A 72089-nucleotide genomic window follows, 5' to 3' on the forward strand; every position below is an offset into this window, starting at 1 on the left:
AGTGTTATCATAGCAGTCTATTTTTAGCATTAATAAAACACATAGCGTTAATTACTTGCTTTACAGTGAGGTATATAAAGGAGATGAAAGGTAAAAATGGACATAATTAATTTATATCATCAACAAACACCATAAAACAAAAATGGCTATCTGTGGAGAATGAATTGGAATCTTAATAACTAAAGGGCCCAAAAAACTATTTTTGATGTAAAGGAAGATTTTCAGATTTTACAGGACATTGTACATAAGCATTTATATCAAATAGTCTATGTACATGGACTGAAAGGTTTAAAATTAACATATTAAGCAGTTCAAAAATGCTGGCCGAATTTGCATTACTGGGTTAATAAGCGGCACATTTAAGGAATTTTATTTTTGTTAGTTACTTGATAACTAAGCCGTGTACCCACTACAGTAAGTATATATACACAGTTATCCAGGCACAGTTACAGCAAGAAATTTCAAGAACATTTGGCCAACCCTGCTTGAAACTCCAGGTTTGTATTTACCACAGTAATTCACTCAGAATGAACAAAACCATATCTTGAAACTGTTCCTTTACATCGAATCTGATATTTCAATATGTGATGGGTTGGTGTTTCGTATTAATTGGGTTAATCTGATATTTGGACATGTGATGGGATGGGGTAAAGTATTAACTGGGTTTATCTGATGTGATATTTGGACAAGTGTTTGGTCAAGGCCAATTAAATTTTTGTTCTGGTTTGTGTACATATTTTTGGCAAACAAAGAAGTCAAGCAAAATTAGAATACAGGTTTAAAACATACAGAATTAAAGCAAACAAAAAAACATACAAAAAACATCAAAAGACAAGTCGTAAAATCAACACACAACATTAAGAGTGCTGGGTTACAAAACACAAAACATTAAGAGTGCTGGGTTACACAACACACAACATTAAGAATGCTGGGTTACACAACATTGGGAATGTTGGGTAACACAACACACAACATTAAGAATGCTGGGTTACACAACATTGGGAGTACTGGGATGCACAACATTGGGAATACTGGGATGGACAACAATGGGAATACTGGAATGCACAATATTGGGAATGCTGGGTTAGAATTAGACAACACTTGGAATGCTGGGTTAGAATTAGACAACAATGTGAATACTGGGATGCATGGCAATGGGAATACTAGGATGTACAACAATGGGATTGCTGGGTTAGAATTAGACAATATTAGGAATGTCAGGTTTCAAAAAACATTATGAATAGGGTTTGGTGATGGTGATGTTTATGTATCAACATAATTAAAGAGGCATTATTACCATTACAAAGAAAATAATTATAAAATATTAATCTTAACATCCAACCACCGACCTACTTTAATTAAAAAAGTGAAATGTGTATCTTGGTAATGGATAGCTGAATTTACTTCCAAATTTTGCCCACCATTAATTATAATCATGAACATTGCCAATTTTAAAAACAGTAATATCAGAAATTATTTGTTTGAAAATTAGTGTTTATCCCCGAACTGACAATGCCCCTTTAAATTGAAATCATAATTCTTTCACAAATGGGTAAAAATTCTGGTCAAATAAATGTGCAAAGTAATGTCAGTGAAGTATGAAATAAAGCATTTTGATTTAATTTGTGAAATTTGTTTAATTTACTGATCGTCCTCTAAACAGATTATCAGACCAAAAATGGTTCAATTCCGTTGAGTTTTCACAAAGATATGATAAAGACTAAATTTCCCAACATTCCACATCCTCTGTGGATGATACAAAACAAACCAGCGGCACCCAAAATTGTTGGATAAAATCGTTTAATGGGCCTCTTTTAAATCTGATTGAATCTCAAAAGAGAGATTATATAATTAACTGCTTGGCTTTGTTATTTAATTAAATTTCCCTTATACCACACTATATTGCCTGCATTAGCTCAGTTAGTAAACCCCATTTCATTATATTTCATTTAATTTCATTTAAACAAACCTTGATTTAATTGGTCACCTATATTTGATGTATCACCAGATTTTGAACCAGCATGTCTGGAAGAAAAATATCATTAACAGACAACACATAATATACATTAGAGGACAAAACATGGCTCTGTGTGTTTAGCTTTGGACCATTAATCAGAAGTCCCTGGTGCCGTCCCAAAGATAACATACATTAGAAGATATAACATGGCTCGGTGTATATAGTGTTGGCCCATTAATCATAAGGTCATATATAAGAAGCACATAAGAACATACCTCTCTTGTATATCTTGTATAAAGCTGGAAATTCACATAGGGGGATGGGGACAAGTGGTATGGCATACCATAAATCACATTGAGAGAGAAAGAGAGAGAGAGAGAGAGAGAGAGAGGGAGGGGGCTTAACATTCACTCAACAACAATTTAGATCATTTCATTTCATTTCCTGAATAAAAACAATGAAAAAATTTTGAACTTTAGAACTTTAGTGGGGACAGTTCTATAGAATACAATTATCATACTGTTATTGAGTAACATTTCGACAATGATTCTCTAGCTTTTATTCATCAATGAAGTAATAAACAGTACTTGTATTACATAGACTTGTGTTCTGTATAAAATATTATAGTTTAAATCTTAGTCAATACCGGACTTACATCAATATATAATTATTAATTGTGATTTTAATCAAAGATTTATTATTACAAAAGATACTCACCCTACCAGCTCAGCCTCTTTCGATGCTCGTAAATTGACCTGAATTTCTTTCAATCTCAGATGATAATCACTGGAACTAGAAACAAAACAATTTGGTCAATTAAAACAGTAGTTTCCAACCTTTTTCTACTCACAGGCTCCTTGCTGGGACAGGCGACCCTACTCCTTGTCACATACAACCGTGGATTCGAAACCACGCCAGTCGACTCAATGACTGACTTTATGATACAGCGCGCGCACGCTAACCATTCAGCCATCCAACCCCCCTCGTGGGTTTTCTACGGGTCCTCCATTTTCCTCCCACTGCTAAAGACCCCTACGCGCAAGCGAATTATTGAAATAAAATTAAACCATATGTTAGTCCCCAAATGACCTAGTTTGTGTCGAGTGGACGTTAAACCCCATTTCTCTCTCTCCTTGCTGGGACATCTTACAAATATCTGGGCTCCCCTCATCTGCATTTACTCTGTTCATTCGGATTTCCAATATTATGGGAATTAAAAAGATTTTTTTACTAATAGCAAGCAAACCGATTTAAAAGCTGTATGAGATTTTTAGATTTCTGCATTTTTTAGTTCTTAGCATCCTTTACTCAACCTAATACCCATTAACGCACTCTCACTTTTACAGATAAAATATAACTGCCATATCAGGGAACGACATTCATAATATAATAGAACATTGGTCTTACCTTAAAGCATAACCTATAATAGAAACATTTATCTTACCTTAAAGCATAAGCTATAATAGAACTAGGTTCGCTATCATAGACCACCACAGGTACTCTTTCACACGGTGGCAGTAAATAATGTTCACTAGCATCACTATAAATACAGGTAGAAACTCATATTATTATACAGATATTGTATTCAAGCTAAATAAACTTCAGGGTCAAGGTTTGTACACATCGTTTTGTTTCAAACTCTAACTAACCACTTTAGATTTTGTCATTGAACCGTTTAGAAGCAGACTGGTCATCCAGGGAACTTGTGAAGTTTGTGTTGGAATTCAGTGTATTAACCAAGGAATTTAGGGTATATACAAGGGAATTTTGGGCATTTACTAGGGGATTTAGGGCATATATATACTAGGGAATATAGTGTATATACTAGGGAATTTAGTGTATATACTAGGGGATTTAGTGTATATATTAGGAGATTTACGGCATATATTAGGAGATTTACGGTATTAGAGCAACTAATAAATCATCACATATATTTCACACCCTGCCAAAGTAAGAAAGGAAGTATAGATCAGAGAAGAACATGTGGTGTAACTTACTATGGTAATGGTAGGGGTTGGAAGGATGGACCAGACCAGAACATGAGCGCACGTTTAACAGCTGTTCTTCTATCACCAGATCTCCCATCAGTTGTATCTTCTACTCCACCTGTAATATATTTATAGACATGAGTTATAACTCTATAGTGAAAGAGAGAGAGGAATGGTGTGTAATGTCCACTAAGATAAACTGGGACATTTCAGGGCTGACATATTGTGCAATTTACTTTCAATAATTTGCTATTGAGTAGGGATCTTTAATTAGCAGAAGGAGGAAACCAGAAGCCCCTGAAACAACCCAAGATGTCATAATTATACAAGTTGGGAATGAAACCATGGCACTTGACACACCTTATGATGTTAGACCAAATGGTGCTGGCTCCCTCTCTTCTAAACCACTGCCCCTTGTGATGAGAGAGAAAGAAATGGGGTCTAACGCCCAAGTGACACAAACTAAGTCATTTCGGGACTAACATACGGTTCAATTTTATTTCAATAATTTGCTTGTGCATATGGGTCTTTAGCAGTGGGAGGAAGCCAGAGGACACAGAGAAAACCCATGAGGTTGGACCTTGTGAAGTAAAGATGAAAAGATACATACTACTAGAATCAGAAGGTTGTTGTCTATCTGTGGACGTCCCAGCACTAGGTAGCGTAGTTGTTGAGGTAATGGGAGGTGTTGTAAGCTCTGTATTATTTATTGTGGGTGATGATTCAGTGATATCAATGTCCACTGTATCACCAGTCGATATAACAGATACAGATGGCATTACCAGAGCAACTTCACCACCTGATGTATTCGATGCTGGAAGGCGTGGTGAGTGACGTTCAGACTAAATTATAAAACAATAAAAGATTCTCAGATGTAATCAAGGAAAGAAATATGTTTTAATATAGCTCTTAACTCAATATTGCTCCATAATATCTGAAATTAAAAACCGGAATTAGAATTCAATATTGGTATATTTCGATCCATAATGATGTTATTTTTGATCTGTGCAGTTGCTGGATCAAAACCTGGTGGGGTTTCACAACACTCCATTGAAAGGGTAGCAAAGGCTGGACCAGAGTGAGAGAGAGAAATGGGGTTTAACGTCCACTCAAAACAAACTAGGTCATTTTGGGACTAATACATGGTTCAGATTTATTTCAATAATTCGCTTGCGAGTTGGGGTCTTTAGCAGTGGGGGGGAAACTGGAGGACCCAGAGAAAACTGGGACAGGAGACCCTACTCCTCGTCACGTACAACCAGGGAATTGAAACCACACCAGTTGACTCAATGACAGACCTTATGATACAGCATGCACATGCTAACCATTCGGCCATCCAACCCCCAAAAGGCTGGACAAACAGATAGATCTGTATAGTAAGTTACTGCTGGATCAAAACCTGATGCAGTTGGAGCCAGTGGACGTGAAAAGAAGACCGAGTAGTTCCCACTGAACAGAAGTACGAACAGACTTATGTAGTATAACACATGACACAATTATATGGAATGACACAATTATATGGAATACAGATTTATCTCTGCGGATGTTTTGAAGAGGGTTCTTTCGTCTTTATCAAGCAAACAATTTAGACTCTTGTAGAATAAAATTTCAACCATAACATAACGTGTTTCAGAACCCTTTTCAACAACTCACGAGGATAGACCTGTGACATCATTTTTGCCTCTAGACAATTATGTCATTTAGAAACTAACATTTATAGTTATATATATTTTCTGCAGTGGAAGGACTGAACCCAGGAACTCCCTCAATCCCTCTCTAAAAGCCTATCCGCCGCCATTATAATTACCTCATCAACGGTGTCTTTATCTTTTAATCTCGTAGCACTAGAAGGACGAGATATCTTCTTCTGTTGAAAACTAACAAATTCTTGTATCCTACAAATTGTTTAAAAAACAATCGATTCAAAATGTGCAAATAAAAATGGTGCATATTGGAAACAATATCTCTTGGCAATACATTAAAAAAATTTAAAAAAAAACCCCAAAACATGCTCGGAAAGAAAATGAAATAACCAACAGGACTAATGAAATGATCGAAATTTGGCCTGGCCAGCAGCATTTTCGCCTAAATCAAATTCAAACTGCCAATGTTTTTTAGTCCCATCACAATGACGAGACATTGTTTTGTTCCAGACTCTCCATAGTTATTAAGACAACCATGATATAAGTATCTAATCGAGGAATTAAGAGAACATAAATAAATCAACGTACTTATTATTCCACCTGACAACAGCTTCCGTTGTCAATCTCTTTAATCTGATGATGTCATCATAAATTTCACTTAACGTAAATACCCGTTCTTCTGAAACACAATTAGTTTAAGAAAATATTTTAATCATAAACCATTCATTTTGTTGGAGCATCTAATGCTTATTGATGTTTGTATGATGTTATCAAAATATCGAAAGAAACTGAGATTTTTGGCTTTGGGAGATAAACCTATATCTTAAGTATCGTCAAAATCGGATAAAAATTGTGACCTGTAGACAGTCCACAAACGGATGAACAGGGGCGTCAACAATATATGTCCACATGAAAACGTGGCTGTATAAAAAAAAGATAACGTGAAAAGAATATGCTTAAATTTTCAATCAAATTACTTCAAACTGAGCTGAGAAATGCTAATTTTCAAACACACAGTAGCCTTGATTGTCATTTTTACCGTTACGATAATAAACAAAGTCTTGATTATCCATTTTTACAGTTAATCAGGAACAGCTGTTGAATCACAGATCAGATTCAAATCTGTTTAACATCGTACCCGTCAGATGGTATTGAGAGTTGATTATAGTCTTGTCATGTTAATAAATGTCTAAATAATAGTTTATATAACATTTAAGGCATAAAGAGAAACCTGCAATAGGCAGATTTAGCTCAGATTGCATAATGTATGTTTATTATTGTCGCAGTCTTATACTATTACAAAACATTGCTTCAAATCACTTTACCTACGAGATAACAAAATATCGGAATCCCAGAATTATTTATAAGAAATTAGATACATTTAAAAGATGAATGATAAACACAAGGCGCATGGAATATATGGAAATAAATAGGCAGCAATTGAAAGCCAGTACAAGTAAATAGGTTTTATAAAGGAAATAACAAAATGAAATGGGGTTATACGTCCTACTGTTCTGCTCTGACTGGGATAATGAAGATAGATTTATAAAGGAAATAACACCCTTATTTTTGTACCAACCCGGTTAATTCATATTGATTGGGTTGTTGCATAAATTAAAGGGAGCGCTATTCCATGGTACTGTTGCTTGTACACTTGTTGCCATTAAAGACGAGAGAGAGAGACAGAGAGAGAGAGATGGGGTTTAACATCCACTCGACACACACTTGGTAATTTCATGAATAACATATGGTTCAATTTTATTTCAATAATTCGCTTGCGCATATAGGGGTCTTTAGCAGTGGTAAGAAACCGGAGGACCTGGAGAAAACCCACGAGGTTGGACACGCGACTTTTACTCCTTGTCACGTACAACCGGGGAATCGAAACCATATCAGTTGACTCAATGACAGACCTTATGATGCAGCGCGCACACACGAACCATTCGGCCATTCACCCCCATTCCCGTTAAAGACTATAAGACAATGATAAAAACTTCTTCCTAATGAATCCAATTCTAAAAATTGAGTTAAATAATATGGTGTTATGCTACATATACACTTAAAGGAGCTAAATCTCTTTTCTTTGGCATCTAATGGACACAAATGGGTTGCAAAGCATATAATAATGTAATATGAATGTATATAAACAGATTTACATTCACTTGTTTCTTTTTTTTACTGTAATTTCTAATTAGTTATGTTCAGCAAAATACGCAAAGAGTCCAAATTGAATGGCAGTCTTTGGCATCTGGTTATTCCAGTCTACACTGGTAGAATTCACCTGTGGGGTATGTTTTGCATCATTCATCGAGTTGCTTCATTACAAATGTCGCTTAAAAGCAATCTGGCGTGCGATTCGTATGCCAATTTTAAAATTTTCATTTTGTCTTAAATATTGGATATCGTCCAAAGCTCATCTTTTCACGGCAAAATAACAACATCAACGTTAATTTAAATCGACCAATAAGTCATGTTTATTATGTCAAAGACTGTGGATGATATTCAGTGAGAGACTTGCCTCCTTTAAATATTAAAAGAGAGAATCTTGAAATTAAAACTGTTTTAGGTAACCAATACAGTTTGATTAAAATAGGAGAAATTTTGAATTGATAAAGATAACAAATCTAGCGGGTAAATTTTGTACATTCTGTAGCTTATACATATCAAGCACCACAGCAAACCAGCAAGCAGGGGAATACAATCACCCCGGCATGAAATTACTGTCGATATTTCTAAGATTAATTAAGATTCTGTACTTAAAGTTGATAAAACAGAATGTGAACCAATACTTAGATTAAAGATGTATTATGTAAGACTTAGATCAAGAGCTGGTTGTTCTTGTTCTAATAGTTCAATAAAAGATAAGACAAAATGAATATATTGAAAATTTCATTGAAATTACTTTATTGTGAGCAAAGCTATCACTGTTTAAAGTTTTGTGACAAGATGTGGTATAGATTGTTTATTATCATAACAACCATACTTGTCATTCAAGACTCGGCCTCGATTTGGCATTTTTAAATTAAATCATTAAATATCGAAAGTGTTTTGATCCAATTAAAATTTCAGCATATGACCTGCAACTGGCAGATTTAGCTCTTCCATAATGCATCTTTAATATGAGTAATTGAAGACAATGATGGATTTGAACCCATTGTAATGAGTTGTGTTTTGTAGTCATTTAATTTCTAAAAAATATATTGACATCCATCCATTCTTTTATTTGATTTGTACACATTTCAAGCTGGGATTTACAAACATGCGGGTTTAAAAGCTATGTACAGCTGTAGGTCAATCGAAAGCCACCGTACAAATTTCCGCCTGAGATTTACATACATGCGGGTTTAAAAGCTATGTACAGCTGTAGGTCATTCCATAGTCACCGGTATGTTGCCATGTGGGGGTGTATTAAAGGTAAAATAAAACCGGACCTATGACACTACCTTGCAGAACATCGAATAATGCATCCTTTTGCTTGGACAATACATTGTGAACTGATTCATCTAAATGACTGTGACCTGTTAGATAACAATGTAAACGAAATGAAATCGGGTTTAACATCCTACTTATCTGCACTGAAAGTTGTAAAGAATTGTCAGAATTGATCATATTGTGAAACGACGCTGAATTATCCTATCAGACTTTCTAATCCAACACTGCGATCGCACCCGTTACCCACACAGGCACCATAGATCTCCTCCATAGTGAGACAGCAACCATGGATCACTTGGCTAGTTAGCTAGCACCCCATCCAATGTGCCATCAAAGATCTCCTCACAGAGTCACCATGGATCTATTAGCTAGTAGTGATGTAACATCTTACTGAGTCACCATGGATATATTAGCTTGTGAGGTAATATATTACTCACAGTCACCATGGATCTATTAGCTAGTGAGCTAACATCTTACTCACCATGGATCTCCTAGGGCCTTACTCAACCACGGATCTCCTGGCTAGTGAGCACACACCTTACTAACTGAGCCACCAATGATTTTTTTGAAGTAGAGTTTACAATAGTTACCTGTTTTTGTAGTTTTAGGTATAGTTTCTGTTGTAGATGTTTCTGATTTTGCAGTATGACAATTAGGTTCGTCAATTTCTTGTATTTTTTCCTGGATGGTCAAGGCTAGTTCTCTTAGTTGTGATTTTTCTGTCTGTTGTTCTGTAACAAAGTCTGACAAGGTACGAGCCAAGATTTCATTTTGTACCTCAGATTTTATATTCAGCGTGTATTCCAAAATCTCAGAATATCTTTCCATGCACCTGCAAAATCAAGTAAATGAATGTGTATTCATTTGGCAATATAATGAAGCAATATGTATCTTGTGATGGTCGACAAAAGACAGAAACCTTAATATTAAATAATATCTTATCAACAAGGCCTCTGTTTTTCGCAGGTTAGGGGTTCTTTTATTCATTTGTTCATAATGAGAGAGAGAGAAATGGGGTTTAACATCCACTCAACACAAACTAGGTCATTTCAAGACTAACATATGGTTTAATTTTATTTCAATAATTCGCTTGCGCATAGGGGTCTTTAGCAGTGGGAGGAAACTGGAAGACACAGAGAAAACCAATGAGGTTGTCACGTACAACCGGGGAATCGAAACCAAGCCAGTTGACTCAATGACAGATTTCATGATACAGCGCGCTGTTCATAAAGAAGCAATTACAAGGACAAATAGAAATGAAATGAAATGGGGTTTAATGTTCTAATGTTCTGCTGCAACTGGGCTAATGAAGACAGGCATACACAACACAGTGTGCTATGAGGGAAATTTTGCCTGGGCAGTGACACTATGGCCTACTCTTATATCGAATTCCAACTGCCAAGGCATCTTTTACGTGCACGCCAATACACTGGTCCTCGGTTTCATGTCCCATCCTAACGACTAGACCGCTGTCCTTGTCAGGCCCTCCGTCCTGCACCACTGACGAGGGAAACCATGATGGACGTTAAACACCATTTCTAAGAAAAAAAAAAGGTTTTCGAGTGCTACCTGTTGGTGATAAGTAGTACATGTTTCTTCATATCTTCAGCATTAAACAAGGCATGTTGTAGATCTATAATTATAGCTGGTAACGCTAATTCTTTTAATGATACCTCGGAATATCTGTAAATAATACAAATCAAATAATACAGAACATATTACAATCGTGAACACAGAAACAACCAGTTCAACTACTTCTAGATCAACCACTCTTCAAAAATTCATCATTATCACTGTAACCCAGGTATCATTTAATTTTGTGTATCTAGCACTAATTTCTTTCACATTTGTTTAATATCAAATCTTTTTTTAAAAATTCGTAAAAATCGTTACGGTCAATTTCACTGCCAATTATACATGTATACCAATGACAAGTTGAAATCGATATAGCATAGACTGTTAGGCTGCTGTCTGGGCAAAATTTTCCTCACTCACACAGGGGGGGGGGTTGGATGGCTGAATGGTTAGCACGTGCGCGCTGTATCATACAGTCTGTCATTGAGTCAACTGCCGTGGTTTCGAATCCCCGGTTGTACGTGACAAGGAGTAGGGTCGCCTGTCCAACCTCGTGGGTTTTCTCTGGGTTCTCCGGTTTAATTTTAATTCAATAATTCGCTTGAGCGTAGGGGTCTTTAGCAGTGGGAGGAAACCGTAGGATCCGGAGAAAACCCACGAGGTTGGACAGGCGACCCTAGTCCTTGTCACGTACAATCTCTGAACCAACTACCACTGCCAAAAAAGTAAAAAAAAAACAATTTCTGAACTTACTTGAAAGAGACTAGGATATCCTCATGACCAAAATACTGATTATGTTCATAATGTAGGGAATGAGGACAATGTTCAGCACTTGCTCTACGATTAAACTGACTGCCATAAAAACGTAATTCTAGATATTTAGCGAACGATAAACTCCATGTGTCAGCACTGATTGGAACTACTGGCGTCACCTAGTGGTAAAAAAACAATACGTTAATTTCATTGCCAATATTTCTGGACATTTAATGTCATGATCTTAAATATATTTAAACAACAAAATAAAAATTCCTACACAAAACAGGATTTAATTTTAACAGGACTATGAATATCCTTTAAAGACAAAAGGATCAATTGATGTCTTTAATTGTCAGTCAAAAGGAGAATCAAAGTCTTAAAAAGAATGTTACCATTAATTTTCAAGTTTACAACTAAAAGATAAACAAGCAATATCTTTAATAAAATGCTTGAGTTTTAAAATTTCTTGATTTCCATTTTCAGAGTCATTATTGCATTAGAGATCTCCAGGCAATTAATAAATATGAAAGTTTCATAGTTTGAATACACAGCTACATCATTAGGGATGTTAATCTCATAATGTTTCCACAGCAGAGAAACGTTTTAACTTAACAATTACACAATTTCTAGTGTTTTTAGAAATGTTATACTCTCCCTGCAGCAGAGAAAAATACATCTATAAGTTATAAACCATTTTCAGTGGGTTTTTTTTAATTTGATAAGGTCTCTACAGCAGAAAAGTACTGTCTGTTCAAGGTACAATTTGTAGGGATACTGTCTGTTCAAGGTACAATTTGTAGTGATACCATCTGTTCAAAGTACAATTTGTAGTGATACCATCTGTTCAAAGTACAATTTGTAGTAATACCATCTGTTCAAAGTACAATTTGTAGTGATACCATCTGTTCAAAGTACAATTTTTAGTGATACTATCTGTTCAAAGTACAATTTGTAGTGATATCATCTGTTCAAAGTATTAATTTACCTGTTTACACTTGCGACACCAGCTCCACATGAGTATATTATTCTGTCCACCAGGTATTCCTGTATCAAGTTTCTTTAACATGATATTAATACAACCTTTACCATGAGTAAAACGTCGTACATGATCTAAAATCGACGTCTCACATGATGAAGATGGACACATGTACGATTCTCTAAAAAAAAAAGAAGATAATTCATGGTCTTTAAATGGGTGTCTTATGACACTATATAAGAAAACATACTGTCCACTATCATGTAGACCAAGATCAACACCTCTAAGCTTTGGACACAAACATAGTCTATGCCACAAATTTTATTTGTTTTGCAATAAATCAAGTTTGCAAAAAAGTTTGTAGCATCCATTTTTGAGAGATTAATGATTTTGTAAACAAAGTGCTGTGTTTAATTAATAAGAAAATTTCGGGCATTAAAAATATATTTTTGTAAAAAAAAAAAATCATCTATGTGGTAAAAGTAGGCCATAGTACCACTGCCGGGCAAAATTCCCCTCACAATGTATGGCGTATGCCCGTCTTTATCAACCCAGTCGGAGCAGAACAGTAGGACGTTAAACCCCATTTCATTTTATTTCATCAATGTGGAATATTTTGTTTACCTGAAACAGAATCTCTGTAAAAATCCACCCAATGTAATGTCATTATAACCATAAAAATCCATCGTCACTACCCTGGTGAAAAAAAAAAAAATTTCTATTGAATATACACTATAACACAATCACTAAAAGGCTGGTAAAACTTGACTACCCCTTATTTCACCATGCGGCTGGTAAAACTTGACTTCAACATGTTTCACTAAAAGGCTGGTAAACCTTGACTACAACAGGTTTTACTAAAAGGCTGGTAAAACTTGACTAACACATTTCACGATGTGGCTGGTAAAACGTGACTATAACCAGTGCTATATTTACCTATAGGCTTGGCAGGCTGAAGCTAGGGCCTCAGAACAAGGTGTATAATATATTTGACACTGTCATAGGCCTTTCTTACACGCATTGCAGTCTAAAACATCTGTCATCATCCTCGGCTTTGCCCAATTGTGTTTAAAACACATCTTTCATCTTCTTGAGGTTGAGGATGGGGGATCAAGAGGGGGCTCTTAGGTGAAGTAGCCAATGGTCTCTCTTCATCTAATTTTGGCCCTAACTATAATAAATATCCCAATGTGACTGGTAAAACTTGACTATAACAGGTTTCACCTTGCGACTGGTAAACTGGAAAGTATCACCATACTTCCGAATCTAATGTGTAACATTTAAATACTCCATCACAAAGTGATAATTGTTTGAATTGGGCAATTGTTGATGAAATAGGACTACTTACCATGGTAGAACGCAGGGGTTGGGATAATTAAAAGATTTAGTTGAGAAACTGCTGAATAGAACAGAAATCTTCTGATGGTTAAATGGATCCAAACAATCAACCTAAAATGCACAAAAATAACAGGGTTAGAAAAACAAAAGTAAAATAAAACATCTTCTTTCTGTTCTGACTTCATTATGTAGCTAGCTAACTAGTATTTCTGACTCCTACATGCAGCTATAATTGCCTAGTATTTCTGACTCCTACATGTAACTATAGTTGACAAGTATTTGTGACTACATGTAGCTATATTTGACTAGTATTTCTGACTCGTATATATAGCTATAGTTGACTGGTAGTTCTGACTACATGTAGCTATAGCTGACTAGTATTTCTGACTCGTACATATAACTGACTAGTATTTCTGACTACATGTAGCTCTAGTAACTAAGTTGATTAGTATATCACTGTTCTACATGTAGCTTTATCTGCCTAGCATTTTTGACTTCCAACATTTGTACATATAATGGACTAGAATTTCACTATAAACAGACATGACTTTTTTAATTTGGGCAAAAATATAATATTGGTTGATTTATTTTGAAACTTTGTTGGAGTATATGACACATCGACAGCTATATTTTACCTAGGTTTAAAGCTGGTTTATTGCATTTGAGCTTATATTTCTTTGTTAAACGAAAGTTTACATATATTTCAAGCCATTTGATTGTAATGAAAAGGCCTGTGTTACCTATAATATACTAAGGTGTTACATAATCACATATGTTATAGACGCTTCCTGCCACCTTGACACGTGAAAGTGATTTTAATATCAACATATCAACCTGTCCGACCCCTGGAGTTCTTGGTAGCATTCCTTATGTGATTATGTAATCTTAACTTGTTGTTGCCATGTTTTATTTAAACTTTGTCTGATTGTATCGAATGTTAAATCTGATATGATACATGATACATTAGCCAGATGCCTAATAAGATAATTTGTTTGGAAGGGTTTATAAACCCAGATAACAAACGAATCGACAGTCAGGTCCGGCCAGGACACAGTCGGAGGCTAGGCGAGGGCGTCTAGTAATTAACTCCAGGCCACGCAGGTCTGGAGTTAAGACCGGGCAACGGCCATGTAATGTAAGTTAGTTGGGAGTTGGCAGACTCGTTCCTAGCCTAGCTAGGGCCATGGCTCCCTCAACACAAGTTAATTACGGATTCTTAAGTTTTGTACATAATATGTTAGAAGAAGAATAAAAGTATTATAAGATGCTAAACTAGTCTTGTCATCTGAACTTGATATAAAGACCCAATACTGTAACAAAGGAGACATTCCCTTAACCTGTAAATATTTCACAAATACCTTTTTTTCAGCTTCCGTTGTTTTAAGATTTTTTTCTGGTTCTTTAGAAGTCTGGCAAAAAAAAGGGTCATCTGCTTTTATTTCTCCTTCTACGGGTAACAAACGAATCTGACCTCCCCGAGCACGGAAGTCTGCTAACAATGCCTGAGTACTCATCTCTGTGAGCGGTGCCGTCATTTTGCATGAAATAAATGGATGAGGATCCATAAGACGAATGGTAGTTGATTTGCCATTAATATGATGACCGTTAATTTCACATTCTTGACCTTTTGACCTTGAGCGACGGCTCGGATTATCCTCGAAGAGGTTCGACCAGTAAACATCATCTGGAAGAAAACGTCGCGACTTGCATTTGTCTCCTGCAGACGATTCCAAATAAGGTACTTCATATTTGTGATACGGAGAAACAGATAGCAAGGTATCTTGAAGAATCTTTTTAAATTTACGATGAGCAGAATGTTTCTGTTCTTCGAAAGATATGCGACTTTTAAAGATGGAGTCATCCTGACTTTTCTGATAACTTTTTAACGGATCACTTTCATCCGTTAATTCTACTAACTCCGCAGACAGACGTTTACTAGAAATTTGTCTTTTTGTTTGTAAGTTTGCCCCCAGCTTTTTTTCACGTAATGTCACTTGTTCATTTGGCGTGAGATTTTTGTCCATTATTGAGGAGTTTTGCGTGTCCATATTGATCACGGGAGAAATTGTCTGCTTCTCTTCCGAAACTTTTTTATTGCTATCTGCTTGCTGCTGTTTTTGGCTGCCATTTTGAATTTTGTCCTTAGCAACAGTTTGGTTCACTATATGTTTTTCTTCCGAAACTATTTTACTGTCATCTGCGTGCTGCTTCTTTTGGCTGCCATTTTCAATTACATCCTTAGCAACAGTTTCATTAGGATGACTCTCTTTATGTTTTTCTTCGGACATTTTTTTACTTCCATCAGTGGGCTGAATCTTTTGGCTGACATTTTGATTTTTTTCCTTAGCAACAGTTTGATTAGGGTGGTTCCCTATATGTTCAAAGTTAATATCAGTTTGTTCAGGTGGTAGGGCGAATTCGTCCATACAGTATGACAACTCTAACAGTGAATTATAGGAACAATAACTCATAAACTTTATAATCTCTTTAACCTGGAATTAAAAGGAAATGAAATGAAATGACGTTTAAAATCGTACTATTCTGCTCCCACTGGGCTAATGAAGTGTGCTATGATGGAAATTTTGTCCGAACAGCGGCGCTATGGTCTACTCTTATTTCGAATTACAACTGTCAAGGCTTTTTTTTACCTGCACGCCAATGTATAGACCGGACCTTGGTTTTTTTTTTATCCCATCCGTAGGATTATACGTTGTCCCTTACCAGTCTCTACATCCTCTGCCACTAACAAGGGAAGCCACATCGGAAAATCCTGATAAACTTTCTCGATCAATGCAGGGATTGAACATGGGATTGAACATGGGATTGAACATGGGACCTCCAGGTTGGAAATGAAGCAAATTTGTTAAAGATGGATGCCATTAATTAAGTTTCACATCTTGAAGTCCACCCATGCACACATTCAAGAATGTAAAATAACCCACTGCAGTTGAAATTCAAAGAAGAAGGAGAGAGAAGAATGGAATTTAACATCCACTCGATACAAACTAGGTCATTTCGGGCCTAACATATGGTTCAATTTTATTTCAATAATTCCCATGCACCTAGGGATCTTTAGCAGTGGGAGGAAACTGGAGGAGCCAGAGAAAACCCACACGGTTGGACAGACGACCCTACAGTTCTTATGATGCAATGCACACATTAACCATTCGGCAAACCAACCCCCCTTGAAATTCAAAGAAAGTAGAATTGTAACTGTAACTACATTATTTAAAATCTAACATATATTTAAAACGAGTCTATAAATAAAATACAAAGGTATTATCTAAAACTTTTCTTAAATAGAATACAAATAATACTGTTTTAGTTCAAGTTAAAGATACATTATGTAAGATTTAGATAAAGAGCTAGCCATTCTTGCTGTAATAGATAATGTAAAATGAATAATTTGAAAATTTCATTCAAATTACTCTATTGCGAGCAAAGATATTAGCCTTAGAAGGTTTGACAAGACGTGTGCAATAATTTCAACCACCGTACTGGTTGTTCGAAGCTAAGTCTCACTCCTCCATTTTTAGCTTAAATCAAAATATGGCTGAACTGTTCTAATCTATTTAATATTGGAGAAATCTGATGCCATCGAGAGTTGATTATGGCCTGGATAAGTTAATTAATGTCTAATTAATAATTTAGAAAACATTTGAGGCCTAAAGAAAGACCTGAAATAGGCAGATTTACCTCTTGCATAATGTAGGTTTAACTAACTATATTTTTATAAAAATGGTCGTCTGTTCTAATTGTTGCCATAGTTACATCTATTTACCTTTTTTAACTCTGTGTAAAATGAACCACGAACTATAACAGTACATCCTAAATGTGTGGCACAACCATCAAATATAACCACAGTCTTAGTCTCTCCTGTAAAAAAACAAACAAAACAATATAACCACAGTCTTAGTCTCTCCTGTAACAAAACAAAACAATATTAAAAACTAATATTTTTCACTTATTTTGGAACTATTTGGCTTGCTGACTTACATTGCATTACCCCAGGACAAATGGTGATGATGGTAACCCACATACAGATGGGTTCCCTGAAAAGTATTTATCGGGTGGTTATTTCCAATAAAAGTATGGCAATTTTGGTATATATGGAAAGTAGAGATATCCAATCTTACTAGAAAAATACTGGATTCCCCAAAAAACACTCGTGAAGCGTATACAGGACAAAGGTGTAAGGGTTCCCCTAATCGACAAGCCCGACGATTAGGAACTTCTGCACGCGTGATGTCAAAGGTCACAAGCGAACATTGAGCGCATGATGTACAAGTTGATAAACTTTATGAAAAGTTAGACGTACAACACTTTCTGAGATAAAAATGACGGAAAAAGACGCGGGTAGTGGATAATCCGAGAATTTAATTAGGATTTGATATTTGTAATAAATAGTAAGCGATTAAAGACAACATTGTCTTATGTATGCAATGAATTCTCCACTGACTCCTTCGCAATTACAATGTTTGAGAAGAATTTGAAGCAAAATTATGACAAATTAATTAGTTTGAATATGTTTTTGGTCCATATATACCATTAAATCACCCAGTTTGTAGGTGGGAACCCATCTTTAATGACTTATTTCTCTCAATTTTATTTTTGTGCTACACTAATTCTACCTTCTGTACAGGTATTCTACCTTATGCACAGGTATTCTATGGAAAACGTTTACTGTTTACTGCTGAGTGACATTCTGACTATAATTTATAGTAAGCTATAATAACCACAGTTGGGAAGTGCATAAAGGTGTTATAATTACCGTTGTGAAGTGTATAAAGAATGTTATAATAACCACAGTTAGGAAGGGTATAAAGAATTTAATAATCAATGCTGGGAAGTGTATAAAGAATGTTATAATTACAGCTGGGAAATATATAAAGAATTTTATAATTACTGTTTGAAAGGGTATAAAATATGTTATAATAACCACAGTTGGAAAGTGTATGAAGAATGTTATAATTACCGTTGGGAAGTGTATAAAGAATGTTATAATAACCACAGTTGGGAAGTGCATAAAGAATGTTATAATTACCGTTGGGAAGTGTATAAAGGATGTTATAATAACCGCCGTTGGGAAGTGCATGAAGAATGTTATTAACCGCAAATGGGAAATGTATAAGAATGTTATAATAACCACAGTTGGGAAATGTATAAATAATTTTATAATTACCACTGGGAAGTGTATAAATAATGTTATAATTACCACTGAGAAGTATATAAAGAATGTTATAATTACCACTGAGAAGTATATAAAGACTGTTATAATTACAGTTGGGAAGTGTATAAAGAATGTTATAATTACAGCTGGGAAATATATAAAGAATGTTATAATTACTGTTTGAAAGGGTATAAAATATGTTATAATAACCACAGTTGGAAAGTGTATGAAGAATGTTATAATTACCGTTGGAAAGTGTATAAAGAATGTTATAATAACCACAGTTGGGAAGTGCATAAAGAATGTTATAATTACCATTGGGAAGTGTATAAAGGATGTTATAATAACCGCCGTTGGGAAGTGCATGAAGAATGTTATTAACCGCAAATGGGAAATGTATAAGAATGTTATAATAACCACAGTTGGGAAATGTATAAATAATGTTATAATTACCACTGGGAAGTGTATAAATAATGTTATAATTACCACTGGGAAGTGTATAAATAATGTTATAATTACCACTGAGAAGTATATAAAGAATGTTATAATTACCACTGAGAAGTATATAAAGAATGTTATAATTACCGTTGGGAAATGTATAAGTATGTTATAATTACCACTGGGAAGTGTATAAATAATGTTATAATTACCACTGGGAAGTGTATAAAGGATGTTATAATTACCGTTGGGAAATGTATAAGTATGTTATAATTACCACTGGGAAGTGTATAAAGAATGTTATAATTACCACTGGGAAATATATAAAGAATGTTATAATAACCACAGTTGGGAAGTGTATAAAGAATGTTATAATTACCACTGGGAAGTGTATAAGCCTGTGTACGGAATGTATGACAGACACCAAGATTAGGTGAACCAGCTAGACTATCTATAGATGGTATAATATCAGTCTGAGTAAATCTCGATAATCTCTCCATAACTCTCTAAAATATATCATTATCATAATATTAAACAGTTTCCTATAACATCATCATCATCAATTGTTTCAACAACATTTAGTAATTGATCTACCGTATTTTTCGGTGTATTAGGTGCATGCGTAGATAAGGCGCAGGGCGACTTGGGCAGATGTGTTTCAGGAAAAAAAAATATGCATTGTTTAGGCGCACCCTTTTCCAATGTCTCGTGAAATTTGTGCCATATCATACGTGACTCAAATCCACCTGCGATCTCCAGGTCCCAATTCTATGAAACAGAATTACTGTTTATTACTGAGCAATGCTCGACTAAGCGTCTCTAGTCTTTATCAAGCAATGATAACAACTTGAGAAGACTAGTCGAAATGTCACCCACTAATAAAAGTAAGTGCATTTCATAGAATTGGGACCTGTGTACATTATTATAATATTAAACAGTTTACTATATAAAATCAAAATATTAAACATTTTTCTATATAAATAAGGTTCAAGAAATCGGTACAACCAGCACTGAAATGCAAGACATTTATGACAGTCAGTAGATAAAGCGCCAGTCTGGTAAGCCCACACTGACAGACCAACTGACCCTCAGAGAATGTGTATAGCGCCATTACTACTTCAGATAAAGTTCATTGTATGCTTTTAAGTTTATGTGGATACTTTTATTGTATGTTCATGTCAACAGATGTGCTATCAAACATGAGCTGGTAGTTAACAGAATTTCAAATATTTTGAAGAACTGAATAAAATAAAAGTAAGATTGTATATAATATTGTTGCTTGATATACTTACTGGTTTAACATTAAATATTAACGTTATTCCTGCTTCTAGTAGAAAATCTTGTGCTAAACGGGAAACAGTCTTTTCTACAACTAAAATATTTGGTGAAACTTGGACAATCTTAGACACAGAATTCCTTAAAAATTCTTTTTCCTGGTAAAACAGAGGATGAATAATCAGAATAAATTAAACAAATACAGTTTAACATCTTATTTGTTTCTTCTCCTACCGAGGGGGGATGGTGGCCGAATGGTTAACGTGTCTGTCATTGAGTCAACTGGCGTGGTTTAGACCCCCCCTTTGTACATAACAAGGAGTTGGGTTGCCTGTCCACCCTTGTGGGTTTTCACAGGGTCCTCTAGTTTCCTCGCACTGCTAAAGACCCCTACGTGCAAGCAAATTATTGAAATAAAATTCAACCGTATGTTAGTCCCAAAATGACCTAGTTTGTGTTGAGTGAACGTTAAACCCCATTTTCTCTCTCTCTTCCTGATCCTACTGGGCTAACAAAGACGGGCATACACCATGCAGTGTGTTATAAAGGACATTTTGCCCTGATCGCGTTGCTATGGCATATTCTTATTTTCAAATCCAAACTGTCAAGGCGGCACACAAAACATCTCATCCAATCTGAATGACTATATATATGTCCTTCCTATACAGCCGGGCCCTCCCTCCTGCATTAGGGGAAACTACACTGCCAACAATAATTGAAGGGAACAGAGAGAGAGAGAGAGAGAAATGGGGTTTAACATCCACTCGACACAAACTAGGTCATTTCGGGACTAACATACGGTTTAATTTTATTTCAATAATTCGCTTGTGTGTAGAGGTCTTTAGCAGTGGGAGGAAACCAGAGGACCCGGAGACAATCCACGAGGTGTGACAGGCAACCCTACTCGTTGTTTGAAAGGAACAAGTCAGATGGTAGATTTGTAAACAAGTGGGATACCATGTTATAAAAGTAACTGAAATGAAATGAAATGGGTGAGATTTAATGTCCTACTGTTTTTTTTACTCCGAACTGGGCTAATGACGACGGACATACGTCATACAGTGTGCTATGAGGGAAATTTTGCCCAGGCAGCGGGCACTACGGCCTACTCTTACATCGAATTCCAACTGTCAAGGGATTTTTTGCGTGCACGCCAATGTGTAAACGGGACCTTTGTTTTTTGTCTAATCCAAATGACTAGACAGCTGGCCTTGTCAGGCCCTCCGTCCTGCATAACTAAACTTTCTCGGCCAATGCAGGGATCGAAGACCCAACCTAGAGGCTAGCGAGCCAGTGTCTTACCCACTTAGCCACCGTGACCCCCCCGCTATAAAAGGAACTAGCTAGAAGATTGTAAACCTACCTGTAATATTTGAGGTTCTAGAGAAGAGAATTTGCTTTCTATTCGTTGATAGTCAATACTTCCTCGTAATAATAATATCTGGGGATTATTGATTTTACATTTCATCTTTTTATGGGCCACATTCTTTGTAAACACCAACCCATGGATTAATAACGTTTCATTTTTATGACCACCAGGCACCTGAAAAAATGTAAATATTTCTTTGTTTATCACTTCTAACATTAAATATATTTCTCATTTTTACTTAATATCATTACGTCTAGGTAGATGTATTGAGTACCATCTTCATTTACTTAATTTTTTTATAAACAATAGTTTAATTCAGTAAATATCTGACTTTGGATTGGGGAACAGTCCATGCCTTGTGTAACCCTTGGCCCTCTCTCTGATAAATATATAAGTCTTTATTAGCCTTTTAGATGATGAAATAGAGGCTGTTAAACTCATTTTGCATATTGAGTACGGTATTGTATATTATCAGTAGGTCTATTTAGGGTCTATTGAGTACTGTACTGTATATTATTATAAGGTCTATTTAGGATGTACTGAGTACTGTATTGTATATTATCATTAGGTCTATTTAGGGTCTATTGAGTACAGTATTGTATATTATTATAAGGTCTATTTAGAGTGTATTGTGTACTGTATTGTATATTATGCAGGCTACCATATTTTGGAAAGGTCATGGGTAACTAATAAAAATAAGTTACCAAGCTGAACAGTGGACCAAGTCAAACTGCAAACACATGTAACTGTCACCATTAAATGTTGCACAAACTTTTTTTTTACAAAATTTCTAGACCTTATATTACCTGGGGTACTTTTATTTTACCAAGTCCCAGGTTATTAAAAGAATAAACGAAAAAGTTCAAAACCATTTACCTTTTTTACATGTAAATATTGTCTAATATCAAGATTATCTCCTTCCGAGATGATATCTGGTCGTACAAAATGGCTGATCTTTGTTACGTAAGTTAATATGATCGGTTCCCAGTGGAATGATAAACCTCGTTGACTCAACAACTGTTTAGCCATCGCATTCCAATGATCTGTATGGCATGTCCTAGAGAATAAAATGAAATCATGTATAGTACGTCCTACAGTATATTATAAAGTTATATACAGTGGACTCTGTGATCATTTCCAACATTTAAATACTACAGCATTCTGTGAAATCTGTCATCATTTTCATGTCCAGATTGAATTCCTTGTTACTCCAACCAAAAAATTTTAACCGCCATAAGAAAAATTTTACTCAAATGCTAAGTTTGAAAACATCAACAGAATGACGCACGGGTGGTTTAAGGGTGTGGACAGACGTACAATACGTATAATACGTGAAGCAATGAGACAACTGAGTATTCTGACATGCTGAGTAATCTGGCATATTGTATCGATCCTGTACGACGTCGGAATTGACAGAGTCCACTGTATACCTATATTATAATTTCCCTTTCCCTTGTGCAATAAATGAACACTCAAATTTCCCTTTTCCAATGTGTGCTAAACACCACTCAAATTTCCCTTTTCCAATGTGCGCTAAACACCACTCAAATTTCCCTTTTCCAATGTGCACTAAACACCACTCAAATCCCCCTTTTCCAAATGTGCGATAAAAGTCATGCTAACTTTCCCTTTTCCAATGTGTGATAAACACCACTCAAATTTCCCTTTTCCAAACATGCGCTAAACACCACTCAAATTTCCCTTTTCCAAATGTGGTAAACATGGAAATAAAAATCATCTGTTTTGTTTCCAAATGACTGAAATATTGTTGTTAAACATAATCTTTGAGTGGCATTTAGCGATCAGGAAACACATTAAAGCGGAAATTTCAAATTTTTAAGATATATTTTTAAAATTTATCAAAATAAAGCCTGAAAATAGATGGTATCCATAAACAGTCCTACCTTGTTAAAGAATAACCCTATTAATCCTATAATTCACTATTGCCAGCTGAGAAATTGGCAAAAATATCATTTTCAACTTCAAATTCCAACATTGGGAGATGGCTGAACACATGTTGTCAATAGGAGAAAACAAGGGAGGTAATTGTGTTATTATTTCCTGTGTCAATGATTTTTGAGGGTGGGAAATAATGCCCATGATCGTATAATAGTCAGTTGATAACCTACTGAGCAAAAGACATAGATATAATTATGTTTTGACTTTCTTAGAAAATTTGAAATTTTCGCTTTAACAGAACACAGTTTTTTTGGGATACAATCACTGGTTTATTTTAAAAGCAAGACGTTTCGACAAGTATCCTCTTATCGAAACATCGTGATTTTAGAATAAAACTAGTGATTGTATCCCATAAAAACGATGTTATTTTAATGAAATATTGTGTTGACGAGAGACACAACCCCATTCCATTCCCTCAATGTGTGTCACCAGTATAGATAATACTGTAACCCAGGTATCATTTAATTTTGTGTATCTAGCACTAATTTCTTTCACATTCGTTTAATATCAAATCTTTGTTTAAAAATTTGTAAAAGTTATGTAAAATCATCCAAAATCATCTAATTTGTACTTGTGTCCAGTTTAAAGCTGACTGATTAATTTTGATAATGAGTGTCCAATTTACAAGTATTTAATTTCCTGACCACTGTTCAAAATTTAATCATTGAACATCAATAATCAATTGGGTTGTTTATTTTTTAACAGTGATTAAACACTGGACATTCATTATCAAAATTGAATGGTCAGCTTTAAACTGGACACAAGTAAAAATTAGATGATTTTGAATGATATTATATGATTTTTACAAATTTTTAAACAAAGATTTGATATTAAACGAATGGGAAAGAAATTAGTGCTAGATACACAAGATTAAATGATACCTGGGTTACAGTGCCTGTATATCCTAGATAATACTGTACCGTAATCTATCGTAGGCCAGTTTTTCACCATTCTCTTCTCGTAATTCATCCACAACACGCCAACCATGTGGACATGTTTTCTGATCAGGCGCCGTGGTCGTCGTGTCTGTTAGAAACGTTCCTGTAAACATAATCATTCACTACTTAAAATGGTGGACAAATTTCAATAACCAAAACTGAGAGAGCGAGACAAGATATTGGGTTTAACATCCACTCTACACAAACTAGGTAATTTCGGGACTAACATATGGTTCAATTCTATTTCAAGCATTGGGAGGAAACCCGAGGACCTGGAAAAAACACAAGAGATTGGACAAGCGACCCTACTCCTTGTCACGTACAAGCGGGGAATCAAAACCACATCAGTTGACTCAATGACAGACCTCTGCGACTCAGCGCGCATGCATTACACCATTCGGCCCCCATCCCCCATTATGCATTACACCATTCGGCCCCCATCCCCCATTATGCATTACACCATTCGGCCCCCATCCCTCCATTACCAAATCCATGTACAAAGTACCTTTTTATATTATCTCTTCAACTACATGTACTGAAAATATTACCTTTAAGAAATTCATCTGTCAGACCAGCTGCAGAAGAATCTTGACGAGGCAGTGGCTCTTCGTTCAATTCAAAAGGTACAGGTGTTACTTTAATTAAACAGAAAATAAAATAAAACTTGATCAATTCTTGCTTTTGGGTTTTTCTTAAAACAATATTTTTATTCAGGTTGTCTGAATGGGATTGGGGAACTGGCTTAGCATATGTAAAACACATCTCAATGTTTGCTTGAATGATATCATTTTATAAAATACTAATATGTTGGCTTGGTTTATATTTTATTTTCATGAAATGAAATGAAATGGGGCTAACGTCTTACTGTTCTGCTCCGACTCGGCTAACGAAGACAGGCATACACCACACTGTGTGCTATGAGGGAAATTTTGATCGGACAGCGGCACCACTGCCTACTCTATCGAATTCCAACTCTCAAGGGATCTTTTACGTGCACACCAATGTGTACACGTGACCTGAATTTTTCGGCCTATCAGAGCGACTATACGTTGTCCCTTGCCAGGCTCTCTGGCCCTTGCCACTAACAAGGGGAATTCAGTCAGAAAAATCTCTAGGAAGTTTCTCGGTCAACATCATCATTTTAAAATCAAGCAATTGTTTATCAAAAATGACAAAAGAGAGAGAGAGAGAAATGGGGTTTAACATTCACTCGACACAAACTAGGTCATTTTGGGACTAACATATGGTTTTTAATTTTTTATTTCAATAATTCGCTTGCGCGTAGGGGTCTTTGACAGTGGGAGGAAACCAGAGGACCAGGAGAAAACCCATGAGGTTGGACAGGCGACCATGTGCTAACCAATCGGCCATCCACCCCCCCAACCCCCTGCATAAATCAACAGAATATTTAAAAATCTTACATTTGGAGAGATCCCCGGAGAAACTACCACTATCAGATGGATCACCAAGATAAAACATGTGACGCGAACTTGTCTCTGATTGGCTTTTGGCTCTGTCCGAGTCTGATGGTGAGGCTGTTGAAATAATATTACAAATACATTTTATGAATAATGAATTCTAAAATTCCAGCAATATGTAAAAAAAAAAAGTACAAAACTAATGCAAATCACTGAGAGAAATTGAATTTCAAAATTGAAATAAGAGAGAGAGAGAGGGGGTGAGGGGGGTGAGGTTTAACCTACACTCAACACAAACTAGGTCATTTGGGGACTAACACATGGTTCAATTTTATTTCAATAATTTGCTTCCATGTAGGGGTCTTTAGCAGTGGGAGGAAACAGGAGGACCCGGAGAAAACCCACGAGGTTGGACAGACGACCCTACTCCTTGTCACGTACAACCGGGGAATAGAAACAATGCCAGTTGACTCAATGACAGACCTTATGATACAGCGCACACAAGCTAACCATTCGGCCATCCAACCCCCCTCAAGAGAAATAAAAACAGAAGATTAGAATTCTATATATAACAAAGTTAAAGAATATAATATCAGGTTTCGAAATTATGAAAATTATATTTGCAGGCCCTCCCTATCTGACTGGAGTCAAAGTAATACAGCGCAAAACATTTTCTGCTGACATCTATAGCTAAAATACTTCCAGTCGATCTCATCTAGGTGTCATTTTCCAAGGAAATCACTCCCCACCCCCTCTCCCTTCAATAAATTATAACTTTAACCCGCTAAAATACTTCCAGCCGATCTCATTTATGTGTCATTTTCCAATGAAATCTCCCCCGTCCCTCAATAAATCATGATTGTAACCAAGGTATACGACCCTTTAACTTACAATAATCTATAGCACCTGACTCTATTTCCTTCAACCACAGGGGTTCGTTACTAGATTTCTCTTCTACTGAACTACTGGATCCTTCTGTATTTAAACCAATTTCTAGAACGGTTGATAACTGATAAAAACAATTTAAAACATCAAAACATGCAACATTATATATCTAAAATTATTTAAACCAATTTCTAGAACGGTTGATAACTGATAAAAACAATTTAAAACATCAAAACATGCAACATTATATATCTAAAATTATTTTGCAAAAATATTTTCTACATCACTATTGCTTTTTAAAAGTAAAAATGCAATCTGATTGAAATACAGATCTATATTTCATTCTGTTTTTTTTTTTAATTTCGATGGCCTCTACTACATGAAGATGTTACCGGTTGTAGTGGAAGATCGCATCAGAGGACATAAAAGTGGCTTTTGACCCTATGACGTCAGACATTTTATTAACAAATCAGCGTTGATGTGCATCCCACAACAAAAACTCGCCGTTTCATTGGCTAATCGCCCACATCAACCAGAAAATGAGTTATATAACAACACTTCCAGATCCTAGTGTAGTAATTATAAAGACATATAAAACAATATTTTGAGCTATAAAAAAGGAAACAAAATACGATCTATGTTTCAGGTTTCTACAGGATATCAGAAGGTCTTATAAAATACTCTGACAAATTTGCAGAATGCCGTCTTAGATGTTCTGCAATTGATAAATTCCATTTCTAGTTATTTGTACATTTACATAAATGAAATTTACCTAGCATAAAATCATCATATCACTCCACTTAAACCCAGGTTAATATAATAAGATGAAACTTGACTGAACATTCCGGAAATGAATTATCTCAATCCCCAAAATAGTGACAATTGACTAAAAAGGGGGATTTGGGGCTACAGCGCAAGTACCGACTGCATAAGAAAATATCCCCCCCAAAAAAACATGAGAGCTGAAATATATTTGTTGTTTAATTACATCACGATTCTACTAACACCACCTAAGTTGTCAGGACTGACAGACATGTGACAGAACTGTGACAGGATTGTGTCAGGACTAACAGAACTGTGTCAAGACTGACAGAACTGTGACAGTACTGACAGAACTGTGCCAGGACTGACAGAACTGTGAAAGGACTGAATTTCGAGTTACCAAATTGAAATTCTGACAAACGAGCATCCCTAATAAAATCATCACATGACTTACCTCCCCTGGTTTATAAAGGGTAAAATCATCGCGGAATATATTATACTGTGTACCTACAGCCTCAAGATAATCAGCATATAATAAAGCTTGTCCAATAGCTACACCCTGTTCTCTGTAAATAAAAAATATAAAATTAGCCTGTGCTATTTTGTATTCAAATGATTAGACACTGTTCCTTCGGTCTTCTATCCTACAACACTGACATGGAGAAGCCAGACTGGGAAATATTGAAGATCTTTTCTCGTCCAACCATGGGATCATACCTGGGACATCCTGGTTAATGAGCCAGGTCCATACTCAATGAACCTCAATGGAATGGAAATGAAATGGGGTTTAATGTCCAACTTGTTCTGTTCCGGCCGGGCTAATGAAATGAAATGGGGTTTAATGTTCAACTGTTCTGTTCCGGATGGGCTAATGAAATGAAATGAAAAGGGATTTAACGTCCTACTGTTCTGCTACGAACTGGGCTAATGAAGACGAGCATACGCCATACAGTGTGCTATGAGGGAAATTTTGCCCAGACAGCGGTGCTATGGCCTACTTTTATATTGAAATTTCCACGGGGCCTCTGTTTTCTGTACCATCCGAACGACTAGACAGCTGTGCTTGTCAGGCCCTCCATCCTGCACCACTGACAATGAGAAAATACACTGAAAAATCCAGATGAACATTCTCGAACCCACGATCTCCAGGCTAGCGAGCCAGCATCTTACTCGCTTAGCCACAGTGGCTATATTGCATGCTTTTGATGCAATAAAATCACATGACTGGCAGTGAAGTTTATGAATGGGGCTACCCTCAATAATAGAACTACGATGGTATCCATAAACTTAACTACATTTTTAATGTAATCAAATGGCTGACCCAGAACTGAAGTCGATGAATGTGGATACCATTTTTATCAGGCCTATGATGTCATTCATTAGAAAATATTCATACCTTTTAGCAGCTTTGTCCTTATTTATCAACCAATCAACTAATTCCTTGCCGATAACACATCTTTGATAAGTTCGTAATCGTATTCTATGACTCTGCATGTCAACCCCTGTAACCGGATCCTGGATCTGACGCCAGATTTCTCGAAGTTGTACCGAATCCTATCAATAAAGTCGATTATAGAATTATTACAAATATTCAGGGATTTCACTTCAAAATTTTTCCCAGCCTGTCATGTTCATCCTCGGTATCCCCAACTGTATCGTTCCGTTCTACTCCACTAACCCCTGGGTATATTCACACGGGGAGACAGTCACATTATCCGCCCTTGTTAATTGAATCGTCGTAAACAAAATACTTTAGGACATCTTTTGTCGGGTGTTCGATCCCTGCAATGGCCGAGAAAGTTTATCTGGATTTTCCGACGTGGTTTCCCCTTGTCAATGGTGCAGAACGGAGGGCCTGACAAGGACAGCTGTCTAGTCCTTCGGATGAGACGAAAAACCGAGGTCCCGTGTATACATTGGAATGCACGTAAAAGATCCCTTGGCAGTTGGAATTCGATATAAGAGTAGTGCCGCTGCCCGGGCAAAATTTCCCTCATAGCACACTGTATGGCATATGCCCGTCTTCATTAGCCCAGTATAGGAGCAGAACAGTAGGACGTTAAACCCCATTTCATTTCATTTCATTTTTTATATTTATTTCCTTGCTATGTTTCTCATAATGGAACGTACAAGCTGCCGTAGTCTGTATTGTGATGAACATAAACAGTGATGCTAAGACTGGTATGTAATCTGTTTTTTGATTGGTTTGTAGTCATCAAGGGAAGATAATTTGAATCCATGAACAGAACGATACCACTGGAGATACCAATGATGGTCAATGTTTACCTCAGATTTGCAAGATATTTTTTTTGTAAGAATGACATTTTTTTAGTATTGTATATCTAAACATATACATATATATATATAAAAAGCAAATTTCTCTTTTATGGCAAGGGTTCTTTAACGTGCACACCAAAGTATACATTTTTCACACTACAAATGTACATCATCTACTATCAATACATACCCGACTAAGCATTTTTCTCTCAGTAAGAAGTGAGTCTGAAAGCGAGAACTCGGACTGGGGTGTGAGATCAAAGGGTAGTATTTTAAGTCCTGTAGAACTCTGTATATCTAGTGGACTGACACATCTACAAAATACAAAACAAAATATGTGTGATATAAAACATACTAAATGATTCAATAATTGAAATATAAATATCACCTGATCGTACATGAACACAACGGTCACTAATAAGACAAAACAAAAACAAAAATAGAAAAAGTCTGTGCATTACCATGTTTTTATTAAGCATAGAATGAATAAAAACAAGGGAATGTACGGGCTATTTCTATTTTTCTCGTGTTCTCTTATCTAATGATATTCAATTATTTTTTAGAATTGTCAGATATCCTCCCACAGTCTCACATAACAACTGTTGGACTTCGTAGGAATTATCAGTGAGCTAAAATTCAACCATGTATCTGTTATCGCTTTTTACTTCAGTCAGTTATATAGAAGGATAACTCCTGTTTTCCTTTTGTTTTCGTCACTTCTGTTTCTTCAAATTCATCGTAGCATTGATCTGTGTCTTAAAATTATATTTGCAACATGTTTAACCAGTTCTATCACATATGTGATAATGGCTGACACCAATATTGTCCTTTAAGGAACACTACTGAGGCTAAAAATAGCAAATTTTAATGGAATTATATGAGAAATAACAAATAAAGTGAAAAAAAAAAAAAAATTAGGCTATTTCGATATTTTGTTTTCACAGGACTGATTTAGAATACAAGACTGTTAACCTTGGCAGCCCGTGATATTTGGAAACGATACGGATTATAATGCCAAATCCACCTCCGACTTAAATCGGTTTTGTGCGACCAAAATAAATATATGTTGTCATTTATCTATATTTAGCTTATTTCTTGTATGTCATCAAAGTTATGATATCATATTAACATCCATCTTAAATGGAAGCCTTGATCTCTCTTTAACTACGTTTATCTTATCAAGGCATTCGCGTAATACCCTGCATATTCCGACACACTAATTTTGATTGGGCATTCACACAGCTTGGGAGCCTATCAGATTCCTTGATCATCGCGAATACCAAGTCTCGCACTTTCAAACTAAAATGTCTACCTGTGATGATCGAGCTGCAAATTTCAAGGTTCATTCAATGTCAAGGTTTCCATTGAGGTCACTTTGTGACAACCTCTGATTGGACACTACTGTTCACGTGTCTGTAGATAATGTAGCTATAAGTTTGTGAATTGTAAAGTAATCTAGTAACGTCCACATGTTGTAAAACTCGCAGTCGTTGCTTCAGGAACATGATTAAAATCATGAAACCACTGGTTACTATGACTCTCATTGTGCTTCAAATTTCGTTTGTGTTCTCCAAAGAAATAAGTTTTTACACTTACAAGATGGTTTTGTGATACCCTTGACTTTGTTTTTTTACCAAAATAAATATAAACATATTTTACTATACCTTTGCTGAGGCGAACAGATGTCATCCGATATTAGTGACGCCCTTTTACTAAGTGGTGACCAGATGTTAAAATCGGGCGTGGTACCATATTCCGTTGAATCTATTGGCGATATACTGACATCATCCTGTTGATTTCTCTCATATTCAGAATCTTGGGCGTATCGTAAAACAACTTTACAACAATAAGCACACACACGTATACCCCCTGTAAAATAAAAACATATTTAAAATGAAATACAGTAAAATATATAAAATCGATGTGGAGTTGAATGTCTCTTCAACACGATATAAAATCGATGTGGAGTTGAGAGTCTTGTCAACACAATATAAAATCGATGTGGAGTTGAGAGTCTTGTCAACACAATATAAAATCGATGTGGAGTTGAAAGTCTTGTCAACACAATATTAGAACGGTGTGGAGATGGAAGTCTTAACACGATATAAGTACGGTGTGGAGTTGAAAGTCTTGTCAACACGATATAAGAACGGTGTGGAGATGGAAGTCTTAACACGATATTAGAATGATGTGGAGTTGAAAGTCTTGTCATCACGATATAAGTACGGTGTGGAGTTCAAAGTCTTGTAAACACGATATAAGTACGGTGTGGAGTTCAAAGTCTTGTCAACACAATTTAAGTACGGTGTGGAGTTGAAAGTCTTGTCAACACGATATAAGAACGGTGTGGAGATGGAAGTCTTAACACGATATCAGAACGGTGTGGAGTTGAAAGTCGTGTCAACACGATATAAGAACGGTGTAGAGTTGAAACACGATATAAGTACGGTGTGGAGTTGAGAGTCTTGTCAACACAATATAAAAATGGTGTGGAGTTGAAAATCTTGTCAACAGAATATTTTGCGTTATTTTTAGAATTAACATGCTAGTTACACGTGACCATCCTCACCCACCAACCTCTGAGATATCATGCAAATAAGATGTTATTTTCTGTACACAGTTCATGCTGAGGTTTGAATTAGAAAATTAAAGAAGACAGCTAAATGCCATGCTCTGTATGTGCAATGGGAGGACACCTGGGGTCCCAAAGAAAATCTACAAGGTTGGACAGGTGACCCTACTCCTTGTCACATACAAATGCCATGCTCTGTGCAATGGGAGGACACCTGGGGACCCAAAGAAAATCCATAAGGTTGGACAGGTGACAATACTCCTTGTCACATACAAGTGGGGAATTAAACCACGCCACTTGACTAAATGACAGACCTTTAGATTTCACACACTTGAATTAAACCACTAGACCATCCCCCCAGGCTAATGAAGACGGGTATACCCCACGCAGTGTGCTATGAGGGAAATTTTTCTCTGACAGTGGTGTTTCCACCATCCAAATCACAAGGGTTCTTTTACGTGCGCGACAACGTATACACAGGACCTCATATTTTTTGTCCCATCCAAATGACGAGGCACCAAGAACACAAGAGAGAGAGAAATAGAGAGAGAGAGAGAGAGAAATGGGGTTTTATGTCTACTCGACACAAAATATGTCATTTCGGGACTAACATATGGTTCAATTTTATTTCCATAGTTCGCTTGCACATAGAGGTCTTTAGCAGTGGGAGGAAACCGGAGGACCCTGAGAAAACCCACGAGGTTGGACAGGCGACCATACTCCTTGTCACGTACAACCAGGGAATCGAAACCACGCCAGTTGACTCAATGACAGACTTTATGATACAGTGCACACATGCTAACCATTCAGCCATCCCCCCCTCCCCCCCCCCCCCCCAAGGGAAACAACACTGGAAAATTATAAGGATATATCTACGCTAACCCCACGATCAAACCCCCTGTCCTCCTGGTTAGTAAGCCAGCACTTTATGCCTAGCCACTGTGGCCCCCTTCAGATTCCGTCAACAATTCATACCATTACTTGAGTATCATAATCAAAATGAAATGATTATTAATAAATGTAAATAAATATGTATGTTAATATGTATATACTAATTCTATTAACATACAAAACCATTACAACTCATAATCAATATCTAAACATTTTGAAAAATCAGGAAATAGTTTACTACAACAATTGGTTATTTATCAAACCAGTTTGGAATGAATAGTCCTGCACTGATCAGCAGTGAATATTCGCTCGGCCACTACAATCACTGATACAGATGACATCGGTATGGGTTAATAAGCCACAAATATTAACTTTTTTCCTGCTGCAACTTAAATCCTAGAACATTTTTTTAAGCATTAGAAAAATAAATAAAGGTGTTTGAAGTATTTGTAGGTAAACAATATTTCCTATTTAGTGTAAATGGGTATGTTAAATGAGTAAAAGGCACCCCATTCTGCCCAGACCAGTAACGTCTTATGTTAACAATGAACGCGCCGTTGAGCCAATGATTGACGCTGTGTGATGTGACATCATATGTTGAAAGCAGTCATCTTTCACAGAGTTATTAGAAGACTTTCGTAATGCTCTGTGAAACAGATTGGAATAGTCCCGAGGAAAAAGCATGCCAATATTTTTGTCGATTTTGTCGATCATACTTGAATTTGTGCATCCTCTGATCTGTATCCCCCGGTAGAATCGTTCTGTTCTCCTCCACTAACCTCTGGGTCCATCCACGTTGTTGTACAAATTCAAATTATCTGCCCTTGATTGTAGGTTGATTGTATGAACCAATTAAAAAACAGTTTCCATATTAATCTTGGCGACATTGTTTACGTTCAGCACAATACTTCTGTTCACCCACTTGATTGGTCAATAAAAATAGAAGTATCAAGGGTGGATAATTTGACTATGTGTTTCCAATGTGGATGGACCCAGGGATTAGAAGAATAGAGCAGAACGATATCACTGGGGATACAGAGGTGGGAATTTGTGAAGTCTTAGGGAATTTATGAAGTCTTAGCCTTTTTTCAAAGAGTGTCGCCCACAAGATAACAACAAGACAAACAACAAGATGAACAACAATATGAACAACAACAATATGAACAACAACAATATGAACAACAACAAGATGAACAACACAAGATGAACAACAACAATATGAACAAGGTGAACAACAACAGTATGAACAGCAATATGAACAACAAGATGAGCAACATACGATGAACAGCACACAATGAACAACAACATGATGAACAACAAGATGAACAAGGTGAACAACAAGATGAACAAGGTGAACAACACAACAAGATGAACAACACCATGAACAACAACAAGATGAACAGGAATATGAACAAGAATATGAACAACAACAAGATGAACAAGAATATGAACAACAACAATATGAACAACACAAGATGAACAGCAACAATATGAACAACAAAATGAGTAGATATCGGGGCCCTGTTCATGGTCCAAAAATATGAAATTTTGAGAAGCTCTAACCTGAATAGCTGAATATATATACACAGTGAGGATAGTCCTTTACCATCCAAAAGAGTCATAAAAAAAGAGTCTGTATGTATGTTGCAAAAGAGTCAAAGAAAAGTGAATTATCACCCAAAAGTGTCAAAGAAAAGTGATTTATCATCCAATAGAGTCAAAGAATAGTCACTTATCACCCAAAAGAGTCATAGATAATATTTCAATAATATGTCAAGCTAAAAACATTTCAATTCAGTTTATAAAGTAGTAACCCCTTTCCCCTCATAAGCTAAATGCATTCATCTAAATAAAGCAGAGAGAGTATCGCTCATCATGACTTAAAGGAGAGTCTATTTTTATAAAGTGGTGTTTTACCTTGCAACAGGAACTTACAGTGAATACTACCCATAACATCTATTTGTTCCAAAATATACATTTATGTCATATAAGTAATTTCGGAGGTCAATACTGCACAAAGTCTTAATATTACATTATAATACCTTGACAACTAATTAGAAATATCTTCATTCTTCACAACAAATGACATGGGGTTTAATGTCCTACTTATTTGTACCGACAGGGCTAACGAAGACTGACATGTGCTATACAGTGCACTATGGGGGAAATTGTGCTGACATGTGCCATACAGTGCACTATGGGGGAAATTGTGCTGACATGTGCCATACAGTGCACTATGGGGCAAATTGTGCTGACAATGTGCCATACAGTGCACTATGAGGGAAACTGTGCTGACAAGTGCCATACAGTGCACTATGAGGGAAATTGTGCTCTGACAGCGGCTTTCCATCAAATTCAAACTAACAAGGGCTTTTTGTTACATGCAAACCAACATGTACATTTGACATTAGTTTTTTGTACCAATTGATCAACTAGACATGTTATTCTGGAGTTCTAGAGGTAATAATATAACCAAGAACACACAAAATTTTTACACTAGATTTACCATGACACCCCCTGACCCCCTGGACACTTTCTTAAGCCCTGCACCTGAACTCGGTTATCCTGCCTAATTACATGCTTGTAGCCCATTCAATAGCCAAGCCAAGCACTCTATTTATGTACATGCATTGGATTAACTTTAACTCTGTTTACGATTCAAATGCATCAATGACAATATCGAACAAAGCCTATAAATAGTCATTCTTGCATTCTTAAATACATTCTCTTAAAGAAGTCTATATGTTAATTTAATAACAAAATATTCCCAATACATCAATATCAATTTACCTTTTAAATTGATATAAATAAAAAAAATATTCCCAATAGATAACACTGGTAAAGCTGATACCGTCAACTAATGAAGCTAGGCCTTTTAGTAATGACAATTTTTGTCATTAAATCATACACTGTAACCCAGGTATCATTTAATTTTGTGTATCTAGCACTAATTTCTTTCACATTCGTTTAATATCCAATCTTTGTTTAAAAATTTGTAAAAACTGTTTAAAATCACCATAAATCGTTTAATTTGTACTTGTGCCCAGTTTAAAGCTGACTGATTAATTTTGATAATGAGTGTGCGATTTACAAGTGTTTAATTTCCTGACCACTGTTAAAAAATTAATCATTATACATCATTAATGAATTGGGTTGTTATTTCTTAACAGTGATTGAGAAATTAAACACTTGCAAATTGGACACTCATTATAAAAATTGAGTGGTCAGCTTTAAACTGGACAGTAGTACAAATTTAACGATTTATGGTGATTTTAAACAGTTTTTACAAATTTTTAAACAAAGATTTGATATTAAACGAATTTGAAAGAAATTAGTGCTAGATACACAAGATTAAATGATACCTGGGTTACAGTGATATAAGTGGTCAATATTCTAAACTAATGTTTAGTATGTATAGAAAGTGGTTAGAAATTATACCGTTGTCATTAATTAGCAGGTGTGTAACTAGCCGTAAAAAATGTCACTACTGGTGTAAAAAAAAATGACTTTTTATAACAGCCATCACTATTGAATACACAAAATTAAACCTGGACAATAGTGGTGTATATCATTCGATAGTCACCTTAGTGACAAAACACCTACTTAATGACCACTGTCTCATTACTAACAATTTTAACTAACTAATATAATGCATATAAACTGATGACTTTGATCTATAGTGTCGTATATTTTCATTTATAACAGTTATTTGTTGCTTAGTCAACGATATCAATATTACAGTATAAACCTTGACTAGTCATTCCATAGTATACAAGGAAATAAAAGCTACAAGTCATAGTGAAATATTATTATTATTATTATCTAATCAGATTACAAAGGTCATGACCCCTTTATATCCATTTAACTTGACACTATACATAGTATACATGTACATACATATTATCCCAGCATTTAAAAAAAAAAAAACCCTGGTCAGCAGTTATTTTCAACCAATGATCAAGTTTTAAAACTTACATTGTGTTACAACAATTATAATCTTTGAGAGGCATTTAGTAACTGGACAGACCAATAAACTATAACACATACTTATGGAAAAACAGCTACTTACCTATTTGGGCGACGTTTCTATTAGCTTGTTATTAGCTTAATAACGTTGGGAGAATACTCTTCCAAACGTCGCACAAATAAATAAGTAGCTTAATCCTTATAAGACATATACAGGTAGATTTCACAAATTAAAAACACTTATATGGATATACTACTTCTGAATTTATTAACATGCTACGTTTCGATACACATACAGATATCGTTATCAAGCAAATAATGATATATAACAAAAATGTGGTGCAATATATAGTTAACAATTGGAAACCATGTAACAGATTAATCATTAAGTTTTTCCAAAAGTATGTGTTATAGTTTACAACTATTATAGTTGTGTAGTTTAGAAGTGTTTCTCAAAAGGTGTTGAGTAATTAACAGACTAATTAATTACTCAACACTGCTCTTTAAACTAAACAGTTATAAACTCAACACTCAGTATATAATGTAGACAGATCCTTTAAACTACACAATCAATTTGATTAACCCTTAACCGGTCATTGTCGACTGTAGTTACCACAACGTTATACAGCTAAGTGGTCACAACCACAGCAAGAACCTTTTTTATAAGCTGCATTTGAGTATTTAGTTTCGTATTTAATTGATATGGCCACGCATGCGTGTCAGACAGGAACTTGTCTAGTCAAGGGCATTGAGAAAAACATGTCTTTGTTCAACATTCTTGACGAAAAACGTAATTTAACGATGTCGGGAATGTTAAAGACGCTCAAAGTGGTTGAAATACTTATGAATTATTCTGACTCGGTTTATATCGATGACACCGATTCTGAAAGCGATACTTCTGACGAAAAGGAATTAGAATGATTTGCAAATTATAGATCAACTTATCTCCTTCAACTTTTTTATTGATGTCAAGAGTCTATCACTTATAATTATTCGGCAGTAGTCGATTGAAATAGGCATACAAAATATTTCACATCAGCCTTTATTTAGCCTGACCACTTGACGTCATGACGTCAAAATGACGTCGACCGGTTAAGGGTTAACTTATGAAGAAGACCAAGAGATGTAACCTAAAGCATAAATAATTTTTTATAAATATACCTTAAATAACATTTTAAAAACCATGAATGTTACCTCTTTCTTCCTCCTCATCTGAACACTAATCTAACCCATTAAACAAAATTCAATCAAAGCACGCAAACATCTTATAGTATGCAAATTTTATCTCCATGACCACATATAGTAGTAAGTAAGATATTTGTACATATGTAAACTTAAGTTTGTTTCAAGACAAATTTGCCGCCTATCTCATCCAAATGTATTAGCAAATAAAATTAGGTCATGTGGTCCTCTTTAAAGATCACCAGAAAAACTTCATAAATTTTTTAAATAATGCAAGTAATTATGCCAATATATCCATTCCATAAGTATAACACGATCCCAAATCAATGATACCTGACACAGTTAAATTTCAACGATAGTAATTTACGTTAGCAATTTATGCCGTTGTCCGTGAGTAGTTGTAACTTTCCGACAATAAACAAGACATATTTCTATGAGCAGAAGTACTAAAATAATGTCACGGCTTGTTATCGTCGGAAAGTTACAACTACTCACGGAGAACGGCATAAATTGCTAACGTTGAAATTTAACTGTGGCAGGTAACATACATTTGGGATCGTGTTAATACTTATGAAAGGATATGTTGACATAATTACTTGTATTATTCAAAATAGTTATGAAGCTTTTCCGGTGATCTTTAAGTGAAGTGGTATCTGAAAACCAGAATATTTTTTATATGGCCTATATATTGTGCGCACATATAATTTCTATTGTAAGAATGTGCACAGCTGAGAGAGAACAGTGATCACAAAGCAAATTAAGACATAAGATTAGATTCAATGGAAACTTATATACTCTTCAAAAAAAGTAGGGGATATTGAAATGCAAATGCCTATGCAGGTTGTGATATGATAAATAGTCATGGACACTTGACATGCCTTGAGAATTTGTTCACAGATGAAGAACTTATCGCCCCAATATACGTGGGAGGGGTTCATTGTCAAATTTGACACTTTAAGGAAAGGTTGATAAAAACTGCTGCGTGCTCGTTTATCTATCTATGTTAGCATTCCTATCGGTTCTTGCATAAGATTTACTGTTTAGCGTATCTTTGCTTTAGTGTGTTAAGTTAAATTTGATCGGGTGACTTTGACGTCAATGTCAACCGACAACACTGCAAGAATTGGCCGTGGCACTGCAAGAGGAGTGGGTCAGATTGCCCCAAATTGTGATTGGACGGTTGATTAGGAGCATGCCACGACGAATTGCTGAATGTCTCCGGATTGGTGGAGCAATTACTCATTATTAAGACAAAAATCAAAAACGTCCCCTTTTCACTTTTGACGGAGTATCTCTTTGCAAGTGAAATGGGGCCGTCAGATAAACCGCTCATATGAACTGTTTATGTTCATGTGTAGGCAATTGACCTGTTATTAACATACACTGGTTACCTCTAATAAAAACAGCAGTGTATTTCCGCAGTTCTGTATTGTTTCTGAATATCCCCTCCTTTTTTGAAGAGTATATAATTTTGGAGCAGAATAAAAGAGATTGTTTGATTGTTAATTCCTACCTTTATATCCTATAGCTTTTCCTGGTAATTCCTGATTACAACATTTACTACAGAATATCTGGCCACAGACACGACAGTGATGACGACGTCTAAAAGTGGTAAATTTATCGCCACAATCATAACATTGTTTACAGCTGTGATCTGGCATCCAATACTGTTTAAAATCACTGTCTTTATAGGTTGTTGGTGTCTTTAAATATAAAATGAAATGGGTTTTAACATCCTATTGTTTTGCTGCAAATGGGCAAATGACGATGGTGTCTTCAAATAAAAATGAAAACAACTTGATTATTTTAAAAGAAAAATTAATGGTACCAAATAAATGATGGAACCAAAAAATATTGTTAAAATTCAACTTTTCACCAGTCCAATGAATTACAGTATGCATTTCTCTTTTGTTACAGGAGGAAAAGAGGCTCAGTGATTATGGAGAGAGAGGGAGAAATGGGGTTTAATGTCCACTCGACACAAACTAGGTCATTTTGGAACTAACATATGATTCAACATAGGGATCTTTAGCAGTGGGAGGAGAGAGAGAGAGAGAAATGGGGTTTAACGTCCACTCGACACAAACTAGGTCATTTCGGGACTAACATATGCTATTTTTAATATTTTATTTACATAATTCGCTTGCGCGTAGGGGTCTTTAGCAGTGGGAGGAAACCGGAGGACCCGGAGAAAACCCACGAGGTTGGACAGGCGGCCCTACTCCTTGCCACGTACAACCGGGGAAGCAGTGGGAGGAAACCGGAGGACCCGGAGAAAACCCTCAAGATTCGATAGGCGACCTTATAAGGAATCAAACCATGCCACTTGACTCAATGACAGACGTTATGATTTCATCTAGTAATTGGGATGGTTCGAAAGCTGAGATTCTATGCACACATGCACATTAAAGATCCCTTGACAGTTTCAATTCAATGAGGAGTCAAAGGAAAAGCTGAAAATAACAGATGTATTGGGTTGACCAGACAGATTTTTCGCAGGTAGGATTTTTACAAAAAATGTTAGAGCTAGTTATATTAATTGCAATATTGGGTTGACCAGATATTCTTTTTGCAGTCAGATTTTTAGAAAAGATAATAGAGTTAGTCATATTAATTGCAATATCTACTTTGTATTGATGTCGTGAAACAATAATATCTTTTTGTTTTACAATAGATTAACAATTCAGTCTACTTAGTCCAAACATAATTCGTTGTAATTCAAGGGGAGATAATTTGGACCGGGTGCAATTCAGGCTACTTAATCCAGACAATATTTGTTGTAATTCAAGGGGAGATAATTTGGTTTAACAGCTCACCTGACTACTCGCACTTCTATCTATAATATTACCAAGACGTGTTAAAACATTAGACAGAGTTCTTTTTGGAATATTTCTCCGACCTCCCTGCCGAACAGTTTGACCATCAGAACTGTCTTCAAGTGGACCAACCTCATCATCACTTTCCTCTACAAAAGATTCAAATATAAATATGTCTTAATAGAATTTCCGGTGGGATAGCAAGGGTTGAGAGAGAGAGAGAGAGAGAGAGAGAGAGAGAGAGAGAGAGAGATGGGTTAACGTCCACTCCGTCGGCACAAACTAGGTCATTTCGGGACTAACATATGGTTCTTTTTTTTTTTCAATAGTTCAGTTGCACATAGGGATCTTTAGAAGTGGGAGGAAACCATGGTTCCCGTAGAAAACCAACGAGGTTGGACAGGCGACCTTACTCCTTGTCATGTACAACTGCAGAATCAAAAAAGTCGAACTAGAAATGTAGCTGCGTATCTATGCGATGTCCAATAAAAACAAATTTGGATCATTAAATTTTCATCTGATTTAAAAAAATCCTGTCCTTATTCTTCTTTGCATGTCAGTGGGATGATCTTCAGTAATGGTCACTCATTTAAAAAAAAAAAAACATTTCGTGGATACCTTTTGTAGCATCTTCAATCAGATCTGTGATTTGTTTAGAAGTTGAGCCTTCACCTTGGATGACATCTCTATTTGCACCTCGTTCTACTGACGCTTCTCTGGAGGACGCCTGGCTCCCTGTTGCTGACGAGCTATTGGATTGGTCAGATCCATCTGAAATATGATCACAATATTTTATTAATATCCTGTAGTCAAAAAAAATGAAATGGGGTTTAATGTTCTACTGTTCTGCATCAACTGGCCTAATGAAGACAGGCAATTTTGCCCAGATAGCATTGCTATGGCCTACTCTTATATCCAATTCCATATGTCAAGAGTTCGTTTAAGCCTGATTAGCAAGCCAATGTCTTACTTATTGAGCCACAGTGGCTACCATCCTGTAGTGTAATAATAATGTATTTCAAAGCCCACACTAAGATGCTGTTCAGTAGAGCTGTGGAATTCTGTAGAACATATAACAAGAAAAAACACAGATAATCAAATCAAATATTATTAACGTTTATTTTATTTGTATATCTAATTTCTGTACCATATTTTGTAAGAACTTAGTGGTGGAAGTTGTGTGCTAGAAAAATATACAACAATAATTATGTGGGAGCGTGTCACCGAGTCATTATGTGCTACATAAATTGGCTGTGGGACCCGGCTTTCGAGTTCACAAAGCATTCTCAGACTTAAGTTAAGAATTAACTCAATATTGTTTGCCTTTTTTAAACTAAAATATAACCCTTTATAAATTTTTTGTTGTTTTAACGTATCAAATACATCAATAAGAAACTATGTGCAAAGTTTTGTGTTTGTGGATCAAAGATATTTTGAAGAAAAAGGGATTGAAAGTTGAGTTAATTCTTAATTTAAGTGTGAGAATGCTTTGTGAACTGGAATCATGTGGCTAAGTGGGTAAGACGCTGGCTCGCTAGCCTGGAGGTCGGGTGTTCGATCCCTGCATTGGCCGAGAAAGTTCATCCAGATTTTCCGGCGTGGTTTCCCCTTGTCAGTGATACAGGACAGAGGGCCTGACAAGGACAGCTGTCTAGTCGTTCGGATGGGACAAAAAAAACCGAGGTTCCGTGTACACATTGGCGTGCACATAAAAGATCCTTTGACAATTGGAATTCGATATAAGAGTAGGCCGTAGCGCCGCTGTCCGGGCAAAATTTCCCTCATAGCACACTGTATGGCGTATGCCCGTCTTCATTAGCAGAACAGTAGGACTTTAAACCCCATTTCGTTTCATTTCATTTGCTTTGTGAACATGTGGCCTGCGCCCCTTCGAGACACAGTATACAGGAAGTAATGCTTGTAGTAATGCGCATAGTAAACAGTAACAAACTCTCATTAGAAACAAGTACGATCATACTATGGACCAGGAACTGACCATATTGTTGGGTGAAATTCAAAAATCTAATTCACCAAATCGATGCAGAATTGTTCAAAGCACAAGCATGCCAATTTCCATGTCGATCTCACTTATATTGACGGAGATTTAGACTTTTTCGAAGAGCGTCACCCCAAGAACAAGAAGAACAAGATTAGTAGTGGTTAGCGACCAGCTCCTGGTCCCAAAATCTATAACTTATATACGAGTGTGTACATCGGATAATATGAAGACTTAAATTAACAAATTTATTTTTCAAAAGCAGTCTGTTCAATTTGGTCAAGCTGATCTGTATTTACAATAAAATAAACACTCCATACCTTTTTTCCACAGCCTTGAGAGAAAGTTCTTGCTTGGCTTGACCTCTGAAGCCAAGGGAGCAAACTCTGTAAGAGTTGTAGCCGTGTCCTCCCATGGCTGCTTTGTTCCCATTTAATTGGTATATTAATTTTTAGTTATACGTCTAGTACAAAGTCAGAAACATCATGACTTAGGCAATTGGCATCAACAGTTTACATATTAAACTGTCTTTTCAATTTTTTCTAGTTAATAATGGAAAATCTACAAGAGAGAAAAGACATGTTTTGAGATTCTTTAATTATGGTTTTGGACAAAGTGGAGATTTTGAGGGCGCCACGGCCAATTGAAAGAGCACCGACGGCCGTGGCCGTGGTTAATTTCAATGCCTGTAGGCTGCATGTAAGGTTGTGTATTGCGATGAAAACTGTATTGCAATATACTTCAATGCAGTTAAGCATATTGTGATGTACCTTACTGAGAGGGGATCACGTGGCTAAGTGGGTAAGACGCTAGCTCGCTAGTCTGGAGGTCGGGTGTTCGATCCCTGTATTGGCCGAGAAGGTTCATCCAGATTTTCCGGCGTGGTTCTCCCTTGTCAGTGATGCAGGACGGAGGGGCTGACAAGGAAAGCTGTCTAGTCATTCGGATGGGACGAAAAACCGAGGTCCCGTGTACACATTGGCGTGCACGTAAAAGATCCCTTGGCAGTTGGAATTCGATATAAGAGTAGGCCGTAGTGCCGCTGTCCGGCCAAAATTTCCCTCATAGCACACTGTATGGCGTATGCCCTTCTTCATTAGCCCAGTATAGGAGCAGAACAGTAGGACGTTAAACCCCATTTCATTTCATTTCATTTACCTTACTGAGAAATTTAGTTTTAAGAGGAAATCATCAATCTGATTACAATACAGATCTATATTTCGTTTCGGTTTTTTATACTTTCGATGGCCTACACTACATAAAAATCTGACAAGTTATAGCAATAGGTTATGTCAGAGGTCATACCAGCGGCTTTTGACCCTATGATGTCAGACATTTGATTAACCAATCAGCATTGATGTTACTAGAGGATTACCCACAGTTCCGTGCAAAACACACCTAAAGCTCGCCGTAACAGACTGTTTCATTGGCCAATCTCTCATACCATTCAGAACACGTCAATGATAACAACTCTTCCAGATCCTAGTGTAGTAAAGACAAGTAAAACGAAACGAAATAGGATCTGTGTTTTAATCAGATTGGGAAATCATTTTGTCATTAAATGTGAAACTATATAAACCAAGTGTTAGCTATGCTGCTACTACATGTAGGCTTATGGACTACCGTGCAGTACTCTTAAGTACGATTTCCAACTTTCTGGTGATCTTTACTGTGCCACCTGGGGAGCCATGGTGGCTCAGCAAGTAAGATGCTGGCTCGCTAGTCTGGAGGTTGCGGGTTCGATTCCGGTGTTGGCCGAGAAAGTTCATCAGGATTTTCCTGTGTGGTTTCCCCTTGTCAGTAGTGCAGGACGGAGGGCCTAAAAATTCCTTGCAAGGACAGCTATTTAGTCATTCGAATGGTATGAATAACTGAGGTAGCTTGTACACATCGGCGTGTGCAGTTGGAATCAGATATAAGAGTAGTGTCACTATCCGGGCAAAATTTCCCTCATAGCACACTGTATGGTGTATGACTGCCTTCATTAGCCCAGTTGAAGCAAAACAGTAGATGTTAAGCCCCATTTCATAGTAAGCCAGCTGCCAATTTGACACACAGGAACTTTTTTTTTCGTAGCAATCGAGCAACTTGTCAGTCCCTCTGTTCAGCTGGAAAATCCTGAAGAACTCTCTTGGTCAACATGCAGTCACTGACAAGGACCATTATTGCCAATTATTGTTGTCAGCTTGTCAGCATAACCGGCCGTGTGTGTGTATTTTTACAGACTAGGCCAGACCAAGGTAAATAACCATACCTCCCACACTCTTCGCAGCGTTTTGTTTGATTAGAGCTAATCCCACTTAACACTGCTGTAATGGAAGCAAATTTCGTTTCCAAATTATGACTGGACAATAGTCCGATTAACAACCAATAGCTAAATGTGTAACAATATCATTACACTTTAAACAGAGCTCCAAATTGGACCAAATATGTTTACATAATGTTATGTCATGACTCACGATTTTATTATGCCCAATTAGTATGTCCAACATCATGTAATTGCCCAACTAATTGCATGACAAACGAGGCTATCAACATGGATATAATGTAAACAATACTATTTGGAGATGAACAATACTTTCACCGTTTAATACCTTAAATCACTGTCCAAAGTTTTTTGGAAGACCCCAGATTAAACGAATGGTCGTCATGTTGCTGTACTTGGGATAGATTTGACTGAATCAGTGATTGAATGCCGGCAATGGGAATCGAATCGACACACTCCCTCAAAAGCTCAAGTATCAGAAGCCAACCCAGCAATGGCCAGTCTGGATTTCTAGGCGATTGCTTCAGGAATATGCATACCTCCAAGCAGTGAGATGTTAGACAGTTTTAAAAAAATAAAGAATATTGATAAGAAAAAAATGTAAACAAATTGTTATCTTTTTTGCCAAATGAATTACCTCCCTTTTCACATCACGTCTACTCCCACCGTGAAATAATAAATATTTAGAAGAATATAATTATTTTGTCAACACGAACAGATTATCCAGTGTTCACTATGCTATTTATAGTAACTGAAAAGGTCACAAAATAAGTTCAATAGGTTGAAAAAAAAATAAATTCAGAATTGAACAAATCTTATCACGATTATTGACAAAAAGGAGGAAGAAAACCTCGATCATGTGATTTCATATTTTTATAACACAATTTCGTATTCCACCCACCCCTTTCACTCCAGTCTGGTACCAAATGAAGACAAAACGGGGAAAAATCGTGTATTATTTGCATATTCAAATAGACAAATCAAATTATTTATTTCTTACCAATTTCAACCATAATTTTTCAAAATCCGAAAATAAAGAATATAGCTTTTTTTTTTGTAAATAAAAACAAAACGAAAGTTGATCAGAGATGACGAAGTTAAAACCTTTTTTGTAAGAAAATCGGTAAACAAAACCCACTTTTGGACAAGAATATTTTGCATGTTACACGTAGGTTTCAGTTTTATGCTTCTTTCGTATGTAATTATGCACATATAATAATTCTTGAACATTAATAATAATTGATTGTGAAGTTGGAACGACTATATAATATAAAATTTAAAAATCAGAAAATATGAATTTAAATAAGTCTCTATAGGCCTAATAAAGCATGCCATTTCACAATGTTAATGTTTTTTATACATTTTAATGAGAATTATTAGACCTATTATATAACAGATGTAGATTTAATAATTAGGTTTAAATTAATATTATTATTCAGCAGGATAATCGAATATCAAACCTGAAAAAGACTTAATTTCACAATTGTAAATAATCAGTTACTATAAATAACTGCCTTAGCATGATTTAGTTGTATTGAAGACTGTCAGGTCCATGTTGAAGCTAGAGACAGGTAAAAGCTGATATTGTCTTGTGAATAATTTTGTCTTTTTTTGTTGTTTGGGAAATTAAAATTGTTCAGAGTTGTTTCTAGAGAACTCTCATACAACTGTAAATATTTGTATCCCATAGTATTAAGATGATAGCAAATTAAAACACAGAAAAGTTATAATCTTTGAATGGCATTTAGCGATTTATAATATAACACAACACAGAAAAGTTGAAAATTTAAAGACTGAATGACAGCAGTACATGTGTACTACCAGAGGAATTTTGTCTCACAACTGACTAAGCTTATTTTATTTAAATCAGAATTTGCCGTTGTAAATGATAATTTTATTTTAAACAGATTGAAATTATGTTAGGCCTAGTTACACTTGAAAATTTAAAGATACATTAGTTAAGAGTTGAATAAAGAGTGGGCCATTCTTGTTATAATAGTTTGAAAATAGATAATGTAAAATGAATAATTTGAAAATTTCATTCAAATTACTCTATTGTGAGCGAAGATATTAGCCTTAGAAGGTTTGACAAGACATGTGCGATAATTGCAACTACCGTACTGGTTGTTCGAAGCTAAGTCTCGCTCTTCCATTTTTAAATTAATCAAGATATGGCTGAACCCGTTCTAATTTATTTAAAATCGGAGAAATCCGATGCCATCGAGAGTAGATTTTGGCCTGGATCAGTTCATTAATGTTTAATTAATAATTTAGATAACATTTCAGGCCTAAAGAAAGACCTACAATAGGCAGATTTAGCTCTTGCATAATGTATGTTTAAGGAATGAATAACAGCAGCAGGTTTTGTCTAAATTTAATTATATCTGAACCTGACTTTGTAAATGATAATTCTATCTTACATGGGTTGATATTAGACGTTAAAGGTTGGGTGGATGGCCGAATGATTAGCATGTGCATACTGTATCATAAGGTACGTCATTGAGTCAGCTGGCGTGGTTTTGATTCCCTGTTTGTACGTGACAAGGAGTAGGGTTGCCTGTCCAACCTCGTGGGTTTTCTCCGGGTCCTCCGGTTACCTCCAAATGTTAAAGACCCCTACGCGCAACCGAATTATTGAAATAAAATTGAACCATATGTTAGTCCCGAAATGACCTAGTTTGTGTCTAGTGAAGGTTAAACCCCATCTCTCTCTCTCTCTCTCTCTCTCTCTCTTTCATTAGACATGTCTGGAACCTGTCTTACACTCTGTATCTTTTGATTATGTCATGACAAGTAATTAAAGTAGTTATATATAAGAACAACATGTGAAAATGATGAAGAAAACTATAGGGAAATCATTTTATATTTACTTTAATTTAGTGTAGATCATTTACATTTTGTGAGAATTATTTAAATTTGAAAGAATTCCAGAACTGACCCCCTACATATTTTATATGGTTTATTTCTTGTTAATAATATATATTTAGTTCAGGACCGAGCATTAAATCACTTTTTGTATTTTATATTTGGGTACTGTATAAATAGAATATATGTAGGCTACAGGGTAGTCAACAAAAGGGCTATGGCAAGAATCAAATACTTGGGATTAAAGTTTATAGCAGGGGTAAACAGGCAAGAATCATACACTTTGATTAAAGTTTATAGCTAAGAAGGGGACAGCAGGGGTCTCACTTCAGTCATATTATGTTAGTCCTGAAATGACCTAGTTTGTGTTGTGTGGATTTTAATCCCCATTTCTTTCTCTGTCATTTCATTACATTAATGTTCATGTATGTAAACAGCTGTTGTAGATGGAGAGTTGTTTTTAAGAAAGATTGGACAATACAGTCTATTATTATTTATGTGATTGAATATATTGTAACAGCTGTTACATGTATATATCCACACTTACCATTACAAATATATACTAACAAGGGTCTATCAATCTGGTGTATATATAAAGAAACATTGATCTTATTATAAATAAAATCACATTCTTCTAGCATTCTATTCAGCGGTACTGTTTTGTGAAAGCCACAAAAGACTGGATTGCCAATTGGCAATGATCATTTAACAAATGAGAAAATTGACTCAAATATTTTGATTTTTTTTTCTGTTTTTTCAGGTCAATGTCAACATAATAAAAGGGAATTGATTGATTTGGTTTGGAGATCTTGTTTGAGTGATCTGAAAATGGCTGAGGTTACACAAGAACATCATCAAAGTCTTATACGAGAAAAACTGAATGGTGATAAGATTAAGTTATGGCTGCCACCATTTACTTTAGAAACTGGAGAGAAAGGAGAAGAACCAAAGGTAATAAAAATAATAATAATAATAATAATCTATTTATAAAGCGCTGAATATCCAACAAACTGGTTGCTCAAGAGCGCTATCGTTGTTTGTACGTTGTAATAATATTGATGGCGAGATTTGTGCAAAAGAGAGAGAGAAATGGGGGTTTAACGTCCACTCGACACAAACTAGGTCTTTTCGGGACTAACGTATGGTTCAATTTTATTTCAATAATTCGCTTGTGCGTAGGGGTCTTTAGCAATGAGAGGAAACCGGATGACCCAGAGAAAACCCACAAGGTTGGACAGACGACCCTACTCCTTGTCACGTACAACCGGGGAATCGAAACTCGCCAGTTGACTTTTATGACAGACCCAATGATGCAGCGCGCATGTGCTAACCATTCGGCCATCCAATCTCCCTTGTGCAAAGAGAACACATAATTATGTATAATAATATTATGGTCTTGACTAATTATTGTTATTAGATTCACAGACAAGCAAAGCAGCACGTGCAATAACAGACATCTGTGATAATATGATACATAATTTGAACTTTAGGTTAATAAACACATTTGCGATATGCCACCTGTTGGTATGCAAGGTATGAGGCATGTCCATTCCATATTTGGCTAATTCGTGACATAATTGGGCATGGGTGACCAATCACATAATAAATTTCAGAAGTCAAGGCATATAAAACGCTAAATCTATGCGGAAACATTTCATACACCAGGCAGATTCTTAGAAGGGAAGATGTAGCAAGTTCTATCTGGCTAGTTCGGATGGGAGTGGGATAGAGAGAATGGCTTTATTTTAATCTATGCTTGTAACCTATGTATCCAGTGCTACACTGTTTGCGTTCTAACCAGAGATCAAATGATGAAATTACAAGCTTTACCAGATATTTTGGACATAGGCAATTCCTAACTGAACGACCACATTCATTTTTATACACCCACATGGAAATGTGGTAGTACATTGCCGTTGCCTCTGTCCGTCCATTTGTGGTCCGTCTGTGGTCCACAATTTGTAGTGTACACTCGCCAGACTACATTTATTATCTGGTCTTTTTTAAATTCATTTATTGTTTACCTTAGTGAGATGAAGAAGCCCCTTTATAATTTCAACAATTTCTCTTAATTACTTTGTAGAACCTTGTGAATCCTCTAACAACAATAGCAATTATTAAATTAATATGCATGATATAAATTGGAAACACTAAGAAGCCTTTTGAATTTCAGCAATTTCCCTTTATTGCATGTAGAGTTATGGCCCTTGTTTCCATATGTTTACGAGCCAGGGCTACAGATGGAGGCAGCTGCCCCCCTAAGTCCCGGGCAATCTGTCTTTTTGGGCAGACGGGTAAAATGAAAAAACTATTTTTTTTATTTCATCTACTTGGCATATTAAAGGAATCTAATAAAACACTAAATTTACTTTTCTTTTAATTGAATACCACGAATTGGTACTGAATTGACTATGGATTAAAACATTTTGTCTGGAGCTACTCTACTTTATGTAACATTTTTCTGGCATTGATTATTATTTGTGAATGCAGCTGCAACAGTCTGATTGGGTGGTTGGAATTCAGGTCGGCATAGAGTGGGATTTCGGTTTCAAAACCATAGGACAACTTTGGAGTTGTCTAACTCACAAGCTAGAAAACGTATTTTCAAAATAATTTCCGGGAGGGCGAGGATCCCATATCCGGTAACGATTGATTGGTTGTTTGGGATTCAGAAATAAAATGAAATGAAAGAAATGGGGTTTTACAATTACCTACTGAACAGTGTTTTCCTACCACTATTAGACATGCACTGATGTGAAGCGCCCTCTGATAAACAGAGTTAGCTCCCTTCCTCCATTCACCTCGAAGACAATTTACCCAGTTGGGATAAATATTACTTTTACCATGACATAATAATACTAATATAAACACAAATAATAATTCAACATTATTATGACAATAATACTTTCTTCAGTCAAAAATACAACACATACAAATGCTTAACTATAACATTTTCCTGGTAATAAATATTTTACTATTTGAGTTAAGATTGTTGCTCATACACTTTTATGCTTACACTCCAACTGGCAAGGGCTCTTTAACGTTCACGCTAACATGTACACATGATTACGCTTCTCTGTCCAATCTGAACGACTCAACACTGTTCCTTGTCCGTCCTCCGTCCTGCACCACCGACAAGGAGAAAACGTGCTGGAAAATCACATCTATATGTCTGGTTAACCTGATATCAATGTTTATCAGGTGTCAGTTCAGGTTGTTGTATATTACACCAGACTGTTACAGTTGTTCTCAATGATCATCAGAATAAAATAGGAAAGACCATAAAAATAGAATCGATGATTGTCATATGATTAAGAATCAAATATTCAAGCTAGGATTCAGTCATTTAAAAAAAAGAGGCCCATCAAAAGATTTTATCCAACACTATAGGTGGCACTGGTTTGTTTATTTTGTCTGAATAAAATGTCACGCATGACCTTTGCACTCACGGCCTTTGACGCATAACTTATTCTGTTAGTAAGTACAGGAGAACCACACTATACGCAAAACAAAATCGACAAAACAAACCTGTGGACAAGATAAACTACACAGACATTACAAGAAATAAACAACAAATATCAGATACAGTGAATGGATCTAGGGACCAGTCATAAACTAAACATTAAAATCTATTTAATTTGACATACAAATAAACAAGTTCCGTTTGTTTTTGATTGAACTAACATATTTTACAATGGAGATATTTCTATGTATTATGATGACGGTCATCACTCGTACTATGTTCTGTAATATAGATATCAGTATCGTTCTATGTTTTTTATTCGTACAGAAGCTTGTACAGTAAATGTTTTATTGTTGTTTATAAATCCTTCCTTCACATCCTCTAGATCATTCCACTCTATAAACTTATTACTACCCCGTCCCGATATACCATCAGGTATAAATGTACATGTATTTTGTCCCTCTATAGATTTACATCCATCGTTTATATTTAATAGTTTTAGTGTATAACTAGCTGTAACAGATTTAACCGTTTTATCTCCTACTTTCCTCAGAATCAGGTAACAACCTAATGTTGATGTATCTGTTTTATGTGTAACAGTTACATACCATGGCATTCCTTGTATCATTACATCATCACCCCAGTAGTTCTCATCTGTCTTCACCATCTGATTCAAACTAAAACTAGATGTCCAGCTTGTCGACTCCATTGTTTCTATTTCACCTAGAAGCAGTTGTAAAGTTTTAACATCTATATCTACCATAGGGTAATAGACATATCTTACTGTGGGTATATCTAAACTGGTTGATCTGCTGTCTTCAGTCAGTGTTTGTACATTGGTTAACGCATCTACAACCGGAACAGTAGATTTAGCATTTAATACATCATTTATATATTTAAAACTGGTTTGCAAGTAATTGTTGAATTGGGTCATATCGTCATGAAATGTCTGTAACATGTTACTTTCTTCATCACAAATTTTATTTGTTTCACATTTTATATCACCGCCATATTTTTGTACATCTTCACAAATTCTTTGAACCTGTTGATCAACGTTGTCACAGGCTATTTTAGCGTGGTTCTTGATATTATATATTTGATTGGTTAAAGATTCACAGTGTTTCTCAAGTTCATAAATCCTCCTTTCTAAATCCCTCTTTATAATGTTTAACTTTCCTCTGAATTCTTGGTCAACATCTTGAAGATCAGCTACGGTATGATTTCTGTGATCCAATATAACACAGCTACCACAAACAGCAACCGAACAATCACGACAATAAAATTCTATTTCTTTTGTCTTGTGTCGGGAACAAAAATGATTCCGTGCTTTTGGTTCGAAATCATTGGACTGTGGTCTTTCAATATAGAAATTATTCTGAAAGTGTTTAGCACCATCAGCAGGAACGTCTATTGCTCGTCTACACAGAGGACAGTTGAATTGATTAGACTTGGAATGTAACCGTATATATGAGTCCAAACACTCCTGACAAAACGTGTGGAAACAGGGGAGTATTTTAGGTTGATTAAACATATCAAAACATATTGAACAGTTCTGGTTAGAAGCCATCTTGGTGGAATCCCTGTCACAGTAAGACGAAAAAGATATTATTCTGTATCAGCAGAAGACGACCACAGTAAACTCTAAATGTTTTCCCCATTTAACTGATTGTGGATGAGATTAGAGTGGTTACAGCTAATGTTGTTAAATCACTGAGTTTAAACATAGCTTTCAAATCGCTTCCACTGTTTAATTATGAACATACTAGCAGCTATATGTTATATCTCATCAAGAATGATATGACTATCTCCTAGTTACTGGTGACTATATATAATTATTTATATGTCGTCAAGAATGACTATCTCCTAGTTACCAAACAAACACAAACACGATTGAAGTTTAATATTTATCACCTCAACCAGATTAAATTTATAGAGTCAGTAATTGATTTAATCTATTGGGGGACTTAAAGATACATTACCACTAAAGAATTCATGAGGTAGTTATGCCAATAAAAGTATCTAATTTTGGTGTATATGCAAAGAAGAGCCACCCATTCTAACTTGAACACTACCAGATTTTGGTCTGCATCAGACCCCAACTTATTGGATTATCTCCCTTGTTTTTAGGCTAAATGTGAAATATGTACAAAATTTTTGTCCGATTCAGTTGAAACTTAAATCGTACGTAAAGGATCAAACAAATAAGACTATTAGGTGTGACTCAATTGCAAACAATCCTATTTCCTTGTCTCAAAATCGACTATCGTCAAAAATGGTCGCCAACTTGGATCTACAAATGGCTAATGGGCTTTCTCAAAAGATTAGTCCTTAAGGAGTACCGGTATTTGTGCCAATTTTGTTACTTGTTTCCACATTTGAATGATTTCCCAGGATGGACCAAGTGTTGTATCATAAGGTCATTGAGTCAACTGGTGTGGTATCAATTCCCTTGTTGAACTTGACAAGGAGTAGAGTCGCCTGTCCAATCTCATGGGTTTTCTCCAGGTCCTCCGGTTTCCGCCCACTGCTAAAGACCAATACACTCTATCATGTAACTACCCCATCTAATGCCGCAACCACCAGATAGGTCTAAACGTTTGTGTACATTTTAACACTATAGATTTACTTACATCGTTTATACTTAAAGGAACTAAATTGCTAATATTTGGGACCTAGAAATTAACACAAATGGGATGGGTGGCAACGCATATAATAATGTAATATGAATGTATATAAACTGATTTACATTCAATCATTTCTTTTTTTACTGTAATTTCTAACCAGTTAAAATGTTTAAAATAAAATAGGTATAAGAAAAGGGCGATTCTTCCAGTTATCCCAAGTTTTTTTATGTAACTAGTTTCGTTCGTATTGAACTCTTCAATGTTTTATGAAATATTCAGAAGTCTCAATCGAATGTCAATCTCTAGATTCTGGTTATTCCATTCTACACCGATAGTATTTATTGCGCATGCTCTCCAGATAAGGATATGACGTGACCTTTGACATGACTTGTGGAATATGTCTAGCCTCGTTCTTCAAGTCCCTTGTTACAAATGGCGCTGAAACGCATTATGGTACACGATTTGTAAAATGTTTATTCTGCTCATCTTTCCAGGTAAGACCACAACATCAATGTTGATTTTAATTGACAAATAATTCATGTTTTCAAAGTGGAATACTTTGGATGATATTGAGTTAGAGACTTAGCTACTTTAATAGTTTTAGCCTAGTCTATATAACTAGCTAAACGGTTTTAACTGAAAGTTAGAATATCATGTATACTATATACTATCTATATATAATAACTGCCCTTGTGGTTTATTTCTTACAATATTTTGGGCGATATTGACAAAAGAGCGCTCGTATCAGCTCTTGTTCTTGTTTCACATGCTACACTCATGTTCAGGTCTGCCGAGAGAAGTTTTATGTGCGAGAGCAAGACAAATTTTTGCCCTCCCCCCTCCCCCTTCTCTCAGGGTAATACTGGCCATGTCGACGTAAATCTAATTTATTAAATATTTTATGGGCCTGGGGCGATGTACTGACTGCACACCCCTCTCTTGGGTCCCGGCCATATTTTCCAATGAATGTTGTGTTAGGGTTGGGTTGATCGTTATAAATTATTAGATTACAGACTAAGATGGTATGTATAAGAGATTGAATTACATCCTGGATTGTTTGTTTTGGTTAAGTGCTTGAATATTCTCGAGTAGCTTTATAATGTGAGTGTAAGCTATATTTCTTCTCTGTGTCAATATTAGGTCGCATTGTCAACATTTCAACTATCTATAATTTTATCATAATATTTAAAGATACATGATGGGAGATCACTATAATAGTTAAAATTGACAGATGGAATTCAATATAAGAGTATGCCGTAGTGACACTATCCGGGCTGTATGGCATATGCCCGTCTTCATCAGCCCAGTTCAGAGCAAAACAGTAGGACGTTAGCATTTCATTTCATTTCATTTTCATAAATAATGATGACACATTATATAGTCTGTTGTAGGCTTATTACCACTTTAACATCTTGTTATTGACTCATCCACATCAAATATCAGGGTTTTCCCAACCCTGGTGTGGTATCCTAAAAGGTATTTAGTTAAAGGTAGACATAATAACATGTTTAGTCACAATACTGAAATCTAGGACAACTGTCTGTTTTACTAAAATCTAGGATTATTATAGTGTCTGTTTTACTAAAATCTAGGATTATTATAGTGTCTGTTTTACTTCTGTAGTTTGAACTGTTGTTTAAAACAACCATATAAATATAATCTGTGAATATTGCTATAATTTTAACAACAACTCAGGTAAAGCTGGATATTATACTTTGATAACTCAATAACCACAATGTGTGAATATAACTACTGTAGTTTTTACCTGGACTGAGTCTAACTGTGTTGTACATATAGATAACTCAATAACCACAATGTGTGAATGTAATTGCTGCAGTTTTTACATGGACTGTGTCTAACTGTGTTATACATATCCATAAACATGGCGGAAGGAGGTGATCATACACATAGCTGTAGTATCTGTTTAGATGATTTTACTAAACCTAAAATACTACCATGTTTTCACACGTTTTGTGAAAATTGTATAGACGACCATATAAAAGCACATTCACATTTCAACAAGTTTAATTGTCCTAATTGTAGAACACAGATTCAAGTACCTGATAGCGGTGCAAGTGGGTTTTCAACAAACTTTTACATCCAACCGAAAAGTAAAACAGAAAAACATTTTTGTCCGAGGCACAAGACAAAAGAAATAGAATTTTATTGTCATGATTGTGAGACTGCTGTTTGTGGTAAATGTGTTATATTGGATCACAGAAATTATACAGTAGCTGATCTTCAAGATGTTAACCAAGAACTCAGAGGAAAGTTAAACATTATAAAGGGTGAGTTAGAAGGGAAGGTTGATGAAGTCAAGAAACACTGTGAATCTGTAACCAATCAAATATATGATATCAAGAGCCTAGCCAAAAAAGCCTGTGATAATGTCGATGCACAGGTTCAAAGAGTTTGTGAAGTGGTAGAAAGACGTGGCAGTGAGATAAAATTTGAAATGAATGAAATTTGAGATGAAGAAAGTAACAAGTTACAGACATTACATGGAGATATGATTCAGTTCAACAGTTACTTGAAAAACAGTGTTAAATATATGAATGAAGTATTAAATGGTAAATCTACATTTCCAGTTGTAGATGCGTTAACCAATGTACAAACACTGACTGAAGATAGCAGATCAACCAGTTTAGATATACCCACAGTAAGATATGTCCATTATCCTATGGTGAATATAGATGTTAAAACTTTACAATTACTACTAGGTGAATTAGAAAGAAAGGAGTCACCAACCTGGACATCTAGTTTTAGTTTGAATCAGATAGTGAAGACAGACATGGATTACTATGGTGATGATGTAGTGATACAAGGAATGCCATGGTATTTAATAGTTCAACATGTAACAGATACATCAGGATTAGGGTGTTACGTGAATCTGAGAATAGTAGAAGATAAAACAGTTAAAACCGCTACAGCTAGTTGGACACTAAAACTATTAAATATAAACAATGTAAGTAAATCTGTAGTAATGCAAGATACAGATCCATTTACACCTGGTAAAGGATGGGGTGGTAATAACTTTATAGAGTGGAATAAACTAGAGGATGTGACGAATGGATTTATAAACAACAATAACACATTTAATATACAGGCAACTGTATAAATACAGAACATAGATCGATAGATGGGTGTCATCATAATACAAGGACATATCTCTATTGTTAGTTCAATACAAGGACATATCTCTATTGTTAGTTCAATACAAGGATATATCTCTATTGTTAGTTCAATACAAGGATAAATATCTCTATAGTTAGTTCAATGAAAGGACATATCTCTATTGTTAGTTCAATACAAGGACATATCTCTACTCTAAAATATGTTAGTTCAATCAAAAACAAATGGAACTTGGTTATTTGGATGTCAAATGAAATAGATTTTAATATTTATCTTACAACTGGTCCCTGGATCCATTCACCTGATTTGATATTTGTTGTTTATTTCTTGTAATGTCTGTAGTTTATCTTGTGTAAATGTCGTGTGTGAAATGCAGGCAAAATAAGCAAACCAGCACCACCTATAATTGTTGGATAAAATCTTTTGATGGGCCTCTTTTTAACCTGACTGAATCTTAGCTTGAATATTATCAAACATGGATATTTGATTTTTACTCAAATGACAATCAACGATTTTTATTTTTATGGTCTTACATATTTTATTCTGATGATCATTGAGAACATCTGTAGCAGTATAAGCGAATTCTGGTGTAATATACAACATGAACTGACCCCTGAGAAACATATATCATGATATCAGGTTAACCAGACATATCGAAGTGATTTTTCTCCTTGTTGAAGAATCCTTGCCAGTTAGAATTTGAAATAAGATTAAACATAATTAGGGTGGTATGGCATTCCATCCCGTAGGATTTGTATGCTAAAATTGATTTTTTTCATGTTTTGGGTTGACGTTGGACCAAGCTATCCAAAAATGTCAAGGTTCAAATTTTCCAACTACGTGCCCCCGCTGGGAGGGGCATTTTTAAAATCAGGATCCCTCTAACCGAGGCCATGGCTATCTCCACATGGTTGGATTTTCATGATCTGATGTTCATTCTGGTGTTTTTTCATGATGCCAACCCCATCTATGATATACTTAAAGCGAATGGAAGTAGCCTTCATTAAAGATACATTATGGGAGATTTTAATAGAGAGTTGGCCATTCTTGCTATAACGGTTCAAAAATAGATGATGAAAGAAGAATATATTGAAAATTTCAGTCAAATTAATTTATTCTGAACAAAGTAATCACCATTGTAATTTTTGACTAGAAATAGGAGTCAACTCTCTCTTCATCGTCTCCGAGAATAGTCGATTGTTTGATTGACAGGTGTTAACTCCACCTACATAATCCCGATTATCAAGTAACGTTTTCAATGGCTGTGGCATAGAAATATTTCTATGGGCTGTGCGTATCACATTTATTTTTACTACAAATTAAAAATAAAACTTTTAATACATAGACAAGAAGCGAAAGTTTGAAAGAAATGGAACAAATCAAAGAGGCATAATTATAGCTGATATTATTACAGTCATCCAATGGGGCTGCAATTGAACTGGGTTGATGCTAACTGCGATGTTTATCAATTTCCATAATTTTTCTGTTTACGCAAGTGACAAAAGAGCGTATAATACCGACATCCAAACTAAACATAATATTAAGGCCGTAGGCTATACATCGAACTTTCAATCAAATTGACTGACATGCGGCCTCGCTCAACAGCGGCCTCGCTTCGTACACTCTATCATTTGGCCTCGATCTAAGATTTCCGGGAGTATGATGTCAACATAATGGTTAATCTCCGCTTACGACGTCATTTAAAAATTTAATCAATCAATGAAATCCTGTTTAAATCCAAGCCATCCGTGGGTCTACAGAGTTGATTTTGTGCTTGTTGTGTAAATAAAGATCTAATTTTTAATTTCTATGACATCTGAAGCCTAAATAAAGACTTGCAATAATTTAGCTCTTGCATAATGTATGTTTAACTTCTGGTAGGAAATACCAATTCAAGGTGTCACACTCGGATCAAATTCAGCCAATAACCTTTGGATTTTCATGATCTGAAGTTCATTCTGGTGTTTGTTCATCATGCAGACCCCATTCTAGGGTTCAAATGTTTTGTTTACGACCCTTGACCCGTCTGGGAGGGGTCTTTTTGAGATCCGGACCCCTCTGATCGAGTCCATGGCTATCTCTGCCAACAGTGGTTGGATTTTCATAATCTAACGTTCATTCTGGGGTTTTGTCATCATGCCAACCCCATCTATGATACACTTAAAGCAAATAGAAGTAGTTTTCATTGAATTTCAGGGGGGGAATACCAATTTCTGGTGTCTCAGCCTACCTCTTTTTGTGGCTTTTGAAGCACGCGTAAGAGAAGCTTTGAACTCCAATCAGACCTTGCGACTTATGACTTCCCCTGACACGCACTCGTTCAATCACATCTATCTCTAGATCTCTGTATTTTGCAGCCTTCTCAGTTACAAACTTGAGATGACTGTGAATACCGAGACGACAAGATTCATGAGAATTGTGAGGGCATCGGCGTCACGTGATCTAACACGTGCTTCCCGTCAGTAACTCTCTCACCTACAAATGCAAGAACCGAGAGTTTCTCTCAATGATGAGAACCTGGTGTGGTGTAGCCTTTGCTGTATCAAACAGGCTAGGATATGCTAGCCTGGTTGATAGAGCACGGGCTACATCACCCAAAGTTCTCATCATTGATGCAATGGCTGTACTTAAGAGTATAAAGAAAACTTCAAACAGGCAGAAACACTCTGGCCTACAAGAGGCATTCACCAAGTGAATCGACTCCATACTGGTTGAATACAGTTGAGGACGCATAGTATTTGGTCACACATGAATAGGATGACACACTCATACCTCACCAAGTTCTTGCATCTGCAGCTTATCGTGATGTCCTCACAATTCTCCTAGACCTTGTATCTTGAGGTCGTTTCAAGGTTTTAACTGCGACGGCCACAAAATACAGAGACATACATGTACGTGTGATTATGCGACTACGTGTCATCGGAAGTTACAAGGGTCAAGGTCTGATTGGATTTCACAACCTCCCCGGTGCTGACTGCGGCAGTAAGTTAGTGGGCACCACAAAAAATATGGGTTTATGCATACCTTAAGCTTGATGGTGACGACCCTGTAATTAACTGTTTTAAGAACTTTTCGAAGGCGTAATAATTACTGAATTGGTGAATTACACCGCCGTGCGCGCCAATTCGTACATGACCAGATCTTCAAACCTTCCTGCCATTGAACAAACTGGAATTTTGTTGTTTTCGTTTCTGGCGACTTCTGGTCTGTTATGATATCTTTTTGTTTTTGATATCAAACTTGTTTACTTGTCACAAATGTCAGATTCATCTTCAATCTCATGACAGAACGTTCCAATGACCCAAAAGTGACTGCATAAAACATTTAAAATGTGGTACTGTGTGATAGATTTCTCCAAGCTGAAATCGATTCGAGTTTGACACCGGAATTTGTTATTCCCCACTGGAATTCAATGAAAACTAGTTCCATTTGCTTTAACTGTATCATAATGGGGTCGGCATGATGACAAAACACGAGAATGGACTTCAGATCATGAAAATCCAACCATTATTGGCGGAGATTGGTGGTGATAGCCATGTCCTCGTTCAGAGGGGTCCCAATTTCAAAAATGCTTCTCCCAAAGGGGCAAGGGGTCGGAAAATTTGAACCCCAACATTTTTGGATAGCTTGGACCCTAATCAACTCAAAACAACAAAAAAAATCAATTTTAGCATACAAATCCTACGGGAGCTGTTTTGATGACATGGCGTACTACACCAAATCTTGATTCAAATACATCACAGTAAATATTTATTACCTAGCAAATGTTATAGTTAAACATACATTATGCAAGAGCTAAATCTGTCTATTGTAGGTCTTTCTTTAGGTCTGAAATGTTATCTAAATTATTAATTAGACATTAATTAACTTATCCAGACCATAATCAACTCTCAATGTCCACGCTAGCCTGTGATGTTTATTGGATTAAGTTCCTATTTGCTGTTCAACTTCCATTTATGATTTAATCATGAAATGGATAATCCAGACTATGTTTTTTATCGGACCGACTTTAGTAATGTTGATCGAGGCTAGGCCGAAATTTAATCGCTAAAATCTCGGTTCAGAGTAGATCAATTTGACTGAAATTTTCAGCGAATTCCCTTTACATTATCTAATTTTTAACTATTATAGTGAGAACTGCCAGCTCTTTATCTAATCTCCCATAATGCATCTTGAAGTAGTTATATCAATTTTAACTCTTTATGCAAAAGGGAAAAGTTAATGGACGTTTTGCTTCACCACTGTCGGTTGTTAATATAAATTATATATTTAATTGTGGTGTATATTTGTCTGGGAAAGTAATATTGTCATAATTATTATATATTTTTATCTTATGAAAACCATGTTATTTTATTATATGTGTTTATATTAGTATTATTAGTATATAAGGAATAAATTATTGTCCCCCGCCTTTTGAAGAAAGCAGGGGACTATTAAAATGGGTTCGTCCGTCTGTCTGTGTGTCTGCCCGTCACACTTTTTGGAACACAATAACTCTTTTTCTAATTGAGCTAGAATGTTCAAACTTGATGTAGGTGTTTATTAGATCAATACCTTGATAGAGTTTGAAAATGAACATTTTCTGCTTAGGGTAAGCAGAGATAAGTAATTTGATTAGCTGAGACTTTGGAACACAATAACTCTCCTTCTAATTGAGCTAGAATGTTCAAACTTGGTGTAGGTGTTTATTAGGTCAATGCCTGTATGGAGTTCGAAGATGAGCATTTTCTGCTTAGGATAAGCAGAGATAAGTAATTTGATTGGTTGATGCTTTGGGCCACGATAACTTTGGTTATAATTAAGTGAGAGTGATGAAACTCCAAGTATAGATTCATTATATCATTACCTTGACTAAGTTCAATAATGAGAATTTTCTGCTTAGGCTAAGGAGTAATAAGCGATTTGATTGGTCAAGACTTGGGAACATAACAACTCTGCTTTTAATTGAGGTGCATGTAGAATGTTTAAACTTGAAGTAGATGTTCATTAGGTGAATGTCTTGACTGAGTTCAATGATTAAAGTGCACATAAGATGGGCCTGGAAATTTTGAGATATGTGTAGCCACTGGTTACTATATCCACTTTACGGCAAGTTCACGCCAATCTGGTTGAAATTAATTCAGTTATCTTCACTCAAAGTCGTAAAAATAGACCTTCCAAAAAAACGACTTTGCCAATTATCGAAAACACTCTTAATCCCCTCAGACGCCAGTGACGTCACAGTGACCGAATGTTTATTCCTTAATTACCAATATACAGCTGGGTTGTGTATTCTTTAACACCTGAAGGATTCCTTAATCCCCCTAATTAAATAAAACAATTGACTACGGAATAATTTGTTTTGTAATTCATTTTAATTTAAGATCCAATTTAGAGTGCCTACAACTATTAAACTTTGAAGTCTTGAACTCTTAATTAATTTTTTACAATATGGAACTTATTGGACGAACACTTTTAATATGTAAATAATATACGGATCCAGCTATGTGGTTTTTACTGCGAGCACTTCGCTTTTCCACAAAAAGTGTTGTGTCGTTAATATCTGTCATTAATTAATCAATCCGACTATAAAAGTTATACAGGCATGGGTCATAAATTAATTTACACGTTGGTGTTAGCAGTGAGTGTTAGTGGGATTAAGAATGTTGATTAGGTAATTATCTTTTTTTACACGGGCCAGATCAAAGACATAACTCTAAGTGGAACATGTGCGTAATACCTCACGAACTAATGGTAGAATCATACACACACACATTAATTGTATAAAATAATTAAGTTTTACTAATAAGTTGTTTAAAATTACTATATACCCAATAATTATTGCTCACTGGTGTTTTTGTAATCAAGAAGCCTTGTATTATTTGTTGATTGGCGTTTAAACAACATTTAATTGATGGATGGATTAACGTTTTTGATACGATTGGGTTATAATGTCTAACATCGGTTATCTTCTTTATAATAAAAGTATTTTACAATTGCATTGACAGTTTAATCACTCACCAAACGGCACCAGGAACTCCACGAATGATCCCGTGCAATTTTCGCGGTGAAGTTTAACCTCATTTACTACACCCGTAGTTCTTGGAACGGTACATGATAATAAGATACCAAGCGTTGATTGGCAGATAAATGAGTGCGATCTATTGTACATGTTATGCATATTCATCGGAAAATTCCATATTCACTGTTGTTGTTCTTTATGTATAGAAATGGTTATTATTATTATATATAGCTATAATAATGAATATCGACAAATGACTGGCACCATTTGTATTTCTGTACTTAAGTTTGGGATATCAAGTATTACAGGGTTATCCAAATTACCGGTAAATGCGCTAATGTTTTGAGTCATCTTCATTTAACACGTGGCCTATTTAAACAAAGGCAGCTTAAATTGATCTACGGCATGATACAGCATTTTAAATTCACTCTAAAATATTCCAATCACAAATGTCTAATCTATACCAATGAAAGACGATAATTCGGTGATTATGATTAGACGCTTGCCGTGTGTATTGATAGTGCTATATTGTACAGACAGTGAGATATTGTATATCCTATGTGTAGTGCCTGTGACGTCACCAGCCAATCAACCGGATTAAGGTCGTAATTGAAAAATCGAAAAGCGTTTTGGCGTGTCGCATACTTAAACGTTAAGTTGATATAGTAACCATGGGCTATACATGTACATACATGCAATTTAGATTTTTGATCTTACATGGTCTTTAACATTTCGAGCTAAAGTTAAATAGAGGTAAGCAATTTCATTGGTTGATGCTTTGGAACAAGATAACTTTGATTCTATCAGATTGAGAGTGATGAAACTTAGTGTATAGATAATAATCAGTTTGATTGTTTGATACTTTTGAAAAAAAATAAATGTGCGATTAATTAATATGTGTCATCTATTTATTTTGGGATTTCGGCGGGGGACATCAGCCTCACTGTTCAAAAGGGTTAGGAGCCTTGAGTCAATGCAAATAAGCATAATCATGACGGCAAATTCTTAGCCGAATATCTTTGCACACTTTTCGAAATAATCGACTCCGGTGCCAAAGATCGACTCCGGTCCATCTGTGACATCACATGTGCTCCGGTGCCCGCCGACACTATATATAGAGGGCCACCGCACATCCTCATTTAAACCTGAAGAGTTCGAATAAGAACGAAACTAGTAGCTGAGAGAAATCTGGGAAGGCTGTTCGCCTATTTACAGATTTTTTTACTTCAAACCAACTGCGGAGCAACCTATTCCAAGCTATGAATTTTTTTAAAATCAGTGATTTTAAACGAGATCCTGGATTCCGAGTCTAACATCACAATAGTTACACATAATCTAATTATTTATATGATACTGCTTGGTTGCACTATTAAAGTTACTAAAGGCTGAGTCACACCAGTGGATTTATCCTGAGATTTTATATCCATAAGGTAAATCCTTTCATGTGAACGGGAAAATTTTCTGACCTATGGATAAATCCATAGGTTTAGAACAAGTCCTATTACAAAGGATTTGTCCTATGAATTGACCAATCAAATGCAAGTGCGCACTTCCTCAAGATGTCTAACATTGAACTCAAGCGGACCGAGTTTTATTTTTTATTTCAACCGCCAAAGCGTGCTGTGGTCCATTCAGTCTCAAGATTACCATACATGCGAGGAAAGGCTTATTTACATTTCTGCTAACTGTGTCACATGAACAAAACCCATAGGATTTTACTTACTGTATTGCCATAAAAATCTAGAGGATTTATACTTTAAGACTTTAGTCCTGTTTACAATTGGCCTTGATAAGTGTACTGTTCTCGGCACAGTACCAGGCTGAGATAAATTTCAAGAAATTGACCCATTTACATTACTCTAAAATAACCAGTGTTAGAACCGTGCCAGGCACACCAAAATAGGAACACTTCACAGAAAAGTTAATTTCAGTCCCTATGCAAATTACCCAAATGAATACAATTATGGCGGTTGATTTAGTTTGGGCAGCCATTTTGACAGAAGTGATGAAAGACCCGTTGAAGTTCGCAGGAAGAAAGGTCATTGTTTATTTAGAGAAGGGCGGTATAACCTTACTGAGAACCGTTTTCAGACCGGTTAGCGTTTACACTACGAAAATTTAACCGTGCCATGCCATGCCAGACACTGTGCCAAGACCACTTCACTTCTGTGGGCCAAATTGGCACGGTACGAAGTACAGCACACTTATGTTTGACCCGTTTACCAAAAAATTAACTGTGCCGTGTCTGGCACACTTAGAATTTGTAATGTAAACGGTTTTATAGGCTAGGATTTGTCATAAAGGATAAATCCACTGGTGTGGTTCGGCCTTAATGATTGTTTACCATGAAGTTGTGAATGTGTAATTTCAATTTAAATACGACATCTATATCGCCATATATTTTACAGTTTCTAGAATATAAATTATTCCATTTTAAGAATTTTATTTACAGTGACTTAAAGTCTCTGAGTTTGATCAGTGAGATATAGGAAACTTGTTAATTAAATAGAAATGTCAGTCCAAAAATGGGACAATTCTGTTCATGAAATTTCACTGATCTCCTGGCCAAAAATCCCCAACAGATTTACTAATTTCAATTGCTGTAGACTTTGATATTTTGACCGTTATATTATGAAAAAGCAGATCATGAATGGCTGATTTAGAAGCTGTGAATTAGATAAGGGGTGGGGTTGGGAGAATCTATGTAATTTATTAGTATGGATGATAACTTTTAGCGATAGAGCGTTCACAAGGTTCAACAAAGTGAAACAAGGGCCATAACTCCAGAAGGTAAATGGGCTTCTTTGTATTATCAATTTATATTATGCATGTAAATTTAATACAGATCGGGGGATAATGTTTGTCATTATATCGTTCACAAGGTTCAATAAACATTAAAAAAAAGCCATAACTCGAGAAGTAATTAACGCGCTTGCTAGGACTTGTCTGTATACATAGGGAAGGTAATGAGCTTCATCCATCACTTCCATCCTAGCAGCCAAAGGACACAGGCGTATGAGGCTATCTGACTTTTCGGGCAGGCAGATAAAGTGAAAACAACAAATGTTATCATCTGATCTATATTCATTTAATATCAGTGTCTTGTAAATGTTCACATTACCTACAAAAGAATAAATATTCAACCACCTTTGTCGACTGCCTGGAAGATTTAACTGCCTGGCAACCTATATTTACAGAAGTTACTGGATTAATGAGGTTCAATTGTATATATATTTAAATGTTTTATAATATTTACGAGGGGTGTTCCAAAAGTTTCCGGCCTCCCTTATGATATGTTTCCACTGTCGTGTGATGTGTTCAGCGTTACAATATGATTGTCCCTATTGTGTCCAGGGGGGGGGGGGAGGGGGGGGGGGGGGTAGGTGCCCGAATGGTTTACGCATGCGCATTGGATCAGAAGGTCTGTCATTGAGTCAAGTGGCGTGGTTTCAATTCCCTGCTTGTTTGTGACAAGGAGTAGAGTTGCCTGTCCAACCCTGTGGGTTTTCTCCAGATCCTCCGGTTTCCTCCCACTGCTAAGTACCCCTACGCGAAAGCGAATTATTGAAATAAAGTTGAACAAAATGTGAGTCCCGAAATGACCTAGTTTGTGTCGAGTGGACGTTGAACCCCATTTCTCATTCTTTCTATTGATTCCACGATCTGGTATATACAGATACATTCAGATACGTTTCAATATGATCAACACACTGGCTACAACCATAATATATGATAAGACCGGATAGGATCACCACAATTACTCCACGATTTCAATCATAGAGCAAATCGTGATATTGGAAATCTAGCATAAGTAATAACATGCGATCGTATTGTACATGTCCACTACAAATTTCAAAATGTCAGGTATTAGTTAATTATTTATTGGCTGACATTTTGTCTGATAATGTTACATGTACGTATATTTCAACAGGAGCTTATAAAACGTTATTCTGAAGAACTAAAACTGGACGAAGATGTCATAAAGAATATTATAGAATCTCTACGTCAGCATGCTTTACAGAAACTTGCCGAGAGAAACCAGTTCCAGACAGAGGGTATCGCTACGTTGAAGGTTAAACTTCCAGTTACACAGGTTAGTAGACGTTATCTGTAGAAAGAACCTGTAGTCACGATCAGTCTAGCCTAGATTGTTTCCTCTTTGGTCTACTCAAAATAAACAGTTCTATGGAAGATGATTGCTGAATGTTAATCAAGAGCTGTGTTTCTACAATGATCATCTGTAATGAGACGGTCAGAAAGAAATGAAATGAAATGAAATGGGGTTTAATGTCCTACTGTTCTGCTCCTATACTGGGCTAATGAAGACGGGCATGCCATACAGTGTGCTATGAGGGAAATTTTGCCCTGCATCGGCACTATCTCCTACTCTTATATCGAATTCCAACTGCCAGGGGATCTTTTACGTGCATTCCAATATATACACGGGACCTTGGTTTTTCGTATCATCCGAAGGACTAGACAGCTGTCCTTGTCAGGCCCTCCGTCCTGCATCACTGACAAGGGGGAACGGTCAGAAAGAACAAAATATATACATATGTATTGTGATAACATTCCACTTTAAGTCTCAGGACATAATAACAGTGTGCTGTGAGAGTAATTGTGCCCAGACAGCCGTCATACTGCCTGTTTTTTTATGGAATTGTAACTGTTAAGGGTTCTATTACATGCACACTACTGGACCTCTGTTTTTGTCACACCCAAATGATTTGACACAGTTCCTTGCCATGCCCTATATCCTGCACCACTGACACAGGGATGCCAGGCCTTGAAATCATGAGGATCTTTTCTCGTTCATCCCCCTTATCAAATCTCGGAGGTCCTGGTTAATGACCCAGTGCCAATACTTGCTGAACCCCAATGTGTCTCCTCTTAATATATATGTAAATAACCTGGGGAGTTGGGTGGCAAAATGGTTAAAACGTGCACATTGTATCATAAGGTATGGTTTCGATTTCTCGCGTGTACGTGACAAAGAGTAGGGTCGCAAGTCCAACCTCAAGGCCTTTCTCCACGTCCTCCGGTTACCTCCTACTGCTAAAAACCCCAATATGCAAGTGAATTATTGAAATAAAATTGATCCATATGTTAGTCCTGAAATGACCTGTGTCAAGTGGATGTTAAACCCCCATTTATCTCTCCCTTACATCTAAATGACCTATGAAACATATTTATATATAGAATTGATGTCGTGTTTTACAGACGGGAAGAAAACAAGTTATATCAGTAAAAATAAAACTTGAAGAGACTGGTAGAAAGTTACGTGAATTGGTCGCTGAATCAAGTGAAGAATCAGTGGAGAGATTAAAACTTATATCAACAGGGAAAGTTATCACCGATGATCGGACATTAAAAGAACAAAACTTAAAGGTAGGGATGTAGCAATGATCACCATTAGATCTTGTTGAATCTATAAAACAAGAAATTATGTCTGTTTGTTTGGGTGTTTGCTTGGTTACAATAAATTTAACGGTGCCATTCTTTGATTACTAACAATATCGATCAGTTGTCAGTAGTCATTTCTCTATAACCTTAAATGGCCGCACATACTATATTTGGGGGAGTTGGATAGCTAAATGGTTAGCATGTGCGCGCAGTATCATAAGGTCTGTCATTCAGTCAACTGGCGTGGTTTCATTTCCCAGTTGTACATGACAAGGAGTAGAGTCGCCTGTCCAACCTCGTGGGTTTTCTCCGGGTCCTTCGGTCTCCTCCCACTGCCAGAGACCACTACGCGCAAGCGAATTATTGAAATAACCTTAAACCATATGTTAGTCCCGAAATGACCTATTTTGTGTTGAGTGGACGTTAAACTCCATTTATATCTTATACTATATATATTATACCTTGTAGAATGGATCACAGATTATGACTGTGTTGTTATCAGTAACAGAGACAGAAGCTGGTTTAAAACAGAGAGAAGCAGAACAAGTCATGAAAACACGTGAAGCTGCTGAACTATTGTCTTCTAGAGCTGCCATAGGTTAGTTATATTATACTTTAAACCAATGCTCAGAAATCCCAAACCAATGCTTGTGTTTTGAATCCCCAACTAATGCTTGTGTTTTAAAGCCCTGTCTAAAGCGAAAGCCTGAGATCCAAACCATGCCACTTGACTCCAGGACAGACCTAAATGAACTGCATGAGTTAGACCACTCAACCCCGTAAATTTACTGGTTCATTTTATGATATAATATGCATGCAACTTTTGTTAATTCCTGTTTTAAGTACCGAGTGGCGAATATTGTATTTGAACAGGTTTTCAAGTTGGGAGTGTGATAAATTATTATTAGTTTTCATTTTCAGATGACACAGAATTTGATGTACAGATAGCTGATCAGACAGGTCGACCTTTAAAACTTCCTAAAGAAGAAAAAAAAGTAAGTTTCTAATTGTAGTCATAGGGGATGCGCAACTGTCCGTCCGTAACATCTTAAATTGACAGAAATGCATTCGAGTGATGCTGAATTCAGTCCTGTCTCAGATCTATCAGTTCTGACAACGGAGATGGTGTGAGTCAAATCTTCACATAATTAAACACAACAAATATGTTTCAGCTGTCATGGTTGGTTGAGATATTTTCTTATGCACTAAGGGAGGGGGAGGGGGGTTGGATGATGGAATGGTTAGCACGTGGGCGCTGTATCATAAGGTCTGTCATTGAGTCAACTGGCGTGATTGCGATTCCCCGTTTGTAGGTGACGAGGAGTAGGGTCGCCTGTCCAACCTCGTGGGTTTTCTCCAGGTCTTCCGGTATCCTCCCACTGCCAAAGACCCCTATGTGCAAGCGAATTACTGAAATAAAATTGAACCTTGTGTTAGTCCCGAAATGACCTAGTTTGTGTCGAGTGGACGTTAAACCCCATTCTCTCTCTTATGCACTAGAGATTAGACGCATGCATTGTAGCCGGAAAACCCCTTTTTCAGTCAATAATCACTATTTTAGGCATTGAGAGAATTCAACTCCGGAACGTTCAATCACGTATCCCCTTAATGAGAGGTGAAGAGATATAACTCTATAGACTTGGACAGAGATTCCAAGTTATATATAAAACTTCTATTCTGGTAGTTAGTAAGGTGGAATAGCAAAATAACTCTGATTTGGCTCTTTTGATAAAATAAATCAAACTGCCAAACATGAAAATCTAGTGAAATCGAAAATTATATTTTTTACCGGAATCAAATTGTCAAACATAAAAATCAAAACAAATTAACGCATTAAAATTTAGTGAAATCGAAAATTTAAATTTTTACCCAAAACAACGGGTGCTAGCCCTTTAAAGAAAGATTTCTGGGGCTAAGTCGTACGTTTGGGCAACTAACATCACCCCAATGATGACCACATGATATTTGATTGAATATTATTTCTGTTTACAGGCCTTAACTTTAGCTATGACTCTACACGAGAAAGGACGATGTTATCTAAAAGAACAGAATTATTCCAGTGCCTTATTATTATTGTTAGAAGCCGATATAGAATTCTGGTAAGATGAGATGATTTTACAATTCTGATTATCATTACAAAACACATCCTACACAGTGCTCGATGAATATGGCGCTAGCTTACTATGAGTTTAACGTCCTACTGTTCTGCTCTGACTGAAGAAGGGCAAACGCCTTGCAGTGTGCTATGAGGGAAATTTTGACCTTAACAGTGGCGCTATGACATACTCATATTTGGAATTCCAAATGGCAAGGGTTCTTTTATGTGCCTCCCAATGTGTATACAGGACCTTGTTTTCCATCCCATCCAAATGATTATGCGTTTGATCCCAGTTCCTCGGGACTTCCCACGCTGCACTATCTACTCTTCTTTGAGAATAGATCTCTGCCATATCCAACAATTAGTAAACTGTTTTTTAAATGTGATCCTACTCAGGTTTACATCTGTTATACACAAAAAGACTAATTAAACCTTTTCAATTTTATTAAATGAAGAATAAATACTTCTCAAAATTCTCGAAATATACTTAGTGTTTTCTAATCAAATCGTCAATTTAGGACTTAAAATGTCAGTCAACTAACTTAGTGTCTGTTCTCAAGCGGAGCTAATTATAAACAGACAGCATAAGTTTAGTATGATAGTTATTGTTGCAGCACGAAGGTGTCTGTAATAGAAAAGCATCTAGTTGTTCGAATGG

The 72089-nt window shown here is 36.0% G+C and overlaps 2 protein-coding genes across 2 annotated transcripts; both read right to left on the bottom strand.

Moving 5' to 3' along the window:
* Positions 1 to 21887: 21887 nt before the first annotated feature.
* On the bottom strand, positions 21888 to 46671 carry LOC126832610 (1-phosphatidylinositol 3-phosphate 5-kinase). Its single transcript, XM_056103239.1, has 15 exons — positions 46483 to 46671; positions 43900 to 44140; positions 42202 to 42354; positions 41584 to 41732; positions 40281 to 40470; positions 31821 to 32025; positions 30347 to 30470; positions 29276 to 29433; positions 28334 to 28445; positions 27124 to 27241; positions 26236 to 26349; positions 25363 to 25449; positions 24797 to 24917; positions 22794 to 22974; positions 21888 to 22091 (listed from the first exon to the last, which is right to left on the bottom strand). The coding sequence occupies exons 2-15, from the start codon at positions 44009 to 44011 to the stop codon at positions 21888 to 21890; spliced, it is 2028 nt and encodes a 675-aa protein (XP_055959214.1). The 5' UTR covers positions 44012 to 44140; positions 46483 to 46671.
* Positions 46672 to 47221: 550 nt separating this feature from the next.
* On the bottom strand, positions 47222 to 53740 carry LOC130014265 (tripartite motif-containing protein 59-like). Its single transcript, XM_056103240.1, has 3 exons — positions 53634 to 53740; positions 53387 to 53447; positions 47222 to 47227 (listed from the first exon to the last, which is right to left on the bottom strand). The coding sequence occupies exons 1-3, from the start codon at positions 53738 to 53740 to the stop codon at positions 47222 to 47224; spliced, it is 174 nt and encodes a 57-aa protein (XP_055959215.1).
* Positions 53741 to 72089: the final 18349 nt, after the last annotated feature.

The sequence above is a fragment of the Patella vulgata genome, chromosome 9 (genome assembly GCF_932274485.2).
Source record: "Patella vulgata chromosome 9, xgPatVulg1.2, whole genome shotgun sequence".
Classification (NCBI taxonomy): Eukaryota; Metazoa; Mollusca; class Gastropoda; family Patellidae; genus Patella; species Patella vulgata.

Excerpts from the sequence above, each read along its gene's own strand:
- LOC126832610 (XM_056103239.1), bottom strand. The coding sequence starts at position 44,011 with ATGGGAACAAAGCAGCCATGGGAGGACACGGCTACAACTCTTACAGAG. Across the intron at positions 41,733-42,201 it reads GATTGAAGATGCTACAAAAG|AGGAAAGTGATGATGAGGTT; the intron begins GTATCCACGAAA and ends AATCTTTTGTAG. Across the intron at positions 25,450-26,235 it reads CTCCGGGGATCTCTCCAAAT|TAACACCTGTACCTTTTGAA; the intron begins GTAAGATTTTTA and ends GTTTAATTAAAG.
- LOC130014265 (XM_056103240.1), bottom strand. The coding sequence starts at position 53,740 with ATGGCTTCTAACCAGAACTGTTCAATATGTTTTGATATGTTTAATCAA. Across the intron at positions 53,448-53,633 it reads TGTTTGGACTCATATATACG|TCGTGATTGTTCGGTTGCTG; the intron begins GTTACATTCCAA and ends AGAATTTTATTG.